A 72,089-nucleotide genomic window follows, 5' to 3' on the forward strand; every position below is an offset into this window, starting at 1 on the left:
ATGGGAAAGAGGGTATTATAACCTCTTAGTGTTGTAGCTGAGGATCAAGGATGTAAAGAGGGTATTATAATCACCTAGTGTTGTAGCTGAGGATCAAGGATGTGAAGGAGGGTATTATAATTACCTACGGTAGCAGCTGGGGATCAAGGATGTGAAGGATTGGATCATGGATATGACGGTGGATAATTATAGTCACTTAATATTGTGGCTGAGTATCATGGATATGAAGGATGGTATTATAACCTCTTAGTGTTGTAGCTGAGGATCAAGGATGTGAAAGAGGGTATTATAATCACCTAGTGTTGTAGCTGAGGATCAAGGATGTAAAAGAGGGTATTATAATCACCTAGTGTTGTAGCTGAGGATCAAGGATGTGAAGGAGGGTATTGTAATTACCTACGGTAGCAGCTGAGGATCAAGGATGTGAAAGAGGGTATTATAATTACCTACGGTAGCAGCTGAGGATCAAGGATGTGAAGGATTGGATCATGGATATGACGGAGGATAATTGTGACGTGTCATGTCAAAAGGAGACACTTTTGGGCAGGATCGTAAATGGAGAAATAGCCAAAAATCTGCACCGGGGTGATTTTTTCACAATTTGGGTTTGTTGGGAATTTGTGAAGTTATTAATGTTAAAAATATTGTCTGATAGTTTCAGACCGGAATATAACTGGCATCTTGTATTTTTCGAGACATTTTGAAGGTAATTCCTACTCTCAACATTGTCAATAATATTTTTAAAGGTCGATATCTCAATTTCCAATTTTATAATACCGTAATTTACGAACTCAATATCTTCGCTTAGGAATGTCCGATTTCATTGGGGAAAACGGGGTTGTGGAGCAAAATATCTCTATATTTAAGATATGTAAAAACCTCAAAATTGATAACCTGCCCAAAAGTGTCTCCTTTTGACATGATACGTCACAATTATAGTAACTTAATATTGTGGCTGAGTATCATGGATATGAAGGATGGTATTATAACCTCTTAGTGTTGTAGCTGAGGATCAAGGATGTGAAAGAGGGTATATTATAACCTGTTAGTGTTGTAGCTGAGGATCAAGGATGTAAAAGAGGGTAGTGTTGTAGCTGAGGATCAAGGATGTAAAAGAGGGTATTATAATCACCTAGTGTTGTACATGAGGATCAAGGATGTAAAGAGGGTATTATAATCACCTAGTGTTGTAGCTGGGGATCAAGGATGTGAAAGAGTGTATTATAACCTCTTGAATAGTGTTGTAGCTGAGGATCAAGGATGTAAAAGAGGGTATAACATCTTAGTGTTGTAGCTGAGGATCAAGGATGTGAAAGAGGGTATTATAACCTCTTAGTGTTGTAGCTGAGGATCAAGGATGTAAAAGAGGGTATTATATATAATCACCTAGTATTGTAGCTGAGGATCAAGGATGTGAAGCAGGGTATTATAATTACCTACGGTAGCAGCTGGGGATCAAGGATGTGAAGGATTGGATCATGGATATGACGGAGGATAATTATAGTCACTTAATATTGTGGCTGAATATCATGGATATGAAGGATGGTATTATAACCTCTTAGTGTTGTAGCTGGGGATCAAGGATGTGAAAGAGGGTATTATAACCTCTTAGTGTTGTAGCTGAGGATCAAGGATGTAAAAGAGGGTATTATAATCACCTAGTGTTGTAGCTGAGGATCAAGGATGTGAAGGAGGGTATTATAATTACCTACGGTAGCAGCTGGGGATCAAGGATGTGAAGGATTGGATCATGGATATGACGGAGGATAATTATAGTCACTTAATATTGTGGCTGAGTATCATGGATATGAAGGATGGTATTATAACCTCTTAGTGTTGTAGCTGAGGATCAAGGATGTGAAAGAGGGTATTATAATCACCTAGTGTTGTAGCTAAGGATCAAGGATGTAAAAGAGGGTATTATAATCACCTAGTGTTGTAGCTGAGGATCAAGGATGTGAAGGAGGGTATTGTAATTACCTACGGTAGCAGCTGAGGATCAAGGATGTGAAAGAGGGTATTATAATTACCTACGGTAGCAGCTGAGGATCAAGGATGTGAAGGATTGGATCATGGATATGACGGAGGATAATTGTGACGTGTCATGTCAAAAGGAGACACTTTTGGGCAGGATCGTAAATGGAGAAATAGCCAAAAATCTGCACCGGGGTGATTTTTTCACAATTTGGGTTCGTTGGGAATTTGTGAAGTTATTAATGTTAAAAATATTGTCTGATAGTTTCAGACCGGAATATAACTGGCATCTTGTATTTTTCGAGACATTTTTGAAGGTAATTCCTACTCTCAACATTGTCAATAATATTTTTAAAGGTCGATATCTCAATTTCCAATTTTATAATACCGTAATTTACGAACTCAATATCTTCGCTTAGGAATGTCCGATTTCATTGGGGAAAACGGGGTTGTGGAGCAAAATATCTCTATATTTAAGATATGTAAAAACCTCAAAATTGATAACCTGCCCAAAAGTGTCTCCTTTTGACATGATACGTCACAATTATAGTCACTTAATATTGTGGCTGAGTATCATGGATATGAAGGATGGTATTATAACCTCTTAGTGTTGTAGCTGAGGATCAAGGATGTGAAAGAGGGTATATTATAACCTCTTAGTGTTGTAGCTGAGGATCAAGGATGTAAAAGAGGGTAGTGTTGTAGCTGAGGATCAAGGATGTAAAAGAGGGTATTATAATCACCTAGTGTTGTACATGAGGATCAAGGATGTAAAAGAGGGTATTATAATCACCTAGTGTTGTAGCTGGGGATCAAGGATGTGAAAGAGTGTATTATAACCTCTTGAATAGTGTTGTAGCTGAGGATCAAGGATGTGAAAGAGGGTATAACCTCTTAGTGTTGTAGCTGAGGATCAAGGATGTGAAAGAGGGTATTATAACCTCTTAGTGTTGTAGCTGAGGATCAAGGGTGTAAAAGAGGGTATTATAATCACCTAGTATTGTAGCTGAGGATCAAGGATGTGAAACAGGGTATTATAATTACCTACGGTAGCAGCTGAGGATCAAGGATGTGAAGGATTGGATCGATCATGGATATGACGGAGGATAATTATAGTCACTTAAAGCAATAATGTGTGATTTGCATAATGAATGGATTCCTATTTAAATGTTTGTTTTCACTGATTACATTATCCCCTTTTAATTTCGAGTCAAACTAATGAGGTATAACGAAGAAAACTGCGATTTCATTCCAGCGCCTACAATGCGTGTACTACACTCGCCGATCGTATAACATGTAACTGCATGGAGCATCGCGCTCGATCTGTATACACATAAGCTGACATCCAAGGGAGATGTTAGCAAGCAGTCGATCGATGAACTCTGAATACAACCGGGTCGACCCAGTTTTAATGTAAAAAGTTAAATTTTACTGTTATTAAAGCACTCTATGCTTAGTCTTTTACGTGGCATTTTAGTGTACCACTGCATGGGCATTATAATTATGCAAAAAGTAGAAATCCGAGTAACATAGAGGGCGTCGCTGTGAAGCAAATCACACATTATGGCTGAGTATCATGGATATGAAGGATGGTATTATAACCGCTTAGTGTTGTAGCTGAGGATCAAGGATGTAAAAGAGGTATTATAATCACCTAGTGTTGTAGCTGAGGATCAAGGATGTGAAAGACGGTATTATAATCACATAGTGTTGTAGCTGAGGATCAAGGATGTGAAGCTTAGGAGGGTATTATAATCACCTAGTGTTGTAGCTGAGGATCAAGGATGTGAAGGAGGGTATTATAATTATCTAGTGTAGCAGCTGAGGATCAAGGATGTGAAGGAGGGTATTATAATCACCTAGTGTTTCAGCTTAGGATCAAGGATGTGGAGGAGGGTATTATAATCTTTTAGTGTTGTAGCTGAAGATCAAGGATGTGACAGAGGGTATTATAATCACCTAGTGTTGTAGCTGAGGATCAAGGATGTGAAGGAGTTTATTATAATCACCTAGTGTTGTAGCTGAGGATCAAGGAGGTGAAGGAGTGTATTATAATCACCTAGTGTTGTAGCTGAGGATCAAGGATGTGAAGGAGTTTATTATAATCACCTAGTGTTGTAGCTGAGGATCAAGGATGTGAAGGAGGTATAATAATCACCTAGTGTTGTAGCTGAGGATCAAGGATGTGATGGAGGGTATTATAATCACCATGTAATGTTGTGAAGAGCCTAATCATTGTGATTTAAAAAACAAATGATTTGATTTAAATCGTTATTTAAACCATGATTTAAATCAACTTTTTCAGTTTTTACCATTTTTGATAAATTTAAATTAATTTCTATCTTGAATTGACTGTTTTATTTAATTTGTAATGCTTCTACACCTTTTAGATACAATTAAATACCTCTATGATGTCATTTGATCTATCTTTTTTCCCATGATTTTACCACATTTTTTCATTGAAATTTTTACATCTGAAAATGCTTTTTGATATTTTGTAAATACCTGATAGAATTGTGCATAATGTCTAGCATTCCACTGGTCTCTTTTGACTTTATCATGGGGTATAGTAGTTCTTGGAATTAAAAAAAATCGATTTAAATAAAAAACAAATCCGATTTTAAAATCAAATAAATCGATTTTTTTGATTTAAAAAAATCAAAAAAATCGCCAACCCTGGCTGAGGATCAAGGATGTGAAGGAGGTAAAGCGGGTATTATAATCACCTAGTGTTGTAGCTGAGGATCAAGGATGTGAAGGAGGATATTATCACCTAGTGTTGTTAGTCCATACAGGCCCAACGCAATATTTAGTACTAGAATCAACGCCGTCAGGCGTTGGTCCTTATAGATCCGACATATCCTCCCTTGGAAAGTCAAGGGAAATGTCAAACTGACTAACCACGCCTACTGACAGCTACTGACGATATTTAGCCAATCAGATTAGACTTGCCTTCCACCTGCCAACTACTAGCTTCCAGCTTTGGATCTAACTCCACTATTGCGTAACAATATCGATAATCATGTCCATTCATTAATTTATTCATTCAATTTATCTATGTCCTCTTCAATCGCGATCAATGTTCATCATCCACGTGAATGAGCATTGATCTGATTTTACTTCACAGGGTTACTAAACCCGCGAGGTCGTAGGCAATTGGGCAACTATTGAAGATTTTCCCCGGCACTTTTGATAATAGAGGTTATCCACTTCACTCATGTGTGACTTCTAACAAAAGGCACTGGTGCCCGTAGTATTCATCATTCAAACTAATTTAATGCACGACCTCGGAGTTACCTGCATGACTTTGGCGGGCTATTTTGTTGAAACAGTCATGGTTGCACATGCAGGTACTTCTTTAGAATGTCCTAAACAAGGTATAGCAGTCGTTGATAGGACATGCAGCTTATAGAACATGGATAACCTCTATTCTTGTCCCATATAAATCAATGGTTAAAAAGATACTTGGCGATTATTTGACCCGTGATTCACTTTGTAGGTTGCGCACATTATACAGGGTTTTTTTTTGGGGGGGGGTGGCCATCGTTTCATTTTATCATTAGGCCTCTGTTATTATTATTTGTTTTACAATAATATAAAAATGGATGACGCCGCTATTTTGCATGCTTCGAATAAACCAGGAATTCAAGAAGTTACCCGCCAACAGACGAAGGGAGTTACAAGTTTTTTACATGGACATGGTTTTCCGACAGGATATGGCAAGAGCTTTATTTTCCAGTCAGCGCCAATTTGTGTTAATTTTCTTTAAAATGTCGACATCGCCATAAAATGTAGTCCTTTACTTGATTTTTAGTTTAGTCCAATTCCTATTAAAGTGAAGTAGGCCTATTCACTTTCTTTACTAACACAATATTTCAAGAGATGTTTCCAAAAGGCATTAGTTCAATAGCTGCCTTGTGTATGTAACATTTTGCTGGAATATTTTTACATTCTAAAGTTTAAATGACATTTAACGATTGGAATGGATATGTTTGCACATCTGGCTTATTCTCTTTCGATAATAGATTTGTCCCTAAAATTGTCAAATCCAAGGTTTTAAAATGGCTGCCATTGCACTTGATGCCTTTTTCTTCTTCGCACGTGGGAAGTTAAAGGGATTTGCAATTATTTGCCAAAATTGTTATAACTACATATTCTACTACGCCAATGTTATTAGAGTGGCAATGTTACTGCTACTCAATATTTTCAAATAAAAAATCCCACAAAACAGTCTTTGGACTTAATGCCTTTTGGAGCCAAGCTCTTCATTTAATGATGTTCAAATTTTCTCCATTATTTTAGGACCCTGGAATAAGGCAAAAAAGGACCATCGCTTAATTTAATACATTTAATTTATGGGTAAAAATTGCATTTTTGGGTGATTTTGTTCAGTTTTGACCAAGACAAACAAATTTTCATATGGGAATTTTTTGAAAATTGACATATTCATCTTGCAAAGTGTATCAGTTTACTAAGATGGATGTTTGGATCAAAAACGTCAATCATAACATTTTTCTGCTACCTATGGTTTTTGACCTATGACCCCTTGGAATTCATAAGTAGGCCTAAGCCGGTATTATAATATCTTAGTGTTGTAGCTGAAGATCAAGGATGTGACGGAGGTATTATAATCACCTAGTGTTGTAGCTGAGGATCAAGGATGTGAAGGATTGTATTATAATCAACTGGAATTATTGCTGAGTTTCAAGGATGTGAAGGGGAGTTTTAATCTCTTAGTGTTGCAGCTGAGGATCAAGTATGTGAAGGAGGTATTATAATCTCTTAGTGTGCGCAGCTGAGGATCAAGGATGTGAAGGATTGTATTATAATCAACTGGTATTGTAGCCGAGTTTCAAGGATGCGAAGGAGGGTTTTAATCCCTTAGTGTTGCAGCTGAGGATGTGAAGGAGGGTATTATAATCTCTCTGTGTTGTAGCTGAAGATGTGAAGGAAAGTATTATAATCTCTTTGTGTTGTAGCTGAGGATCAAGGATGTGACGGAGTGTATTATAATATCTGAGTGCAGCAACTAAGAATCAAGAATGTGACAGAGGGTACTATTCCTTTTAGTGTTGTAGCTAAGGATTAGTTACAGCAACTATTAAGAATCAAAGATGTGACGGAGGATATTGTAATCACCTAGTTTTGTAGCTGAGGATCAAGGGGGTGACGGAGGGTATTACAATCGTTAAGAGTTGCAGCTGAGGATCAAGGATGTGAAGGAGGGTATTATAATATCTTAGTGTTGTAGCTGAGGATCAAGGATGTGAAGGATTGTATTATAATCAACTGGAATTATTGCTGAGTTTCAAGGATGTAAAGGGGAGTTTTAATCTCTTAGTGTTGCAGCTGAGGATCAAGTATGTGAAGGAGGGTATTATAATCTCTTAGTGTTGTAGCTGAAGATGTGAAGGAGGGTATTATAATCTCTTAGTGTTGTAGCTGAAGATTTGAAGGAAAGTATTATAATCTCTTTGTGTTGTAGCTGAGGATCAAGGATGTGACGGAGTGTATTATAATATCTGAGTGCAGCAACTAAGAATCAAAAATGTGACAGAGGGTACTATTCCTTTTAGTGTTGTAGCTAAGGATTAAGGATGTGAAGGTGGATATTATAATCACCTAGTTTTATAGATCAAAGTTTTGACGGAGGGTATTACAGTCACTAAGTGTTGTAGCTGAGGATCAAGGATGTGAAGGAAGGTATTATTAACTCTCAGTGTTGTAGCTGAGGATCAAGAACGTGATGGAGGGTATTTTAATCACTTGGTGGTGTAGCTGAGGATCAAGGATTTGAAAGAGTGTATTATAATCTCTTGTTTTGTAGCTGAGGATTAAGGATGTGAAAGAGGGTATTTTAATCTCTTATCTCTTGGTATCTGAGGATCAAATGTGTGACGGAGGGTATTGTAATCACTTATTGTTGTAGCTGAGCATCAAGGGTTTAACGGAGGGAATAATCACTTAACTTAGTGCTGTAGCTGAGGATCAGGGATGCGAAAGAGTAAATTATAATCCCTTACTGTTGGAGCTGAAGGTCAAGGATGTGAAGGACGATATTATAATCACCTAGTATTGCAGCTGAGGATCAAGGATGTGAAGGATTGTATTATATTTACCTGGTATTGTAGCTGAGCTCTTAGTGTTGTAGCTGAAGTGCGCATTTATGTCGATATTATAACAATTGAAGTTAGAACTTGTATACTTGTATAATATAGATAAGAGGGTGTTTTTGCGTATATATTTTTGATGGCTAATATATTTTCAATTTTAAAGTTTTTAGTTTTCATAATTGCAATTTGTTAACTTGATATAAAGTCTATAATTGTAAGAGACTTTTATGTTAGTTAGTAATTGCGAAACGCCGGCGGTAGAGAAAATTAATAAATTTAAACGATTGACGCAATTCCTGCATTACCATTGATGACCCGGGGGGTTCTTCGAAAAAATTTGTACGGGGGTGTGCCACGCAGACTTTCGGATGCTGACTTTCTCTATACCTACTTTTTGCTGTTTTTGCTACCCATCAGTATACCAATTTTCAAGAAAAAACACCCAAAAAGCACCCAAATTTGCCATAATTGGGCGCTTTAATGGCATTTTTGCCCAAATGCGCCCAATTGGGCGCATTGGTATCCACTGAAAACCCACCCATCGATATACCAAAATCGCTGAAAAGGTACCCCAAAACCGTGGCACATCCCCGTATACCTTCAACCAGGAAGAACCCCCGGATTGATGAATAGAAATGAAAAGAACAACAACGGTGGATTTCAATAGAGCATTGAAGTGGAAGTTGACTTCGCTCTAATAAACCTGGTCGCGTTGCTAAATTTCACTTACTTCTTTTTCATAAACTAACCGTTATTACTGTTATTATTATTATTATTTGGCAACACTCGACCGAGTTTTTTTTAATTCATTGATCACTTTAGATATGTGTACCGAGTACGACTGGTGCATTGACATATATCCGGATGTGAATTCAGACCATCACAATGTTGAGGCGCGAGCTCATATCTCGGTTAACAACACAATTCACAAGTCATCGCAAAAAGAGTCTTGCCATTTCTATATTAACCGTTGAACAAACATTGTAGAAAAATAGCTCTCGGCATCAGGTCTGGTGCTGGAATATCATCATCAGTACTTGTAACACACAAATGGGACAAGCACCAATCTTGTCTGTGATCTTAATATCATTCTGCTGTTGATTCTGCTTTTGAAAATACGTGACGGCGGAGTGAGGAGGTAAGCCTTGTTCTTCCTATTCTAACTCTAGTTAATCATTGATTTCTAAAATGTCAGTAAAACGTGTTGGTACAAAACTTAAATGATATTAATGATATTAAAGTGAGGTACAAAGTGCATTGATCACTTAATTTGCGATATGCGGTATGACTGAGCTGAGTAATTATTATGTCGTTCATGAGATGGTCATTTATTTATCCGCTCTGAAGTGATATGACTATGGCAATACACATAAACATGGTCATTGAAACAAAAACTGAGCTTGTAAGTGCAATTATTTTTAAACATTTCCTTCTATTTCATTCATTCATTCATTCATTCATTCATTCATTCATTCATTCATTCATTCATTCGTTCGTTCGTTCGTTCGTTCGTTCGTTCATTCATTCATTCACTCACTCACTCACTCATTCATTCATTCATTCATTCATTCATTCATTCATTCATTCATTCATTCATTCATTTTATTTTCATCATCATCAATACATATATAATCAGCATGACAGAGATAAGCAACGTGGAAAATAATGATGTGATGTGGTAGATGCATTACAAAGCCAAAGGCCTGAAAGACAATGCATCACCTTTACATTGAATATTATATATATAATTATACTAAAGTTTAGATATTTACACAAGAAAGAAAAATAAGTTGTTTATTTTATGCTGCACAGCCACTTTACTATACTGTGCATAAAAAGTAATTCCTTTAAATGTATGTTTGTCCGTAGCAAATATTATTGAAGGTCTGTAAAATAAAAATAACACAGTTTGAGGTTCAACAGATCGTCGTGATTATAACTTCAGGGGGACTGTTACCCGATAACCAATAGCTGTTAAACTCTGGGTACAAAGACTTTCTTGCGTTCAATCTCCAAACGCTCCTCGTAGTGTTTATAAAAAGGGTATTGAAGGAGGAGGAATCCGGATTTAAGTCGAACAGTGTATGTGACTATATGGCAGTATTATATTGAGTTTGTCTAATTGTTGCTGTGATTCAAAATGATGTCTGGTAAAAAATGTTTAATAAAGATGACAAGATGTGTTCGAAGGGAGCCGTTCTGTTTAGCAAGTACCTGCGATCATACAAAGACGATGTCTTCTCTGCTATGACAGAACATAACTTGAAATATTGCATAAATGGTGACGTACGTCAAGAGAATTTTATACCTTGTCCTTGTAGCCGATATATCATGTTAAATGTGGGCAACTTCGAAGACATTATAGTATGAAGTCGTCAGCTGAGTACAAGAATGTCGTAAGTGCGTAGAAATAACACAGCACGTACGACCTTCTTACACTCAGCTGACGAATTGTTGTGTTTATGTAGAAATTTATATTAAAGATGTATCTTTGAACTTGCTCCTTACACATGCATGGGCCGTTATTAACATTAATGGAACATCTGACATTCCGCAATGCTTGCTATAGGCAATATACGGCTGGCTATAGGAAATTAAATCATAGTTAGTCCTTTCCTTTAACTGATAAGTGCTATTCAACACTATACCTAGCCCTACTATATAGGACCTTTTAAACACAATATAGCCTATGAACCGCTAAATCGTTTAGCAGTTCTTTGGATATAGCTGGGGGAAGACTTAGGGTGTACGTGCACATAATTTTCATCACTTAATTACTTGTTCTAGTGTACTTTTTATTCCCATTTATCCCTGTTGTTTTTTCAGGTTTACACTTTATGCCTACATTTGTTGTTTTTGTCCCCCTCTGCATATACCATCTATTCTGTATTTTACTTATTTCCCCACGTCAAGTTGGTGCAGGTGTACCTTACTCCTTTCCTTTTCAGCTGTGCAATCACTTATTTTATCAGGGATATGACTTATATATTGGCTGTAGCTTTAAGCTTAACTGTGATACACTGAAGCAAAAGGGCGGCATATATTCAATTCAATTGAAACTAGGACACAGGTGCAATTAATATTCCGCCTGATATCCACTCTTACGATGCTCAGAACTCGCCGAATCTTGCTTTCAACGCTTACTTATTATGTTATTCTTGATTACATTTAATCTAGATATACGTTTCAAGTATCATATTAGAATTTCTTTGGCATATAACAAACGGTATTTCAAACAGTCACAAAATGATTACATAGCTAAGTCACTCCAGCAAGACCCAGTCGCCACCATGAGGAGAATATATGAGTTGAATGTTGTACGTGAGGCAGTTTGTCAACATCACAATTTACTTCCCAAGTTTTTTCATTACTATGACAGGCTTGACAGCATATAGTGTTCTACATCATCAGCGCACTAACTTACCGAGCAGTTGCAACATGATAAAGTGATGATCTTAAAATGCATCACTATTCTGTCAGTGCTTCTCATGTATGGTATGTTTATGTCCCAACAGTGCGCACGCAATAACAATTTTTATTAACAACATACACATATGTTTCAACATAATAGTCCTGATGTTGCCATATCCTTGTTAGAACACAATGCAAGTGTAATGTATTTGTTATTATTCCACGTTTTTTTAACATACAACAATTATTATACCACTACAAAAGGTTTGTCAATTAGTTACTTAAATAGAACGTTTTACCACACGTTAGATCCATCAAATTGTGTCAACAGATGCGTGTAAATGAAATATTTCACAGATAATTAGTATGGGCTTTTGACGGGACAGACATCCTTTGCGATACATTACTGAATGTAATCATAACAGTCTCCTCCTCTTCAACCCATCAGATACCTCAAACATGTAATAAATTTCATCTGTTAATGTTGGAACGTGTTGAACGTGATAATATCAAGGTCCCAGATTATGAATTAGGTAACAGAGATTATTCACAATAAATTTACTTCAATGAACAATGCATATAAAAAATTCTATTCAAACTTACAATTGTGAAGATTGTCATTCATCCAGGTATCAATAACCATGAATTTGAGATTATAATCAGAAATAATGCCACTCATTAAGTCCAATAATCTCAAATTCACAGATACTCAAATTGTTTTAATTTAATGAATATTAATAATGATATTGTTCACAATTCTTCGTTTGAACCTATTATGATATTAAGTTTGCACAGTATTTTTGTGGGACATAAGAGTACATTATACACATCAAATTGCATTTTGAATACGAGAAATGTCCTTCTGATATCAATTAAAATTTGAAGTCTATTGGTGGAGAAAAAAATGTAAATCTTCAAAACAAAAGGTCAAAATTTAATCATTTGATTTATAAAGAAAGTTTACTTCGAGGACTCTTAAATATTAAATATATAAAAAACATCAATTTTGAATAATTTGCCATAAAGTTTGTATTATATCGCGAATTTCAAAACAAGTTAAATTATTTGATGTCAGAAGGAAATCCCGCGTTTTCAGAATGCAATTTCATGTGTCTGATGTGCTCCCAGGTCCCACACAAAATGTGCAAACGTTGCTATCCGCTCCCATTTTTCGCATGCTCAATAGACACATGGGATGAATTTGAGTTTTTCTTTCATACATATGACAGGCCTATGTATAGCAACAATTTCCCATGCTTAATTCAATTTGGCCAAAGTATGGACTTGGGTGGGTTTTGCATTCATATATTCAGTTGCTTGCGCTCATTTGAGCACATAGATTGTTGACCTTACCACATCATCTGTGGTAGGGTAGGCCACCCAACTTTGAGGGCAGGGGAGATGTTCGGTACAAATTTGCGTCCATTTTTGGATGATGTTTTAATAATAATACCGTATGGGTATGGAACGCCCTATACTTGTTATAATAGTGGTATTCTATCATTTCCAGGGATAAATTTGACTGAAAATGCCTGAGTTAGATGAGGGGTAACCCTCGTTCTACTGAACTACTTTTTGTAACAAAATCTACGAAGAGGGGGTTATTGCACCCTAATGTTCTATTATAAAAATCATATACCTTTATTTGGTACCAATGTATAGCTATGGTCTCCTTTATCCAGTGTTATCAAAATAAGGACAAACATTTCCCACATGATGTCGCGAGACGCGATGATGTCATAATGTGTGCGCACCCTCGCAAAATTCTGGCTAGATGTACTTAAGTACATGCAAACTTGACTTCTTTTGGCTAAAAATCTACGAACATGCGATTTTTACCTGATTTTCTCCAAAATGTGCACGAAAATGACCTATTTCAACCTAAATACCAAGTAAAAAGTTGGCATCTTTTGGAATAATTTTACAAGAGGAAATGAAAATCATGAATTTGATTGTAGAAACCAATAGTGGGCATCACTACCCCCCTGGTCATATTTGATGGTCGATCGTCCTACCCCCGGGTAAGGTGCTGGGTAGAAATATTATCAATAAAATGAGCGCCAAGGATGGATCTACTAATTAGCTTAAGTACAAAGGATGGATCTACGATTAGCTTAAGTCGTTTATACGTAAACACGCGGTTTTTTTTATGTGTGATGAAAAACCTTGAGGGTTTGTAAAACGTCTCTTCGTGTTAGTGTTAGTGTTTAGAGATAATTTTGCAACCTGTTGAACGTGGTAGTATCACATTCTTGGATCATGAATTACAAAGCTACATTGATTCATATATGTGTATCATTCATGACGTTGCATCGTTAATGGTGTCTATTACATCCCTCAATTGAATTTGAAACACGTTTGCCGAAAAGCTATGTTCCTAGTTCGATTTTTATCATATTCATATTTACATATATATCGTGATCACATCGATCATTGGTTTCTACCCTTAAGAAATAATCTTTCTCAGAATTTGGAACATCTACTTATACTTTAGGCTTATCAGCCTGTCATCAAGGACATGATATTATCAGTAGGGCAAGAACGATCATATATTGTATATTGATTGCTGTGCTGCTATCTGAAATCTGAATTCGCACAGGGGTAATCCAAATGGATATGAAAAGGTCTGTAGAATTTGTGAAATAATAGATGCAAGTGGGTCATTTAATATCAGATTTATGTGGGTAATATATGAGACTTAATATACAGGAAAATTCAGCAAGAAGAATAAAATATATACACCCGGCGAGTTTAATAAGACGTGCTATTGAAAATTTGTCAATTATTCTGATTCATAAGAGCCATTGGTTTTATAATATAAATAAAATGTTTTGATAAGGCAGTAAGAAATTCTTGTCCAATATAAAACAATTTTGTGGATAATAAAAATAAAGTTCACCGACGTGTAAAAAAGTGCTCTTTGAGGGGTATTGAAAAACTTGCTCCTTCAGAGATATTTAAACAATAATTGTTCACTGAGGGGTAGTAAAAAGCAAATTCTCTTGACCCCAATACATCGCCACTACATGTATAGTTAATATACCCGTAGTGACAGTTACATGTTGTAACGCACCACTTTCTCAACGAGCACGAGGCTACTGCGACGATGCAAGAATATGTCAACGAGACTACTATTTTGCCTAATTTGTAACAATACAACGTTCTGCTTTAATTATAAAGTTGTAAGAAAATTATGACAATCCGGATGAATGTTACGCTAACATTTGATTAATACTGGGATCAACATCCTATATAAAGCGGAATAACAAACTCTTAATTTAAACATTCCGATCTTTATTTTATTTTGACCAATAGTCGTGGACTGCTTGGTCTATAATTTTAACGTGCACCTTTGTTTTCTATTTGACTTTATATGATGATGCTATTAAATGGCTTAAAGGCACTTCAAGAAGAGCTAAGACGAACAGTGTACCTCTTTACACACTTTATCGTGGATCTATGCCCTAAGCACGAGTTTAGTTTGGCAAGGTATATGTTGTCAAAATATAGTGTATGTAACTAATAGCTACTGGTCACTTAGGAGCAGCGAGTATAATTGGTATATATTGACTTAACCGGATGTGAATTCCAACCATGAGATGTTGAAGCGCGCGCATATCTCGGTTAACAACATAATTCACAAGTCATCGCAAAAAAACCTCACTAGTTGTATATTGACCGTTGAACAAACATTATTTTTGCATTTTAGAAAAATAGCTCTTGGCATCTCGTCTGGTGCTGGCATATCATCATCAGTAGCTGTGACACGCAAACCAGACAAGTACCCATCTAGTCTGTGATCTTAATATCATTCTGCTGTTGATTCTGCTTTTGAAAATACGTGACAACCGAATGAGCAGGTAAGTCTTGTTCTTCCTAGTTTTTACTCTAGTTAATCATTAATTATTAAAATGTCAGTAAAAACGTGTTGATACAAAATTTAAATGATATTAATGACATTAAAGTGTGGTACAAAGTATCTTGATCAATTAATTGCGATGTGTGGTAGGACTGAGAGTAATTATTATGTCGTTCATGAGATGGTCATGTGATATTGCTATGGCAATACACATAGACATGGTCCTTGAAACAAAATTTGAGCTTGTAAGTGCAATTTTTTTTAACATTTCCTTCTATTTATTGTCTTGGAGACACAGCCACTTTACTATATTGTGCTTAAAAAGTAATTCCTTTAAAGGTATGTTTGTCCGTTACAAACATTATTGAAGGTCTAGCTCTCAAATAAAAATAACACAGTTTGAGTTTCAAAAGATCGTCGTGATCATAATTTCAGGAGGACTGTCCCGGGAACTGTCACCCGATTACCGGTGAAAGCGGTAAACTCTGGCAAACTTAACCAACAATAAAATACTCTTGCATTAAATCTCCAACCGCTCCTCATAGTGTTCATTAAAAAGGGTGTTGAAAGAGGAGGAATCAGATTAAAACGATCAGTGTATGTGGCAGTATACACCAGGCACAAAAAGCCCGGACAAAAAGAAACTCGTCAGTTATATTCATCCTTGCTGTTCAATAACTTGATAATTGTGGATTATTTTGAAATATACATTTTGTTAATTGGACTTTGCTGTCTCATTTGACACCCTGTTCGTGAAAAACGAACAAGATTTGACCAAGATATGCGCCTCCAAAGCCTCAAACCCCAAAAAGTTGCATTTTCAACGATTTTCAATGGGAACGCATCGTTGTATTGCACGCAAGCACCACGGGCCAATCAATAAAGCAAACAGTGTAACAGGCACAATTGAATCGTTAAAATTGCAACTTTTCATTTTGGGGTTTGAGAGTTTGGAGGCGCATATCTTGGTCAATACTTGCTCAATGTTCACGAACAGGGAGTCAAATGAGAAAGAAAAGGTCAATTAACAAAATGTATATTTCAGAATAATCCAAAATTATCAAGTTATTGAACAGCAAGGATGAATATAACTGACGAGTTTCTTTTTGTGCCTGGTGTATATTGACTTTATCTAATTGTTACTATGATTCAAAATGATATCTAAGTAAATATTGTTCATTGATGGTGTGTTCGGAGGGAGCAGATCTGTTTAGCAAAGTGATAGTAGAATTATATCGACAATGCCTACTCCTGCGATCAAAGATGATGTCGAGTCTTCTCTGCTATGAAAGAACATAGGTTTAGGGACCGGGAGCTTGCGGGGGCTCAGCCCCCAATAATTCCTGATGAATTAAAACAAATATGACCAGATACCGGGAAAATGGGTGTTTTTCCTGACACCCCCCCCTCTGGCACCCCCAGGATAGATCACCAAAATTGTTGGTGACAATCTTCCTAAGCCAATGAAGAACATGAAATAACTTGAAAGACTGCATTAATGGTGAAGTGAATGGAATAACTCGTCTTTTTAGCTAATATTAAATGCGGGATACCTCGAAGATATAATATAGTATTAATCGTTAGCTGAGTTCAAGAGGGTCAAAAGTGCGTAGTAATAACATAACACGTAGGACGTTACACTCAGCTGACGAATTGTTGTGTTTATATAGAAATCAATATTGAAGATGTATCTTTGAACTTGCTCCTTACACATGCATGTGTCGTTATTAATGGAACATCTGACATTCCGCAATGCTTGCTGTAGGCACTACACAGGCTGAATGTTCAGTGTAAGAAATTAAACCCTAGTTAGTCCTTCCCCTAACCCAAACTGATGGGTGCTAATACCAGTTAAATCAACACTATACCCGACACCACAGTGCCGTCACATATCCTTAAACACTGGCCCCAAGTCCCGCCCCAAGTTGAATTTGGTACACTTGGGCACACTGGGTAATTGTAGTGTCACCCTTTTAACATTTGCCCGGCCATCATGATCATACACAAGAATAAAGCCAACAATCACACCTCGGGATGAGTTGGAGAAGACATATGAATGATAATTGCCTGACCAACACCTTTCCAACACTTCTCTCTTTGCAGCTCTTTGCTGTCCTCGCTTTATTACTGAGATATTCTTCTGTATGTTGAAGAAAAACAACAATTAAAGCTCGAATAATACAATGTGCTCATGAGAGTTATTTTCGATGATCAAAAGTCATTTTCTTTTCTTGAAAACCACATGAAGTGAGATGTTAAGTGTTTTTGAGTGAAAAAATCTAAGAATGAATGAAGATGTAAGGGCGGACTCCACATACGCCAAAATCCGGCACGCTCCCTAAAACATAAGAAATTAAGCTAAAATTGAGAAAAATGATGTCCAATTCTAGCCTCTGCGCTCCTCTAATATTGACAATCCTGGAAAACCAACCATGCCAACGCTGCGCAATTACTTATTTTTATCGGTTTATCATTATTAGCTGTAGCTTTAACTGTGATACAATGGAGCAAATGGGCGACATATATTGAGGCAATTCAACATAAACTAGGACACAGGTGCAATTAATATTCCGCCTGATATCCACTTTTATAATGCTCAGAACTCGCCGAATCTTGCTTTCAACGCTTACTTATTATGTTATTCTTGATTACACTTAATCCCTGGGCACTTAATCTAGATACGTTTAAGTATCATATTAGAATTTCATTGGCATACAACAAACGGTATTTCAAACAGTCGCAAAATGATTACATAGCTGAGGCACTCCAGCAAGACCCAGTCGCCACCATGAGGAGAATATATGAGTTGAATGTTGTACGTGAGGCAGTTTGTCAACATCACAATTTACTTCCCAAGTTTTTTTCATTACTATGACAGGCTTGACAGCATATAGTGTTCTACATCATCAGTGCGCTAACTTACCGAGCAGTTGCAACATGATAAAGTGATGATCTTAAAATGCATCACTATTCTGTCAATGCTTCTCATGTGTGGTATGTTTAGGTCCTAACAGTACGCACGCAATAACAATTTTTATTATCAACATACACATATGTTTCAACATAATAGTCCTGATGTCGCCATATCCTTGTTATTGCTATTATTGCATGTTTTACTTAAAAAATACAACAATTATTGTACGACTACAAAAGCTTTGTCAATTAGTTACTTAAATAGAACGTTAGATCCATCAAATTGTGTCAACAGTCTCACAGATGTGTGTAAATGAAATATTTCACAGATAATTAGTATGGGCTTTTGACGGGACAGACATCTTCTGCGATACATTAATGAATGTTAATCATACCAGTCTCCTCTTCTTCAACCCATCAGATATCTCAGTAATAGATTTCATCTGTTAATGTTGAAACGTGTTGAACGTGATAATATCAAGGTCCCAGATTATGAATTAGGTAACAGAGATTATTCACAATACAGCCTGTCTCAAAACAAATTGTGCAAGTGAAAAGCGCCCTCTTTGGCAATTAAAAAATACCGTTGTGACATGATGCTTACATCAACGTCAAGGGCGTAGTCTTAGCTCTCAAATGCCGTTTGTTCTGTTCAATATGCTTGTTTTAATCTCGAGATATGTTTTATTTTAGACAGGCTGTATATTTTCTTCAATGAACAATGCATAATTGTGACCCGGCAGCACAAATGAGCCGTAAATTCCCTAAATTGTATTCTGAGTTACGGTATAAAATGTGTACGAAGGTCGTATTCATCGGTAACTTAAGCTGGCCCGACATCTGTCTCACTTTGATCGTCAAAACTAATCAATAATCCTATTGTTGAAGTGGATAATAAGCTTCTACCTTAGATGGCTATAGAACTTTTAATAGCTCTGGTCTTTGTTTGCTTTTGCTAAATCCTGTTCAAGTGGTGGGTTACCAGGCATTGTATTTTGTACAGGTATGCATAACCAACAATTAACAATGAGAGAACTTTCTTAAACCTCGTTGACTTGGGGATGATTTGAAATGACCGCCAATTATGACTGTTTGATATTTATTGCCAGTAATGTGGAAAAAGAGACACATGTAAAAACGTAAAAGCTATAATTTTGTTGAAGGAGCAAAGTTTAACAAACCATAACCTCGCTTCTGGATATCGTTTGAAGTCAAATGATATACCATTTTTAAGTTTATGATGTTTATTTTTTAAACACGAAATAAAACAAAGTTGACCGTGGAGGAATTTACGGCTCATTCGCCGTGAACGGTCACAATAATTATAAACGTTCTATTCAAACTTACAATTGTGAAGAATATCATTCATCCAGGTATTAATAACTATGAACTTGAGATTATAATCTGAAATATTGTCACCCATAAAACGTAATTCACAGCTATTCCAATTTGTTTTAATTTAATGAATATTAATAATATCCAAACAATATTGTTCACAATTCTTCGTTTGAACCAATTTTGATATTAAATTGACAACATTTATTTTATTTACGTGTAAATTTCATATTTAAGGGATCGGAGAGCAACGTTTGCACAGTATTTTTGTGGGCCTTAAGAGCACATCAGACACATCAAATTGCATTCTGAATACGAGCAATATCCTCCTGATATCTTTTGGTGGAGAAATGTATATCTTTAAAACAAAAGGTCGAACTTTTCAAATCATTAGATTTATAAAATTTACTTCGAGGGCTGTTTTAAAAATATAAAAAATATAAAAAATACCAATTTTGAATAATTTGCCATAAACTTTGTATTATATCGCGAATTTCACGAAAATCTGAATCATTGATGTCAGAATGACATTCCGCGTATGTGCTCCCAGGTAACACAAAACATACTGTGCAAACGTTGCTACCGGTCCCTTATCCCTAATCTGACGAGAGGGAAGTAGATACAACCCGCCCTCTGGATTCTTTCTTGTCGCCGTAAAACGCTCAAATCGCCACACGGCTCCACGTATTGTACAACCATTTCGGGACGCGTAATTTCTTTCTGCAAGCATAATGGGCCGCAATACACACAATATACTAATATTAGTATATTAGTACTAATAATTACGTATATAATCCTAATCCTAACCCTAACCTTAACCCTAACCCTTAACCCTAAACCCGAACCCTAACACATAACCCCTAACCCTAACCCTAACCCCTAACCCCTAACCCCTAACCCTAACCCTAACCCTAAGACCCTAACCCTAAGACCCTAACCCTGACAATAATGAACCTTGCCTCGGACTATGCGGTTAGTGATATATTACGGCCCATTATGGTTGCAGAAAGAAATCAAGCTTCCGGGACGGAACAACCATCCTTTGAAGCTGTTTGCGCTCATTTGATCACACAGATTGTTGACCTTACCACCTCATCTGTGGTACGTAGGGTAGGCCGTACAACTTTGAGGGCAGGGGAGTTGTTCAGGCCCAGGTACACATTTGCGTCTATTTTTGGAATAATATTATGGATATGAAACTTCATATATTTGTTATAATAGTGGTTTCTTATCATTTTCAGGGATAAATTTGACTAAAAATGCCTGAGTTAGATAAATTATTTTTTGTAATAAAATCTACGAAGAGGGGGTTATTGCACCCCTAATTTTCTACTATATATACCTTTATTTGGTACCAATGTATAGCTATGGTCTCCTCTATCCAGTGAATAAGGACAAACATGATGTTGCTAGGATGTCATAATGCGCACCCTGGTTAGATGTGAAAAAGTACAGGCAAAATTGACTTTTGGCTAGAAATTCTACGAACATGAGAAAAACAAATGTGAACGGAAATAACTTCCAAGTAAAAACACGATATTGTTTGGAATATTATTACAAGAGGAAAGGAAAATCATGGATTTGATTGCAGAAAAATATCGTTATGAACACGGCAGAGTGTCGAATACGCAAAATTGCTGTTCTGAGTAAACGGCGTTTGAAAATCTTGGTACCATTCCATTGGTCCTTCTAAAAATTTAGAACATTCGTGAGCACTCATTTGAAATGTATATTATAGAAGTGAATGTATACCAATTATTGTCAATATTGGCATGTTCTGAAATTATCGATATATCCCTCAAAACGCGTTTTAACAGGTATTCGGCTTTATGCTGTATCCAAAATGTCTCTACCACTGCGCAGACAGAGGTCGAATACGCATTCAACTACGTGTAAACCATAGCACGCATTCTTGATTTGGGGAATTAGTAGTTATCCCTGTAATATTTAGCAAAAACTCGAGGATTTTAAAGCAAAAATAACATGATTTGTACAGCTAAGTATACGATTCGTCTCTCTGCCGAATTCATTTATCGCACTTAGGCGCGATTCGTCCAAATCAAAATTTCAATAACTACGTCGGTGAGTAAGATTTACCATTAATTTTTGGTGGAAATAAAAGATAACCTAAAACATAATCATAAGCATACAAAAACTCAATTTGCTCAAAATTCTCGATTCGTCACTCTGCCGAATTCATAACGATATGATGGGCCTTACCAATCCCCTGGTAATATTTGATGATGGGTCCTACCCCCAGGTGAGGTGCTGGGGTAGCAATTGGATCACTAAAATTAGCGCAAAGGGTTGATCTACGATAAGCTTAAGCGCAAAGGATTGATATGCGATTAGCTTAAGTCGTTTGGGCGTAAACACACGCGGTTTTTTCCGCCGAATGAAAAACATTGAGGGGTGGTAAAACCACCCTTCGTAGTGTTAGAGATTTAATAATTTTGGAGCGTGTTGAACGTGATATAAAATTCTCGGAACACGAATTATAGATATACGATATTCTCAAATCAATCAATGCCACATTCAAAGTCACATTCAAATGGGATTTACTCCGGGATATGCTCTAATGAATAATGCTTTAAAACGTTAAATAGGAATTTGATTTAATTTAATAAATACTATTATTCATATATTCATTAACCGCATGTTCATTTATTAATTTATTTATTATTCATCATCGTGCATCATTTATGGTGTCCAATACACCCCTCGAATGAGTTTGAATCAAGTTTGCCGAAGGCTCATTTTTTCTGGAATTTTATAATATTCATATTCACGTGTAAAACGTGATCACATCGATCATCGGTTTTTTCCCCTAAAGGAATAATATTTCTGAGAATTTGGAATATCTACTTACATTTCAAGCGTATCACTATCAGTCTTTCATCAAGGACAGTATTGATATGATCACTGGGGCAAGTACAGTACAGTCATTTTGTATATTGATTGCTGTGATGCTATCTGACATCTGAACTCGTAGAAGGAATAAGTCTTTTCTTAAAACCATTCTTATATTATTATGAATTTCGAATTATAATCTGATCTATTGGACTTACGGATGCATCATCAAGCCAACTGGTGTTAAAGCGGCATAAGTTCGTTATTAATACCTGGATGAACAGTGTACTTCGATTATATTTATAAATGCGCTTTTATAAATACGCACGTGACCACCTCCGCTCTGCCACAACAGCTTGTAGATAGTAAGTCTCGAAGTGACCTTCTACATAGCGGGGTGGTCTTCCTATACATTTGAATGTAAAGGTGGAACAACACGAGACTATTGTGCAGCAAAATTGTCTATTTTGTTCAACTTTGTGATTATATTTTTTCCGTTGTCAAATACTTTTAAAATGTTGTCTTTGATAACATTACAAATTCGGAATTGCAACGTGTGTAATAGTTTTGCAATTCAATTAATATTTGATGATATTTATCTACAGAGTTCCTATGCTTTTCTTTTTCTGGTCAATGCATGAGAATTTGGTCACGCTTGCTGGTCTTTGTATGTCGTTTCCATGTGTCACGTGCGTATTTATAAAAGCGCATTTATAAATATAACCGAAGTACACTGATGAATGATAATCTTCACAATCGCATTCTTGCGATTGTGCATGTGAGCTTCAAATGTCAAAGAAAATTCATCACCTCATAAAACCGAAAACAAGAATACCGCTTCTTTTTATTATACAGAATACCTGGATGGAGATCTACAAGGAAAATGATTCGTCTCTTCAATTACAACAGGCAACCTGACCAGTGAAACATAATGATACCCACGCTCAAAAGAAACCGTCATATAAAATTGTTTTATGTTTTATATATTTCCATCTGTCCTTTTCCAATCATCTATAAATTATACATTAAAAGGACGTACTATTGAAATGTTTTCAGTCATATAGAGCCATTGCAATACTATTGTTTGCTGGATCTCTTTTGATAATATTATGACTAGCCTAAGGTTTTAAAATATAACGACAATGTTTTGATCGGGTAGTAACAAATTCTGGTCCAATACAAAGCAATTTTGTGGATAATAATAAATTCAAAGGCTTGTAACATAATGTGTTAGAACCCAAATTAAATAAATTCTTATTTCCAAATAGTGAATACTATAGTTTCTTCGGACCATAATATAAATGTAAAAATGTAGGCATTTATATAGCGCCTTAGATCCGTAATTATACTGATATCAAAGCGCTTTACATTTATTTCGCTGTCACTAGGATATCACACCATTTGGCTGCCAACAATAACGGCGCCGGTATTAATACTACCTAACAGCTCCCAATTTACACCTGGGTGGAGTGGGACAAGCACGATAAAGTATCTTGTCCAAGGACGCAACATATTGGCCCTGACGGGGTTCGAACCCACAACATGGCAGTAATGAGTCCAGCGCCTTTACCAGTTGGCCACCATGATATGTCTTTCTTGTGTGATTTTCTTTACGTGTATTTTCAGTTTTAATTTAAGGTAGTGTCTGGCCTTATAGCCTGCTGATTAAACCCTTGATATCATTTAGGCTATTCCACTGTTAGAATCCATACACCCCTGTGGAAGACATTACCTTAATCTTTCATCACATGACCTTTATCCTTCATGAATGATATTACACAGGGAGCATGAATTTCAAATGTGGTTAAGTGAATGGGTGAATCCATTTGAAATCTACACACCCTGTGTGGCAGATTTTAATCTGCCACACAGGGTGTGTAGATTTCAAATGGATTCAAAAGGCCATGTCTTCTATAGACGGTGTATGGATTTCATCTGAAATAGCCAAATTGTTATGTTTTGTGTAATATTTTTTGATGTGGTGATAATGATATTGAAATATACATTAGGAAACGAATTGGGAGAAAACCTTCTGTTAATAAAATACTATGCTGAACCACCAGCCTGGGTGGCTCACGCTCCAGTAATTTCAGATGATTGAGCTCAGTAATACATCAAAGAATGTCTTCCAATTCATGAAAACAAATAGATAATCAGCTTATCGGATTAAAAGCTTAGAGGGAAGGTCTTGCTGCTCAGCGAGTGTTTGTAATTATCAGAAGGTTTTCTGCAAATTCATTCTCTAATGAAATGCAAATAAAAAACCCATACTAATAATCTTATTCCAACCCTGCATTAAACACATCTAAATTTAGCTTTTAATTAATCTTACTCAAACACAACCTTCATTTGTTCCTGATCAATAAAAAATACTGAGGGGAATAACATTAACGTGGTTTATATAAATCTTTAATTAGCTCTCTGCATTATCATGACCAAGATTTGTTTGTAGATAGAAATGAGCAAAGTACAAAAACCTGTTATGTCGATGCCTAAAGACATAGCGAATGGGTCTCCTAGCTGATGCAGTTGGTATCTTTTGCCCCTACACAGATCACGATTGTATTAATTTATAGTTTCAATTCCATCCGCAATTTCCTTCCTGTCTTGCCTCGGAGAAGACATCAATATTCTTTTTGTATGTATCGCTATAATAATCCTAATAAGGGTAATACAAAAGCACAGATTGCCTGTGTTGATTAAGAGCTGCTAGATGATTAATACGGCTATTGTATGGTAATTATGTGAAAACTGAACAATACGGAATTATATTATTTGCCTATTAACTAATGCATGTATCCTAATAATCGTAATACAATACCGCTGATTGCCGGTGCTGATTAAGAGCTGATTAATACGGCTATTGTACGGTAATTATGTGAAAACTGAATGATATGGAAATATATTATTTGGCTATTAACCAATGAAATGTCGTTATTATGTCAAAACTGAACAATGCGGAGTTATATTATTTCGCTATTAACCAATGAAATGTCGTTATTCATGTCTACTGAATGATAATATCGTATATTGGATTATTATTCTCAGGTATTACGTATTTCTATTGTACTCTCAAAATGCATTTTCATGCCAATGTATCACTTTTAAATTTGCGTAGATTATTCCGAAGTTATTGACTTTTTCTTTTTATATTTTACAGATTATATTAACTTGGACATTCCTAGACGATTCACAACAATCGTTGAGGAAAATTAATCGTGACACCGAGGTTGACGTTTATGTAAACAGACTACAATCAGCAAGACTAAACAGTAACACCGACTTCCCGATATCTGGCAGCCCTCGCAAAAATACCGCTATGAATTGATTAGATCACGCTGCATCCAAACACATACAGCAGTGAGAGCGAGATGCACAGACGGTGGACCTGGTATAACGTGAACTTTAGAGAAGTCACCTATTTTGCTTTCGCTGATGATGTCTTTATGGCTTTATAGAGCTAGTTTTCAATTTCCTTGTGTATTGAATATTGATGAGTGTGTTGGACTACTACACATACATGAATGGTCATCGCCAGAAAGGAAAAGTATTCATTGTTAATGAAGGTGGGAGGACAAACTGGTACCTTTTTTCTAAAACTGACCTGTGCACTGTGCAATTAGATGATGTTACAATAATTTTTGTTCAACAGCCACAGTACTGACAATTTAAATCGTGTTTTGATCACCATGAATATTTCACGGAATTTGAGTTTCGAGAACTTTGTGGATCTGCACATTTCATATATTGAAGAATTGATTTGCGGAATACTGATGACTGTTGCGATTATCGTGACTTTAATTGGGAATGTTCTTGTGATTCTTGCCGTGTGTAAACATAACACACAAAAATCACTTCATCAAGTGCAAAACTACTTCTTGGTATCGTTAGCATTTGCCGATTTAACCGTGGCTGTGATAGTTATGCCATTAAGTGCCTCTTATTATATCAGAGGCTATTGGGCTCATGGAAACTTTTTATGTAATATGTGGAGAACGTTAGATATATGTCTATGTACGGCGTCGATTTTAAACCTTTGTGCTATTGCCTTAGACCGCTATTGGGCGATAACAGATCCAGTTAAATATACACCTAAAAGGACAAAGAAACGAATTTGTTTCATAATCGCGTTCGTATGGCTTCTGAGTGGATTGATATCTGTACCTCCTCTGTTAGGCTGGGATGAAATGACAAATTCTCAACAGCAAAGGTGCGTTTTATCCCAACAACGAGCTTTCATTATTTTATCATCTTCTACCTCTTTTTATATCCCTTTTATTGTGATGAGTGTTGTGTATTTTAGAATCTATAGGGCTGTACGTGTACGTGGCAGACGCGCTAAAATGCACACTCCTCTTTATCAACTTGATATTGATAAAAATTCAGCAGAAAACGGGATTCTGGAAAGAAGGTTCGGCTCCCAATTCCGATACAAAAAACAGAGAATGGAGAACCTAACGGGTTGGCTTTAAATGTGATAATGCCAGATCATCCAAGTGATATTCCTAGTGAAATGGAGACTGCTGTACGTAAGAAACGAAAAGAACATTATAAGATCAATCTTAAAAAGGAGCGTCGAGCTGCTCGAACACTTGGAATCATATTGGGAGCATTCACAATTTGCTGGCTTCCATTTTTCCTCATGTATGTTATAATGCCGTTTTGTAAGTCATGTCAGCACCCTGGTAGGCGTGTGGAGGCTGTTATTACATGGATTGGGTATGTAAACAGCGCATGTAACCCTATAGTGTACACTATATTTAACGGTGATTTCAGGAGTGCTTTCTTCAACCTATTGTTTGGCAAGTGCGTCAAATATCGACGAAAAAGATGTCTGGAAAAAAAGTTGGGAATGAAGGCTCTACCAAACTAGTTCTAATGCATTGAACACATTCAGCTGCAATTTGGATTATTACAATATTTCAAGGTATAAGAAGAAACAGCGCTCCAAGTGACACTTAAGTGCATTATAATTGAGTTATTAGGGCTTGGTTAGTATAGATTTCCCACCGAACGTACATGATAACAAGGTCATAATCTGTTGGGTTCACCTTCTTAAATAAAACAGGACGACTACCAATTAGAGTATATTGTCAGAATTACTGTAATTTGATTAGCTATTGAAACGGATTACTGAATATACTTCAGAATAACAGATAAACAACAATTATGACAATGGAATTAATTTGTAATATCGTGGGAATCTGAAAACGTGTGTGCCCTTGTTGTGTTAATACAAAATAAAATTGTCTATGAAATAAACAGCTGTATTGCTAGCGCACGGTTGTTTGATGTGATCATTTATCAATTTTTCTGACAAAAAACATTATATACTAAATGTTCAATTCTAGACTTGGCCAATACCAACAGCTATCACACTAAAACACATATAATTAATTATAAAGCTTTGTAAGATTTACGTAATTTTTATTCTATAAACTGTACATTTGTGTGCAAATTGAGGGCGCTATTTACATATATTTTGAGTTTGAAGTAGCCAAATATATAATATAACCAATTCATTTTATAATGAAATGTTTTTTGAAACTTTCCTTGCCACTAGTATTTTTCTGATGTTCTAATAAATTTACCTATATACAAGTGTCTACCCCTTGTAAAGATGCAAACAATATTTATAATAAATAGCGCCATCATTGTTCAACTTTGCTTTAAAAAGACAAGTTTTACATTACATCAAACAACTGTGAGCGATACTCTGCGTATTTGGTGTATGTGCTGATATTCAGTACACTGGATAAAAATAGACAAGAAAGTGGTCAGATGGGGTTTGGTCTTAAGTTAAGTTAAGCATTAAAATGAGAATTTTTTCATCAAACCTTGAAAGCACCAATTGCTTTTTGATATATGCCAAATATGGTGGCCGGATTCAAATACAATCAGTTGTATAACCTTTTACATAATAATAGGGGCCATTCCACTTAAAATCCACGCTATCCCTGTGGAAGATTTTGGAAATATCTTTCACAGGGGGAGTATGACTTTCAAATGAAATAAACACATCAAGCAGCTCCATTTGAATTTCATACACTCTCTGAGAAAGATTCAACCTGAATCTTTTACTGACGGAGGGTGTGTTTCAAATGGAGCTGCTAATATGTTCATTCCATTTGACATTCATATTCCCTCTGCGGAAGATATTTCCAAAATCTTCCACAGGGAGGGTGTGGATTTTAAATGGAATGGCTTAATCAAATTCCTACTGAATTAATCCCCTTCAGACCAGCTATTTTTTCACATGATCAAGGAAATCGTTTTATTTTTGTCAGCTAGTATAATATATTCTCTTTATTACACAGCCAAAGGAAAAACATAAGTATTGATGAGAAAACATTTAAGCTTTTGTCTCATCTCAAACATTTCTCTTGTTTTTTTGTTTAATGTTGTTGTAATTTAAATAAAGTTGATTGAATGTATGACGTAGTGTAATAACGTGCGTTTGATAATTCCTGGGTGTATCAAAAATGCACATAAGCACAGAACAACCCGACTGCTCAGTGCCAGAAGTGGGTAAGTACAATAGCTACCATGTGTAGATAAATAGTATACTTTGTGTACATCGCCAAATGTTCACAGGGCAACTGTTGCACTTACTCGAACTGTTCACGTTTGGACGGAAAGGTTGTAAGCGTGAGAGCGCACTTTCGTCCTCCGCACTATATAATACCTACCCACAAAACCAGTACGCATTACGAGGCGTCAACCTTTATAATACAATGCATGTTTTCCCGATCCCGGATGTACCCGAAAAAAAATTGGATGCGTTCTCTTTCATCTCTTCATCTAATCCTGGGTGTAACAGTGAAAACGCGAATAAACATTGTGCCTGAATATTGAGTATAATTACACCTCATAAATATTCATGAGTAAATCATGGCACTTAATTGGTCAATCACAAATGACATGACCTATATTGAAAGACAGAGATAAAAAGAATAAATCGTGTCTGACGTCACTGTCAATCAAAATCCCTGCGATCCTTGATTGGTTAATAGCGCGTAAAAGGAAGGCCGATTTATCTGGTGCCGATTGGAGAAAAGGAATAGCAGAAAATGGCGAAAAAACTTTTACAAGGCAAAAAGCAACTTTTCTAGGCATTGTTGACAAGGTGCCTTCGGGAAAGAAAGTTCCCTACTATTCCCCTGGTTTGTATGTTTGAAGCAAAATTGACTGTCTTTTTATCTCTGTCACCGTGCGATAGTTTGATTATCCCCGTCGTCAAGGGTCGGTGTAAAAAATACTATACATGGTGTATATCGTAGAAATAGGGCTCACTATTTTCCCTTGGTACTGCCTACGGGCCTATCACCGCTCACCCTTCAGGTTCGGGTGATATGCCCGTAGCCAGTACCTCGGGAAAATAGTTTGCCCTATTTCTCCTCTAACAATGTAGTATTAGTAATGCCTCTAAAATGCCATATACAAACAAAACTTGACCTACCTCTATTGTTAGTGTAAATTTTTCATGGTATTATCATTTTTATGTGTTAATTTATTTAGAAGAAGTATTATGAAAAAAATTCTGCTGAGACCTAGAAACCACTAAATCTACCTTGGGTTTGGAACAAAATCCTGACTTTTTTGTTCAGATATGTCACTATGGATCACGATGGCCTCATCCCAATGGAATAGTCCAAGAACCTCAATTAAGCAATCATAGTGCAAAATTTGACCTCAAGTTGCAGAATATGAGTTTTTGTACCCAAAATTTCAAAGGTCTTTCCTTAAATGTACAAATGTATTGGAGTTAAAGAGAACTTTGCACTATTAGATGAGGATGTTTTGGATCCTAGTGTGTATACGTGTGAGTGTCCAATAATTGGATGCATCGAGTCGGAAATTCCCATTATATTTAGTCTCATTTTATACTCAGGCGACATAGCGTAAATGGCCTTCTCTAGATATAACTTTGTAAACACGATAATGTTTCACCTGCTCTGAGGAGTGATTTGATTTCAGAAGAATATCAGCGGACGTTAAGGGATCACGGGTTAATGCAAAATGCTTGACTTTGTATATCTTTGTTATTACAGAGCAAGATAATATATTTATAGAATCTGGTACAACATATTAATGGTTTATTTACCTCGCGCTGAAATAGTTCATGGGAAATACGAAGTAAGCTCCGATTTGTGCGTGTGGGAGTGAACATCGGCATAGATCCTGCATAGATCACGGGGAGATGGCGGTGGGGGTGAATTTCCCCAAACGAGGAGATGGTCCATGCAATAATCCCCAAATGTTACGCAAATGCGCGTGTTTTTTGACAATATTTGACCATTTTTGCTTTAAAAGTTCCAATTTCTCAAAAAAAGTTTAGCGCAAATTTACCTTAAAGGTGAACCTCATTGAAAATAAAGTTATATATCAATGGAAAGCTTATGATGTCAGGAAGCAGAAAAGAATATTTTTTATTTGCCTAACGTACCAGGCTAGACAAAATCTCCATGCAAAGATTGGATATTGGCACCCCCCTAAATTACAAAACGAAATCGTTCAAATTAGGCGCTTTCGTTGATGACGTCAGCTCGGGGACACACAGTTACTTCCGGGTTTGATTGTAAACACAATGTCCATGCATTACTGTGGCATGCATCGGGCCAATGTACGAATTCAGTCATTGCCAACTTACTTTACATGAAAAATATCTTCAATAAAATAAGAATAACATGAAGGAAACATCATGATCAAATCAAGAATGAAGTTCCTGAATAAAGTGTGTGGATAAAAATGGAAAAAGTGCTGGCCGGGGTGATTTGGGATAGGCCAAGCCATCCACGATATGCATAGGGAATATTACAGTAAAGCACGAAGAGATAAGATTCGCCGAAGAACCGGAATGAAAACAGATTGCAAAAAATTGAACTTTTTTAATTATTTCTTAGCTTTACAACCGGTCATGTATGATAGGTGAACTCGTAGATACATACGGGATGAACTCAGTGACTGACTGAGTCTCAGTCGCCGAGTGTTCGGTATCCGCGACTGTACTGTACTTGCAGACAAAATGACCGATTTGAAATTCACATTCCGATATTTCCAACTTATTGCTACTTCATCAGCAAAATTTATTCCTGTAAATGTTCCAAATATCAAGGAACGATTGATCAAATCAGCTAATACACAGCAGAAGTGCTCCCGAAGACGAAGCGAAGCGCTAGCGCTGTTTGGGCATATCCGCCTCGCAGACATCAGCTCCCTGCAATTTCTTCAGTATTTCGCTACTACCATCATCCATACAACAATTACATGGATGTTTTTTCTTTTTTCAGTAGGGCTACACCGATTATGCTATCATCAAGAACTGTGACAGAAATGACAATATTATAATTTAGATTTCGAAATTCCATCAAATATTCGGTCTACTAAGCCTAAACTGTATTTATAAAGTATTTGTTTCTTTCAATTGTGAATTCATGGAAAGAATATTTTCCGCAATGAATGATATCCGACCGGGGAATGATCACGGCGCTAGATATGAAAACCTTTTTATGAGCTGGATTTAATGAAATCTTTTTTGATTACTGCAAGACAATATTTTTAGAAATCAGATATTTTAAAATGAATCAAGAACAGGGAATGTCACTTGATAAGCAAGTATTTAATTTGATGTTTATATTATTATGCCATGACCGGTCACGCGCGCAGCAAGCATTTGCGCATGGAATTGATCACAGCGCGAAATTCGAACTCAATAACCCAATTATATCCAGCCAGTTTCGACTGATTTTGTCCAAAATTTACGGACAATTTATGTCTTGATAATAATTCTATTATTTGCACTTGAATATTCCTCTAATTTCAAGCTTTATTGCGAAAATGCATACAAAAGCAGACTTGATCAAATCTGCTGCAACACACACCGCAAGTGCTACCGGACGAAGAAGCGACTCGTTGTGTTTGCGCATATCCACCTTGGTCGGGTCCATGCCATTTCTTCAGCAGCAATTTACGCATCGTGTTCGGTAATCCATAAAACAGGAATGTTTCACTTTTTGAGTACCGTACACTGATTGTACTATCATTAAAGAATCGTGACACAAGTGACAATATTTTAATTTTATTCAGATTTCCATCTACTAAGCCTAAATTGTACTTATTTTATAATAAAGTATGTTTCTTTCAATCGTGATTTCGTGGAAAGAATGTATTTACCGCAATGCGCTAAATATGAAAACTTTTATGGGCTGGATTTGATGAAATCGGCGTTTTTCATGAATTTGTTGATTACTGCAAGACGATATTTTTAAATATCAGATATTTTCAAATGAATCAAGAATAGGGAATGTCACAAACAAGTATTTAATTTGTTTTTCGATCATGTTTATTCAGTCCATGACATGAGCGGTAGCAGCAAGCATTTGCGCATGGAATTGATCCCAGCGCGAAATTCAAACTCAATTACCCAATTATACCCAGCGAGTTATGACTGATTTTGTCAAAAATTTACGGAAAATTTATGTGCTGACAATAATTATATTATTTCTAATATATATATAGGCCTATAGAAGGAACCAGCAACTTGCCGGACAGCTTGCAAAGTACAGGAAGCAACGGTCTTGTTTACATGTTTCCGAGTAGGTTCACGTGACTGCGAACCCTGAGCTTACGTCACGAGCATTCCCAAGGTCATAGCCGATTGATTTGGGTGCTTTTTGGGCGCCTTAAAAAAGACCATATATATTTTTTTATATTTTTCAGCTTTAAAAATCGGAAAATTTTTTTTTAGTATCCTGACATCATAAGCTTTCCATTGATATATAACTTTATTTTCAATGAGGTTCACCTTTAAGAAAGTTGTTCTGGAAGCGTGAGACGTTCTATTGACCCTCTTCATAATCTTATACCAATTCACATTCCCCCAATGTCGAAAAGAAATCTACGCCACTGGGAGTGCGGCTTGAATGGGTGGGGTGTCGGGGTGTGGGGGGGGGGGGCGAAGAGAATGTCATGTATGTGGCAGTTGTTCAGTTGTATGGTCGTGTTATTGTAACAATTCGTGATAAAATAAACATACCAAAATGCAGTTAAAACCGGTTTAAAACCTGAACTAAATGCTCGTTAACTGGAATCCACCAATTAATAAACATTTTTAAATATGATTTATTATGCACATCACCATAAAGTATGACGTCTTAAAAGGGTATTCCCATCGTTTTGAAATACCTGTCACGTCAATGAAAGCAACTGATACTTAACTACATTATGTGACAGCTTGTATATAACCATGATAACAACTCATAAATTTGGCAAAGAACTTTTCAGAAATAACTTGGTGTACGTGTTTGATTATTAAATCTATTTGAAATTTTGAGAAGAAAAATAATATATTGTTTTTGTATACTTTTCACGATATGTAACTTACCTTAAATGATTCTTCACTGAATTTGTAACTCCTGAAACTTAGACCAACAGTTTGATGGTTGCGTTTGTTGTTTATAGCCCATAAATTTTATCAAATACGTCGTATATCAAGACCCCGGGGGGGGTTCTTCGAAAAAAAATTTACGGGGATGTGCCACGCAGACTTTCGGATGCTGACTTTCTCTATACCTTCTTTTTGCTGATTTTGCCACCCATCAGTATACCAATTTTCCACAAAAAACACCCAAAAAGCACCCAAATTTGCCCTAATTGGGCGCTTTTAGGGGTACTTTTGCCCAAATGCGCCCAATTGGGCGCATTGGTCTCCACTGAAAACCAACCCATTGATATACCAAAATTGCTGAAAAGGTACCCCAAAACCGTGGCACATCCCCGTATACCTTCAACTAGGGAGAACCCCCTCCGGGATCAAGACAATTAAATATACGGCTGCAGTTGTGGCTCATGATGTTTAAAATAAACTTGGACGGTACTGTATTGGATTGGGTTGATTATGTGCTTGTAGAAAATATTCCCAAAAAGTTCATTCTACAAATCATATACTTTGAAAACTTGTTTGATTTATTATTGTTAGTGAGTTATGAACATTTTACAAGAGTGTTGTTGTTTCAGACCTCATTACAACATAACTCAAGAACCATGGGACCTACAAAAGTATATCTGTGATATAGAATTCTTCTACACACTCGCTATGAAATGATCAATGCAATTTTTGCAAAAGCTCGCTACCATTTGCAAGATGCTGTGAAGTACCAACTCGCAACAGTTTAAAGTAATTGCTAACCTTAAGGGGGTACTACACCCATTGATTTTTTTTTTTATTTTTTTGTATTTTGTGAAGAAATTACAAAAAAATTGGACAAAGTGGTATGCAAAATGAAGGGGCAAATCTTCTCGTTTTATTGGTGGCATCGGTATCAACGTAGCTTACATGCTTTTAAACGTAGAAGCCAAAAGGTGGTACATCACTGATGATTTAAATTCACTTCATTTTGGAAAGCTTACTATCAACGGATTTCGTTAAAATTTTGGATATGTGTTGCTAACACGTTAGGGAAATAAAGTTGATATGTAAAATGGGAATAAGTGGTTCCTGATTTCTTTTATGACTTCATGAACTTGGTGCTCCACAACTATCAAAAAGGAACTGGTTAAAATGCTTCTATTTTCAATGTTGAGCTATATTTTGTATTTTTAACTTGCGACATTATTTCACTGAAACTTAATTAAGCCACAGGTAACAGGTTACCACAACCATACTACAGCAATGTTGAAAAAATTGTATTTCTTGTCACCTATACCACCATATTGGGTAGTTTTCCGTAAGCTTAACGTTTGTGATTTTGGTAACTATTTTATATTTATTTGTGAAATCCATCTCAACTAGGCTTTCTAAATTGTACTCACCATTTACATCCCAAGGTATATTAGTATATCCACCTTGCACTTCTCGATATATATCCAGTTAAAGACAGAATATCAAAATTATTCCTCATTATGATATCACAAACTCTCACATGTGTATTCAAAATTGATGCTTAAATTTGACCTGAACCAATTGACCTATAACCTGACATACGGTGACCTAATAGCCTTTTCTTCTCCTAACAACACATTATAATATTATTGACTAATGACTATACATCCATTGTGTAAGTGTTTATATATTTTGCATGCACCACTAGATTTTCTATAGAGAGTATAACAAAGGATTTAATGTATTCTATTCATGTACCCTACTTGAACATGCTGAATAGAATAAATCATGGTTTGTTATGAAACACGCATCTGAGTAACTAGGATACAGTAAACAAAATATATATAGGGCTAAAATGTCTTATACTACAATTGTTTAAAAGCACTTTTTTTCTTCTTTTTTCATATTTTTTAAATTTCACATGATCCGTGCATATATCGCCTAGCTATAAATGAAAAAATATTTATTTAGACCAATCAAACCAATATATGGGTGTAGTACGCCCTTAAACTAACTAACTTAGGCAATGGATCGTTCGATCTTTTGATCAACCGTCGATGGCCTGTCGATCCTTATAATTAAATGAAATATCAACTAATTGTTGTTGATTGTGATCACATTTAATCTTTGAATGTAATGATATTGACAAATGGTATTTTACCTATAATTTCAATTAATTAATCAAAAGGTCATTAATAACAAGTATCGAAGCAGCACCGATGAACGATTCCAAGATTAAACAAGTTTGGCTGTCGCGCCTTAGTAAATATGCCCTTTTTTCTTATTTATAATCTTCCCGGCCGGAACTTTTCAATAAAGAATGTAATTTTTTTTGTCCCGGGATTTGATTTGATTCTTTTTCCTGGTATAGTTCAGTTCATGAGTTGGCGTCCTCAAGAGAGTGACCTCAGTGCGATCAAAGGCGATACATCTATACATATGAAAAGTAACCATGGCAACTCCGACAATGTATTGGAGTCACTCTCTGGAGAAAGCCAAAATGAACTATTACAATGATCCCTTTGAAACACTTGCCCTGCATTTTGTATGCGAACATAACCATGATAACAAACATATTTCAAGGATACAAACAGCCACCAAACTCCAAGTACTATTTGCAAGTACTCCTCCTGGGAGTTCGCTGGAAGTGGTTAAGACTATTAGGCTAAATAAATAGGACAATTGTCTCAAAGCTCTGAGAAATTGGAACTTTAATACGGCATGCGATTTTTAACAACTGTTTAAACATTTCTAATACATTTTGGAAGCCCTGCGGGTGTTTAATCACAATATGTGAAGAATTAGTTTGGTCCCAAAGTGGACATCTCTACAAGCATTATCTATGAGTATGTAGAATGGTCTTTCAATGTCTTCATGTTAAACTCCATTGGAAGAAAAGTGACATTTTGTGGAATGTAAGGATCATAAGATTCGCATTAAAGTTCTATAAGAAAACAAACCTGAGACGTTTTACCAATGCGCACGGGAGTTAAGACCTATAATTTGTTCTACTTACTCTCCTATTTAGATGTAGAGCAAGACATTCGAATTAAATTTACACTTTTTGTATTCGCAATAGAAGCACTTGTCAGCCATGTGAGTAATTCGTCAGTCAATCCATTAAAGTAGCGATGTAAAGGGGATATAAAAAGGAATTTTTCATTAGAAGTATGATCTAGATACTGATTTGATGGATTTACCACCGGGGCAAATTATTATGCCCTCTTATGCTTCCTTTGCAGTTAGGCCTAATGAGATAAATTGGTTGAGATAATTTTGTGTTTCAGAACAGCAGTATAAATCATTTAACATTCAATATTGTGTACTGTATACTGTTTTTCTGATGCACACAAATATATCAAAAGCAACAGGGAAGGTATGTTAAAAATGTTGTGTTTTTTGAAAGGAGTCCTTGAATTATATTAATCAGTGTCACATTATTTTATCACACATTTTAGTGACTCGTCGTATAAACTTGATTTTGAAATACAGTTAAGTTAAAAAAATGAAGTATTTAGGTTTATTTTCTTGAATTGATTATGGTGGTGGGGTTGTGTGGGTGATGGTGGTGGGATGGTATGAGGTGTGTTTCCTGCCAAACGCGGACGTTTTTTTAAAATGAAATTTGACATAAGAAGAAGTAAAATGTGTGTTGGTGGGGGGGTGTAAGTGTGTTAGGGAGTATGATGGTATATTCACAGGAAAACCCCGCCGAGTCTGCGATCCAGGAAAATTGAACTGATCCGATGCGTTATTCATAACAGATGTGGCGGGCAGTAGCCAATTACATCTCGTTACAGTTTTATTTGAATAAAGTGAAAGGCATATAATGTAACCTACTTTCAGTTATAACTTGGAATATAACTCGCATTATTAGATTAAGAATTCTTCTCGCTGAAACTCATTTATGAATACTAACATCCTTATCATATCTTGTCTTGCCTGTTGAAAACTTGCTTTAACCTACATAACTCAAGAATAAACACGAGGAAGCTGAAGCGACAGCGACGAGTGTAGAAACTTCCATAGTAGAGACTTATTAGTGATGTGGATCCAATTTTAGAATAGCCCCGCAGTGCTAGTAAGATCAAACTGACTCGGATGTCAAATTAAAAAGAAACCAAATATTTTCTCGAGGTTTTCTCAAATCTTCGAACCAAATTCAGGCTATCCTGGCCAAATTGGTTGAGAATACGTTTGTGAAGATTATCATTCATCCAGGTAGTAAACAATATTATAATATTGAACTATAATCTTGTCAACTGGACTTAGTATTTTGGAGTGGGAAATTTTCACATCCAATCCTGAACGCATCATCAGCCCTACTGATCATCTGGCAGTAAAAGTTCATTGACCTGTGAAACGGATGTCGCAGTATCACAGGTCACCACCTTTGAGTTCAACCTGATGGGTATCTTCCTGATCGCTGAACTGTAGGCGCCGGCCAAGTTGTGACGTAGGCCGGTACCCTTGCCATTATTTTCATGCCTAATGGGCTCAATATTCGACCCATTTCTGATATCTATCTTGAGAGTCATGTGATGACTCATATTTTCATTAGAAAAAGAAGTGATGAGCTTGTTAAGCACTGCATTGATTCCAAATTGGATAGAGAGTGAAAATGGACTCGGAAGAAATCAGTGACTGTCAAGAGTTCAGTAAGGTTTCCATCCAGAAAACGTTGACCTATTCAATTTCTGAATTTTGGCATGATCATGTTCGTTCTCTTGCCGTGCAAAGACATTTTTTATGATCTCCTTTCCAAGGAGTCTTCCTGCACTCTCTGCCGTAGCATCATTTTCAATCTTCTTTCGAGAGTTAGCAAATTTCTAGTTAACGTCCTAGGCGACTCTCTGAACACAAGGGTCAACCTTGCTAGGTGGGGTAAATCTGTTTCCAAGAAATGTTTAGATTACTGCAACAACGAGACTCTCAATCATGTTCACTGATCAAGTAGCCTCTACAAATCACTCCACCAATTGGGAGGACTCTAAAGTTATTGATCGAGAAGGCGACAAGACAACCAGGTGGCTGAAAGAAGCCATTTGGATCCGTAGAAAAGGACATGACACTATAAACAAGGACGAGGGGGCATACGCACTCAACAACATCCAGGTGGTGAGCTCCACGAATTCTCTAAATTCAGTACATTTCCGTTGCAATCGTCTAAATAAATGGGATTATTTTGAAATTTTAAAACGCTTAAAATATCACTTAGTAGTCCTATGTTAATAAATAATATTAATACAAGCTAAAACCGTTAGAGTTCGATAATGAACCCTACAAAACTAACCGAGTGAATAAAAATGCCATACGGTTGAGCGGTTTTGCCGGCTCTCTCCGACCATCATGCCACTCGCCGCCTGACAACATCTTTGACCATCTCATCACGTCCTCTACGGTGCATCCTGTCACATATAAAAGGAAACAGTCAGATGTAATGAGTTGCCAATTTGATTAAACCATTAGTGTAGTGGTGAAACATCACTAAAACGTGAGTAAATCACTATCGTTTTTAGTTGGAATTGTTCATAATGAACACAATTCACATCTGTTATTAAAGTCTTCCTGGACCAATTTCGGTATACCTACCGTCATAATTGTGTTCTGAAATATTTTAAATCTGTCGCACGAGCTGGCCTCAAAGATTCGGATGCAACCATTTTTCATGACATTCCAGGTGAAGCTGGCTTTGCCGGTGTCACTACCATTCCTGCTGAATGTTCTCCAACCAACGTCAAACCTGACCTGGTCATTCTCTGGAAGAATCACAGGAAAGGTTTGATCGTTGATTAACTGACCGTTCCCTTTGGGCATGGTATTGACAGGGCCCATCAGTTGAAGCTCAATAAGTATGCGCCTCTTATTTCTGATATTCAGGAAAACGATTTCGATGTTACTTACATTCCTATCGAAGTTGGCTCGAGAGGTTTCATTTCACAAAATCATTCATTTCTTTAGCTCACTCCCCAATTTGTTTCAAGGATTTCTGCGACCAGGTTTCCAAATTGTCCATCATTGCCTCTTTTGTCATTTACCATGCCAAGGACGAAAGGCCTTGGGACTAGTACAATTTGCTTAATGCATAATAAGATAAAATATGCCGGGAAAATATGAAATTTTATATTTTTTAATGTCTTCTTATATTGTTGTTTCCAGTGCTTATAAACATCCAAAAAAGTAACCCCCTTAAATAATGACCATTATTCAAAAACGGGCGATTGTATTACATATCTGTAAAATGCGTTGGAAGCAGAATTTATTTCTGCGCATTTTGACACCTCATTTGATACGATAGCCCAGAAAACAATAAAACACCGGTCAATTTAATGTAGTGAGGTCCAGATTTGAAAGTTGCACTAACATACAATACAAAAACACTCAGATATCATTACATAGGTTTCCTTCCATTATACTGAATACAAAATCAATGCAATTTACTGCAAGTTTGAAATATTGGGTTACATTGATTTAAATGTACGCTGTGACGTCAATATTTAGTCAATTGCTACAAAATGTTCGTTTTGATAAATCAATTCAAATAAGGATAGGAATGCACCATCTTGGATGTTGCGTTACCTAGGTAACACAGCAAAGTAGGTCAAGGTCAATATAGGCCTCAATGGTACTTGACCTATTATCAAAACGAAGAATTTAACACCTCTTTTGGCAAAATCGGAGCACTTTGATGTTTTTGACCTCCATAGTGCCAAAAACGTGACCTTTTCGGCTATAACTCAAAAACGGTACGTCCTGGATAGGTCAAACTATACATTTTCTGAATTCTTGTTACTAAAGGAATACATTGGAATGGTTTGTATAACAATTTGAACAACTTTGAAATTTGACCCTGTGTAAAGTTTGATGACCCCTATATTCCTGCAACCCACCCTAAGATGCGCGTTTACCTAAACTTTTCTGTTCATACACATGAGGCTAAAAAAAAAAATTGTTTGTTTGTCCTCGACCGCCCGCACCTATTTTTACGCCCGCGCCTACAACTTTTTTTTTCTATTTTTTTTTTTTTTTTTAAACATTTTCCCCAAAACTGTAAGTTAAAAACATCGATTTTGTTGGATTTTCTACCTTTCTACGACTTTTACGTCTTGATTTAGGCATTTTACGCAGACCATATCATACGTGTGGCCGCATGTCCAAACTCACTATACAAATCTATATTTCGTTGTGAACTTTGTACTCATCGATCGTACTATTAAAAGAACTGAATTTATATCGTATAGCTAGCGTTGTTTGTGGACAAAAACGCAGGGTGAAAATGTAAAAATATACCGATTTTTCTCACAAGTTACAAAAAATGTACTAAATACATTGTATTAAAATATTTTTCATACATTTGAAATACATATTTGAATGATATATGTAATAGTTTTTTTTTTTTTTTTATTTTCACGTGGTGATTTATATTGTCTGCATAACAACGTTCAAGTGATGCAGTCCAAACATGGCGACCTACGCAGTTTGCGTATGTGTTTTGCGCGAAAGGAAAGTGATTGTAGATCGCCTTGTAAGTGCCCCTATATCCCTAAATTTACGGGAATTATTTAATAATGTAATGTCAGATGTTCCGGCTACTGCTGATGATCAATTTACCGGCATGGAGATAGCGGTGGGGGAGAAAAGAAATGGACCGTGGAGTACTGTTTCTCCTACTGAAACAGTGGCTACCATTGTATGCTCTTAAAAAATAAAAAAATAAAAAAATAAAAAAAAATCCGCCCGCCCGCACCAATTTTCAAATGGTTGTGGAGGACAAACAAACAATTTTTTTTTTTTTTTTTTGATAAAGACTCAAGAAAAAATTGTGTCATTAATGTCCTTTCCGGGTGGCACTAAGCTCAATCTGAACAGACCAAAAATGCCGTATTGCGCAGGTCAGCAATCGCTCACGTCGCGCCTTTGCCCTGACGTCAGTTGCAAACTAGTCTTTTTTCAGTACAAAATTAGTGAACTTGCTAACCTTGGATTATTATAACATTAATACAAATACAATATTACTATATATTTGGCCTTTGAATATGTCAAAGAGTCAGAATACAGTATTAATCAAGGAAGCCAAAACTCAAGAGTATATAATTCCATAAATATTAATAAAGCATATAAAACGATAAATTACAGGCTATTCATCCAAAGACTATCCAAGGTTATAAAATAATTAGCCATATGGTTCTTTTTGAAATCATCGAATTTTGTTATTAGTTTTTAAATTTGAAAGCAAGAAGAAGTCATATTAAGAGTGTTTTATTGAAAGAGATTTCGTACATTTGAAAAGCAAGTCTTTTAAGTCTTTTAAGACTAAAAAGGGGTTAAAATGGGCCAAATAAAATAAAATAAATGCTCTAGAAAACATCACATCACAGATTTCGGTATCCTCATCTATAGATTTTAATATAGAAGTTTTGGATCTTCCTGGCACTTCTGTGACAAGCTCCAATTTGATATCTTTCCGGTAGACCCCTTTAAACGCTTGTCCCACATTTTTTGTACGAGCATAGCTAGACCACAAATGTCAAAAACCAAAACAGTCATTAAACTCAGATTATTCAAATAACAGATCCGCGGGTTCATGTTAGACCAAATAACACAATTGGCTCCAAGCTCTGAAAGCTTGAAAATGTAATTTTCAAATTCGGGTTTTTAAAAAAAAATTCCATTTATACGAGCCAATCTTTAATCACAAAAATCACGACGGGAATTTGATGGACCCCAAAGTGCAAAATAGAGGGATTATATTCTCAACCATTGAATCTGGGTATTTGAAATGATATCAAATCCTACATTTTACAAAGAATTACCTAGGGCTTAAAATTATCCAGTCCCGTTTTTGCTATGCGCCTTTGAGTGGGTCACATATCGCGTTGATGCACACCTGCTGAACTGTTTTGTGTCGTGTCATATCAGACGGGTAACAACCAATAAGATTGCAGGAACGTTCTCAAGAATATAATGCGGTATTAAAAACTTAGGAGCATTTTGAGGGGAAACATAAAATATCTTGCCATACTCTACTTTCGCTACTACACAGACATGTTCTCGCGCCCTCTCTCGCTCTCTCTCTCTCTTGCTCGATTTTTTTTGTTTACTTAATGCTCTTCAAAACCATCTTACAACCTTTCTTGTTGCTATCGTATTATTCACCAATTCAACACAACAACGATGGTCTAAATGGTTCTGAAACTTTGCTGTAATTTCTGAACAATTTCCAACACCGTCCATAATATTCTCAACACATTTTAACCATTGCTTAAATTTTAACATATTGTGTTTAAATGATAAGCATACATTCTTCGAAATTCATGATAAGACCATGCATAGTTCAGTTATACACCTTGGTCTGAGGCGGACATTTTAAAAATGAATTTAGAAGAGCAGCAACGACATCACTTGCATTACATTCCAGATGTTAAATCTACATCATGTGCAAAATTTGAGGAAATTTGCACGAGTCCGTTTTATTTTAGGGTCATTTGTCTATAACTGGTCTTTACATGTAGCCCTATGGAGAGAGTGCCCGTTGAGGGCGCTATTACCCCCATTTTAGGAACAAAAATGTGATTTAAAAAAACCGGACTCGTGCGAATTTTCTAAAATTTTCAGAGTATGTAGTACGAATATGTAGAAATATAATCAAGTAGTTGCCCTACCTGCTCTTCTCCGAAAAAATAAAAAGTCCTATACCTCAATGATAATGAAACCTAGGTGTTATGTCCACGGCAAATTCACCGTGACCTTTCCAGCCATAAACCCGTTTAGTGAAGATTAAACCGAGATATGCAGTACTAAACCATTATAGTAATCGATTGTCCAATGCAAATGTATTACCACGTGATAATATTAATCCAATGAGCGATCGAATTGTCCGCTATGGTCGACTAATCCAATCGATAATGACGCTATTGACATGTACGGGCGGAGCTCCACTGACTGAGTTTGGGGGTATTTTTCACCGGTTTGCTGTCATTTACTCATCAAGGCGGTCCCCCGTTATTATAAGGACTATGCTAATGATTTAAAGATTGACATGTAGAGAATAAACCATACTTGATTGACAGAAAGTACTAAATTTATACCTATTACGGTTTCGTGACACCTCTCTTCCAAATGCGACCAAGCCAGGGCGGCCCGGTGAAGCAAAATGTGCATTGGAATAACACGGAGTTTGGATATAGATGGTAGATTTCTTTCTCATACAAATGTATGGTCCCCCATTATTAAAGCTTGTACCGGGTTGAAAATTCAGATATTTTGAAAAGAATAATTAATTGAAACATAGAGCAAGTACTAAAATCATAAATTAGCTTTTATACTTTTTGATATATGACGCTAACTAGTTCATCTCCTATATCTACAATACAGCGCTACCAGTAGGTAGCCTATTGTGAGTGCCCCTGTGTTGTGTACATACATGTAGGCAGCAATAACTGCGTGATGCATAAGTTTACCTTCAGCATTGCACTCGGAACGCTAGTGAATCGATGGTTATTGTTATACGAGGCTCACTCAGTCATTTAATGAGGCAATACAAATGATCAGATTTGGTGTTGAAATTAGCAAAATATTTAGTTACACCTTTTCACTGTAAAATTAATTTTCTCGGCCAAATGAAAAGCAATAATTTTCATTTTTCAGTAAATGTCATGAAAACACTATAACGTTTGGTATACTGTATATTTTTTTCAAACCTTGTTGTTAAACTTAGGTATGAAATTTAGGCTTCTAGTGAAAGATTCGATTTTCACAGGCCAAGTGCCATGTTTTACCCGACATTACTGAAAAAAATAAAATCATCGTTTTTACTTGACCGAGAAAATTAATTAATTTCAAAGCAAAAACGTGTATTTCTGAATTATGCTGATTTCAACATGCATTGATCGACTTTTAGCACGACTATACATAACAATAGCACGATAGAGGATGGTCACTGGCGTACTGAGTGATTGAACTATCATAATATAATTCAAGTCCCTATATAAAAGCACAGATTTTTTTGTCAATTTATTTTTCGCCATTCAATAATTCATCGTATTGCAGTGATAATCTAGGCTGGGGTCACAAATGTAATTATAAAAGTATTACTGTTCCTAATAATAGAAGTATTGTCTTTCAGATTGTTGTAACGAAAGAAGTCGCATTTAAACACCTGTCATGTTTACATGACATGTGCTTAAATAATTAATCAGTATTTCAACCCATTAAAAGGACGCAGTATTAAAGTGGATTTCTTCCGTTTTAATGCTTGACATAATTTGCTGTGATGGATGTGCGGGGTAAAGTACAAATATACAGGGTGTAAATATTTTTTTTTTACAATTTTATATAATTTTTATTTCGAGAAAAGGGATATAAAAATAGCAACAGTTAAATATATATTTCTGTGGATAATACAACTGGGATGATACTTGAACATATGTGGGGGAGGCGGGGTGTATACCCGCGCGCGTTGGGATGTGCTTGGGCCTTGGGTAAGCAGTACACCCAGGATTCTAGTTAATGCATGATGCGTCTGTTGTCATTGATATATATTGACTCCGTGGAACGGATTGAAAATTAGGTTGTTTCGTAAAATTCCTTTAAAAAAAATAACGGAGCCGTCAGCTCAAAAAAGTATGTGATAGCTGATATGTTCTTCAACATCATCATTTATTTAGTTACGTTTGGTTTATTCGTTAAAGTAGGGGAGAGCGGGGAGTGTTCGCCCTAGGGGCAGGTTCGCCCACCCCTTGTTTCTCTGCACTACGGCTATCGGGGATTTGGTGATGGCCAAATTAGGTGACATAGGTCATTATAAACTTCTCATATTAGCTACGCGCAATATAGGGACGTGTTCATCGAACTGCAGCCAAAAGAAAAAAATTACACCAAAACGTAATTTTTTCTTGCATTAATAATGCTGTATTATCATTGTACATAAATACAGATGGTTTTAATGGAAATCTGTATTTGGAAAATATGGGATTTGTTAAAGATTGAATGCAGTTATAAACTCCTTATTCGATTTGTATTTTGTATACCCTGAAGAAAATCCAAAAATGTGCACAAGGGGCACGTTCGCCCTTTTGAGGATGGGGCATGTTCGCCCTATATCTTCCCTGGGCGGACTTACCCCAAACTGCAGGGCGGACCTGCCCCATCAGCGCATTATGCAAAATATTGATAATTATACCATTAAACAAGGTAAAACTACTGAAAAGCATGTTTTTTAAAGTTATGTGGTATCAGTATTACTCATACCACCGTTTATGCCCTAATCCATAATCCCCCTGAAGTTGTAAACACGATACGTTTAAGCTCACTTTGGACCCCTACATTTTACCCTGACTCGACCCCTGCAACAAATTTAGTGATTCCCCAGAAGAGAATGAATGCCCTGTATACTCTTGCTAAATATTTGCATTGAATATGTTATTGTTACGCAATGTTTAAACCTTTTTTTTGTGATTAGGGTGAACTTACCCCACCATATGGGCGAACCTGCCCCAATATGGGGCAAGTTCGCCACTTTGCAAAACTTTTTTGTTTGCTCTATCCTGTTGCTATTGTAAGGCCTATAGTTCTAGGATTGTGGTCGTATATAGCTAAGACATAGGGCTTTCACGTGGGCTAATCAGGTCATCCCTAACCTTAAAATTGACATCGCTAGGCTGGTCAGAAAAAAATAGGGCGAACACTCCCCGCTCTCCCCTACCCAAACAAATCGGTTCCCGACGATACCGTTCTTTCAGGGACACCCTGTATCTGTTTGTTTCAGCAATATGAAACTGATCATATATCTACAACAAGGATCCGCAAAAGCAAATTTCATGGGATTTTCAGTGTATTTCAGTCTATACAATGGACAGCATTTTAAATATAAATAAACTAATATTGCTTTTGCTTGACTAACCAATGCTAACGATTTGTTGTCTATATTGCATTTAATATATTCATCCATTAAAGTAGGTCCGTGACCTGATCAACAGCCTCATTCCCCATTTTTTATTCATCAAAACTGAAATTTTGGCATCAGAAGAAAGCTCATATTTTTCGCATTACCCCAGTGAAATTTAATGCCCGAGATATGTTTCGTTTAAATGGTGTGAACAAAAACCCAGTGATTTGTGGTTACCACACCGGAAGTGTATGTACTATCCTATGGGACATTGTTATACACGTTTCTGCTTATCATGTCAAAACCGCTGCAGCAATGTAACTCAAAATTTGGAAATGGCAGGTTTTAATGGTAGACCTGAATCTAAGATAGAAAATAGAACATGAAAAATTGGACCACGCCTCTTTAAGTATTATACTAGAAACAATTCACAAAGCCTTTAGGCAAACCATAAAGACAGTCCGGCATTACGCACTTCATGTGTGACATGCAATATTCATTTTGTTTTTAAATAGAAACATTTACTAAACTTTTAATATACAGTACAAATATTTAACACTATGGTTCTTGTACGCGTTGAAGAGTCTCAACATAATATTGATGAAGGAAGTTAGTTCTCGAATTACATTTCCTCTGGTTGATATTGTTAAATATTGTAAATACTATAGCATTGGTAAAATGACGGAAACGGAAAAATATATAACTTGTTTTCTTCCGTCGTGAAGTGTCATACGGAGATATGACTTCCTTCCAAGGTCTTTCAAGTTGGATACATTCAGATGCCTGATAAGCTGCTTCAATTTCGATGATGTTTTTTTTTAAATCATCAAACTGGAGCGTGGCAATTATTTTAGTTTATTAGTTTTTAAATAGAACAGCAATTTATCTTCAAACAGATAAAAATATCTAAATAAAATATCGAGCGGTACAACAAATTAAGCTTCAGGAAATGTGCTATTCCATTTAAAATCCACACTACGCCAGAAGGGCCTGTGGAAGATTTTGGAAATAAATTATGTTCCACAGGGGGAGTACGTTTTTTAAATGTAATATGTCAGGGTTAATCATTTTGAAACCCATACTCCCCCTGTATTATGGTTTTACCTTTATCTTCCACAACTGGAGCGAGTGTTTCAAATGAAAGCTACCCAATCGTCTATTCTATTCGAAACTCATACTCCTCTGTGGAAAACATTCGCCAAATCTTCCACAGGGGTAGTGTGGATTTTATATGGAATAGCCCAATGCTGGTTTCGTTAATAAAACAATGATTTAGATGAAACTCTCAATCACAAACATGACAAATACAATAAGATTAATGCGCTACGTGCTAAAAGTCAAAATATCAAGAGCTATCATAAGAACCACTGAACTAATACTAGGCTTGTTTGTACTCATTTTAATGCACTTTTTAATGCTGATTCCAAATATGGTCATGAAAATGTACAATTCTGAAATTTGTGAATTAAAAAAAGAAACTTGTCGTCTGCAGTCGACAGCCGCATATGGAGAGAGTTAAGAGCCAAAGCCGAGTTTAAAATATATCTAGAGATTTATGCAAAGGACCCGTTTTCTGTAAACAGCTTTTAAAGTAAAATATTAACTTCGAATTAATCCGGTTAAACCCCCGGGGTTAAGACCATAGTCTATTATGTGCGTTTAACAAAGTAGGTGGACACGATAAAATCACTCAAAAGAATCAAAACAGATCCTTTTAAAAACAAAGCTTGTTTTTCCTATTTGAATGCAAATGACCGTCTGACAGGTATAGGTTTGCTTGTTCATTCTAAAATCATGCCCGGGAATCTTGCCGGAAAGCGGTTGATCAGAAGTTCTATTAGAAGTCAAAGGAGACTTTTTCGGCGACAAAGTGAAAATAAAAATACCACCAATCGATTGAAAATCGATGAAAATTCAATATAATTATGTTTCCATAATTATACGGCTATAGTCTTGATACTTGATATGATACACTCCAATAAAGCAATAAAGCGAATATACTTTCGAGATATGGGCGTTTAAACAGCAGCATATGAGTTGTTGAAATGTGCTTATTCTAGTTGAGTATCTGTTTTTTCAGCAATATGAAACCGATCATATTAAGTCAAATGTCACGGTTGTTTGATTTATATAGAATTGGCTTCATTATTAACTAAATGCAAACTATAGATGGCCTTATTTATCCTAAATCATATTTCTTTATTTGCAAGGGGTAGGTGATTAATACTGCCATTAAAACAGCTGGAATAGGTGAAACAAGCAACAAGGAAATTTTTATAAACATATTTTATTGAAAAGTAAAATGAATTATTTGTATTAAAAGCTTGAAAGAGTAATTTCCAGTAACTAAATAGCGCCACCAATTTTGTCATACATAAATACATTTGATATCCGAAAAAGCTATAAAAAGTGCTATTGTAAAAGAGGGAAAATTAAAGTCGAGAATGACTCAAAAGCATCTGTATACATTAGGATGATATCACATTTAGCTGTTTCAAGCCTAAAATTTGGTTGTACATGATGTTTTGTTTCAAAACTAATAAATGATCCCATCAAACAACAAAGATCCACAAAAGCAATTTACAGCCTATACAGTGGACAGCGTTCTTAGATTTCAAAATAAATATTTGCTCGACTTACGAATATATATTACATTAACATTCATATCTTTAATAGTGCATTAGAAACAAAGCACTTAAGCCTTTGGACAAACCTGGTTACTCACTGTACATTAAAGGCAATTTCCATTTTATATTTAAAAAAATAGAGAAATTCACTAACACTGATACAATGACAAATATCTTGTATTACAGTGCATGAACACTTTGAAGAGTCTTAAGATAATATTGATCAAGGAAGTTAGTTCTCGAATTACACTTCTATAAATATGAATATAAATCTTCCGACTATTGTTTTAAAATCTTTCAAATACTACACGATATTAGTATCGGTAAAAATGATGGAAACAGAAATATCTGTTATATTTTCCATGTATCTTATTTCACTTATTTTTTCCCCTTCCCCTTGTACCGTGTCGTGGGCAGATGTGTAACTTCTTTTCAAGGACTGAATGGAAGGCCTTTAAATGTCATAACCTGGGGTGTAGATTTAGATACGGCACGATTTAGGGCAAGAAAAAAAACCGGGACACTTTTGGAGACATCATCATCATCATCACTTTATACATTTTTTCTAAACAACATACTGTTTTAATGAATTTTTTTTCTTAAAATGCATGTAACAACTATAATTATTGTTCCATTTATCATACACACTCTACATCTCACCCAAGAAGTATACCAAACTTTAAGACTTAAGCTCCAATATCACAATGCCATGAATTTTTGGCATTGTGACTACAAACTACTCTTGTCTACTCACAGTCTATTATACGTTCACAGGTCTATAGCATGATGAAATAAAACATCACAATTTTCATCACGAAACAAAGTAATACATAAGAAATAAATTTTTCGAGAGTGATGAAATAAAACATAACGATTTTCATCACGAAACAAATTAATACATAAGAAATTATTTTATTTAGAGTGTGATGAAATAAAACATCACGATTTTCATCACATAACAAAGTAATACATAAGAAATCATTTCTTTCAAAGCGTGATGAAATAAAACATCACAATTTTCATCACAAAACAAAGTAATACAAAAGAAATAAATTTATCAAGAGTGATGAAATAAAACATCACGATTTTCATCACGAAACAAAGTAATACATAAGAAATTATTTTATTTAGAGCGTGATGAAATAAAACATCACGATTTTCATCACAAAACAAAGTAATACATAAGAAATCCATTTTTCGATAGTGATGAAATAAAACATCACAATTTTCATCACAAAACAAAGTAATACATAAGAAATCAATTTTTCGAGAGTGATGAAATAAAACATCACGATTTTCATCACGAAACAAAGTAATACATAAGAAATCATTTTATTTAGAGCGTGATGAAATAAAACATCACAATTTTCATCACAAAACAAAGCAATACATAAGAAATCCATTTTTTGATAGTGATGAAATAAAACATCACGATTTTCATCACAAAACAAAGTAATACATAAGAAATCATTTTATTTAGAGCGTGATGAAATAAAACATCACGATTTTCATCACAAAACAAAGTAATACATAAGAAATCCATTTTTCGATAGTGATGAAATAAAACATCACGATTTTCATCACAAAACAAAGTAATACATAAGAAATCATTTTATTTAGAGCGTGATGAAATAAAACATCACGATTTTCATCACAAAACAAAGTAATACATAAGAAATCAATTTTTCGATAGTGATGAAATAAAACATCACGATTTTCATCACAAAACAAAGTAATACATAAGAAATCATTTCTTTTAAAGCGTGATGAAATAAAACATCACAATTTTCATCACAAAACAAAGTAATACATAAGAAATCAATTTTTCGAGAGTGATGAAATAAAACATCACGATTTTCATCACGAAACAAAGTAATACATAAGAAATCATTTTATTTAGAGCGTGATGAAATAAAACATCACAATTTTCATCACAAAACAAAGCAATACATAAGAAATCCATTTTTCGATAGTGATGAAATAAAACATCACGATTTTCATCACAAAACAAAGTAATACATAAGAAATCATTTTATTTATCACGCTCTAAATAAAATGATTTCTTATGTATTACTTTGTTTCGTGATGAAATAAAACATCACGATTTTCATCACAAAACAAAGTAATACATAAGAAATCATTTCTTTTAAAGCGTAATGAAATAAAACATCACAATTTTCATCATAAAACAAAGCATGGATTTCTTATGTACTGCTTTGTTTTATGATGAAAATTGTGATGTTTTATTTCATCACGCTCTAAATAAAATGATTTCTTATGTATTACTTTGTTTCGTGATGAAATAAAACATCACGATTTTCATCACAAAACAAAGTAATACATAAGAAATCATTTCTTTTAAAGCGTGATGAAATAAAACATCACAATTTTCATCACAAAACAAAGTAATACATAAGAAATCGATTTTTCGAGAGTGATGAAATAAAACATCACGATTTTCATCACAAAACAAAGTAATACATAATACATCGTTTATTTTGGAACGTGATGAAATAAAACATCACGATTTTCATCACGGAACAAAGTAATACATAAGAAATCAATTTTTCGTGGGTGGTGAAATAAAACAGAGGGCGTACCCGGTGATGTTTTTTGTGATGTTCAATTTCCTCACTTTTTCAACCTTGCCCTAAATCGTGCCATAGCTGTGTAGATTTGTTGCAGAAAGTGACGGATGATTAATTAGCTGGAAAATTGAACGTAATTACAAGTATCGACAGCTCAGTGCCAGAAGTGGGTAAGTGCGATAGCTGCCCTGTGAACATTTGGCAATTTACACAAAGTATATTGTACTCACCTACACATGGCAGCTACACATGGTAGCTATTGCACTTACCCACTTCTGGCACTGAGCACTTGATATGTACATTATTTTGTTGCATTGTTGACAATTTTGATGCTGCCTTTCTAAGATCAACTTGAAATGGTTCACAAACTGGAAAAGTTATAACAGTGATGCGTCATTTTTAATTGAACTTTAATCACGCAATGTGATAAAATCAGATAACCGTGGTAAAAAAAGAACATTTTAAATACATTCCCTTTGAGATACCGTATATCATGAGACGTGTAGATTTGTTTCAAAACGCAAGCCTGGTGGCGTGGGATTCAGGGACAAATTTGGAATTATAATTCCGCAATGGTCTAAAATTAAGACAATTTATTCTTAATTAGTTGACAGCATGCCCTACTTCAATAATTTTGATCATTTGTGTGTCGATTTGACACTATTGAACAGGAGCGTGGCAAGGATTTGAGTTAATACTTATTAATAGAATATAAACCTTGAGTATATTAATTAAGATCATGCTCTATATCACAAGAAGAAATAGTGTTTACAACAAAGCTTGTTTTTTATATTCTAAATGCAAATAAAAGATATACTCCCTGAGTTTATCTAAAAACGGCTTGTGCCCCCACCCATCAGACCCGGTGCCCCCCCCCCCCCCATATGATGACCCACGCTACGCCACTGACGCACCCTATTGCACTTTGTAATACAATCGCCCGTTTTTGAACGATGGCTATTATTTAAGGGGGGAGGGGGTTAGTTACTTTTTTGAGATGTTTATAAATGATCTTTTCTTACCTACTTCAGTTATTTCAGCAAAAATATTACAGCAAGCGAACATACGGTAACTTTGAAGTTCTAAGGCAAACTCTCTTGAAAAGTAAAATCGGTTCCAGAATTGAAGTAAAATCAGTTCCAGTTGTAATAATTGAACTGCGTTTGGAAAAACTGTTGCTATAACTTGCGGGCTGGTGCGAGTCAAAACGACTTCAGCTGAAAATATCTGCATCAAGATATTATATCACACAAATGGGGAAGCTAACCAAAGGGGATATGGTGCTGAGATACCACATTATGATGTACACATGCATGACTTTGTGCCAATATACATTTCAATTCACCAGTCAAATCAAAAGTTGATTTTCATTCCAATTATGTGGCCATATTTGGTCAATAGTTGAGACAGCAGAACCTAAGCTGATCATCACATGATAGAGGGAAACATCCCATTCCCAGGGTAATCAGTTAATTTGATATATATAGCTTGATTTTAATAAAAAGATGCTATTCTATTCAAAATATTTAGAATAAAAACAAATTTCATGGTTTCATAATTGTTTTTTCTCCATTGTTTGTAGTTGCAATAATAGAATATCAATATTTAGTTTCGTTTAGAATAAGTTTTATTTTTAATCCAATAAAAAGTTTCTATTGTATCCTATTTGGAAGCGAAATTTGATAAACCTGGAGGAAATAATGATAATTTAGTTTCGATTAGAATACGAGTTATCAAGAAATACGAGATTTTTGCCAGTAAAATATGAACACTGTACAAATCTGAACAAAATAATACAGAATATAGTGCTAGGGGCCGTGGAAAAAAATCGCGAGAAGCTTGACGAGCCACAGGCCTTTTACAACAAACGTCTAGCAGTGAAGGCTCATATGTTCCGGTACTTAAAAAAAGGAGTTTTGAAACTTTCAATGGAAACTAATGAAGGACATTTTCATTTACCTTGCAAAACGATCTGTGTCCATCCTCAGGCAGTTGTGACTGGCTGATTGTCTTCTTCACACCTGGATGGTTTAGGTGTTTCTAGAAGACTTTCGTAAATTTTCGGAAGATCTCGGCCCCGCGTCTCTGTTTGATTTAACACATATCACATACAATGTGTCCATGCGCCCAGTAACTTTTGATATAGTAAGAGACACTTGATGGCAAATGCTAATGTTTAATTTAGAAAAAAAAATAATAAAAAATTTAAAGGGTCGAATCCCGGGGGTATCAAGTAACTTCTTTGTTCATCTTCTATCCTTTTTCATTTCTCCTTTCCTTTCCGATAGCAAAAAACCCCTCTGGGTGTTTGGGATAAATGTTATACAAGGTAAACGTCACGGCAGTCTGCAGTATGCGCTTGGATGAATCGTAATTTATAGCAGTATTTTCGCGAGGGCCGCCAGACATCGGGTGTCGACATTACTGTTTACTTAGTCTTGATCCTTATAGTCTGTATACAACCTGCCTCGATTGTAGTTGATCCTCTGAATACTCTGTAAAGCATAAAGAGACGAAAATTCGATTAACACGCAATGTTGATGTATCAAGTGATAGTGTTTATGCATTGTATTGTATGTATACTGTAACCCCTTCTTTCTATTATAGTTTATCAAATCGTCCCATGGGATGATATAACAAGTGATGACGTAATTACTCAATTATGGTTATAGCGGTACGTGGTTAATTTAAAAAGAAAATATTATAGGAAAATACTGATTTTCCGTTTTTTCCGTTGTGAAATAATTTAAAAAAATTTAAAAACATAAAATTTAGTAAAACATGTGATTTCTTTTGAAACTGAAACTTGTCAAAATAACTTTCGGAGATATTCCAGTTTTAAAATTCTTATTTTATACCTTTGAAAATCATACCAAACATGTTAGGATGGAGTTTTGTTTTGGCCTTCAAAATCAAATTTCCACCAATTTTTCTATTGTTTTTATTGAATTTTGTCATGTATAATGGACTGTATCTTCTATAGTGCTCTGGCGATTTTTTGCTCATTTTTGTGGGAGCAGGTGGTTGTGAGTTAAAGCTTTCTGGCTCTCAACCCTCGATATTATGTGAACATTAAACGGCAGATGATACAATTATATGACTTTGCGAAATCCCCTTTTCTTTAGACATACAACATGTTCTCCTATTTGCTTATGAATAAAACATTTCTTCCCACAAATCTCTTTTGTGAATATCCAGAGCTAATTGAAGTTATGAAAGATAAAATGTTATTCCTCTTAGCTCTTTTATTGATCAGGAACAAATAAAGGTTGTATTTGAGATAAGGTTATCTAAAAGCTAGAATGGTTAGACGTAACTCAAATTTGTACGATTCAGGATTAGATAATTGGTAATGGGGTATTTATGATTTGGAGTTACATAATTAAACACACTACTTTTATATCATCGTTGGTATTGTTTTTATTTCATTGCAATTATATTGAGGAAAGAGCAAATAAGAGCAGAAATTAGTATAGACGAATCCAATTTCACGCATTCCTACTCCTCAATGGCAGCCATTAGCCGCGACGGGGACCCAACTATCTCACCTAAAATGTGAGATGATGCGGCCTTGAAGGGTATTATAAACTGCATTATATCACCCGTGTTACACGTAGACAAAAGAATGATGACAGTTTACAACACAAAAGAATCTAACATCGAATTTTAAGCGGGTTTAATCCACCCAATTGGGCACTCACAACACCTGTTTGGTGCATGCGGGGAACCAAATATGGCCGACCAAATCCTGACCATGACTTAGCTCGTTGGATTCGTCTATACCTTGAACTGAAATGTTATGCAACGATGACATCAAACACATTCCTACACAAGACATGCCCGAAGAAAGTATTCACTCATATTTACTATAGGAATTGATTTGAATTGGTTTCTGATACATTGTGTTAAAGACATTTGTATTATTCCCCAATGAATTCCATAAACAGCTACCTTCGACTATATTTATAAATACGGATTTATAAATACGCGCGTGACCCATGTGCACGCACATACCAAGACCAGCAAGCGTGACCAAATCCTTATGCCATTGAAAAGGATAGGAACTCCTTATATACATATCATCAAATTTAAGTATTAATTGAATAGCAAAACGATTACACATGGGGGATTTCGAATTTATAATATGTTATCAAAAACATTTTGAAAATATTTGCCGATGGAAAAAAACATTTATCGACAAAATAGACAATTTTGCTGCACAGTAGTATCGTGTTGTTTACCGCCTTTGCATGCAAATGTACAGGAAGACTCGCTATGTAGAAGGTCACGTGCGTATTTATGAATACGTATTTATAAATACAGTTGAAGCATACTGATAAAATTGGACCAGAATTTCTTTCTGCGCGATTAGAAACATTCTTATTATATACGTCGGCGTATTATATGAAGAGAGGCTGAAAAAAGTATTTGCAATGGGTCGATCAATACGAATGTTCAATTCGTATGATCAAACTTGATGGATGGATGTCTGTATATAGTTGATTGAAAAAGGACAGATTAAATTTTGTATGAGGTTTCTCTATGTAAGCACTGGTAGGGTTTCCTGTGTTATAGAAGACAAATAATGTTTCCTTATCGATTTCCGTCCAGGGATTTCCGTATAATAACAAGAAGCGGTACTATTGTTTTGGTTTTAGGCGACTGATGAAATGGCATTGACATTGACAACTCTCAAATGCCACTCACTTGAAATCGTAGAACATTATGAGAATGATTCAAAACTATGTTTTGTACAAGTTTTTTTTTTCTCGCTCAGGATTCTTCCTTTCCAAATCTCAATTACCCACATGAGATTAAATATCTGCTATTGGTTATCCAAAGACAATGTAGTGACCATGTGTGTGCCGGGTGTGTGTGTGATTAAAAATATTTATAATAAATCCTATTAAACATTTAAAAACCGGTGTATCAAATCGTACCTCGATTACGTGGTGTGAAGACATAGTGTCAGCTATTTAGTTTGAGTTTTTGTCTTGCTTACAAGCAGTTTAATTTGAACTGTCATTTTTCGTTAATGCTGATATAAATATTGTATAAGAATTATTGCATAAAGAATTCCAGCTGGCTTAAAAAATTTCTCACACACATTTATAATTAAAAACCTCGCGTCGAGGTTTTGCCAAGTTTTAAAAAATAACGGTTACTTAATGAAATAACGGTTAGTTCATGAAAAAGAAGAAGTGAAATTTAGCAAAACGCGACGAGGTTTATTTACCCGTAAGAGAGCTCTATTGTTCCGCTATTGTATCCGCTATTGTATCCACTATTGTATTCTATTCATAAAAGCTACTGCAAGAATCGCGGCAATCCCTGATCTTGCAGGTGTCTACCGCCGGCGTTTCGCATTTATTAACATTCAAAATGATCCCATACTCTTACATTTATAGACTTATTCCCGCTTTTTATATAATATTCAGAAATTGCAATTATGAAAACTACAAACTTTGAAAGTGAAAATATATTGGCATCGAAAATATATCATACTTAAATTCTATAGAATCTATAGAGGCATTGCATGTGACGTATCATCCCGTAAATATGGCAGACTACTCAAATGCATTCAACAAAAGCAGCATGATTGCAATCTACCGTGACAGTTCGTCTCACACACATAACCCTGCACTACGATCAAATAGGTTGATGACAACATTTGATTGAATGGACTGTACTCCGCCATAACTACGGTGAAGGACACCGGTTCAAATTCTTTGTTTGGAGCCAATCAATAATTTCATGCAGGGCCTCTATACGCTGGCGAAGTTACGTAATTAATCGGATTAGTTACCATAGCAATAGGTGAACATATCGCGCTGCACTACAAGCAGGTTACACTCATCACCTGTGTATGTCTGCAATCATAGATTGAATACAATACAGGTCTTTTCAAAGATACTAATCTTCCAGGTGCAAGTGATCAGCATGATATGGTTCAATGCAGAGGTACCGCGTGAACGTATCAGTGCAGCGCGGTATATTCAAAAATAGTTTTCACCTATTGCTATGGTAGTTAATCCGATTATTACGTAACTTCGCCAGCGTATAGATACCCAACCCAGAAGTGCCCATTTATTTTCTAATTTTTGTAATCGCGCCCAAATATCCCCGCAAATATCTTATACACGGTTTTATTGATTCATTTTGGGCATTTCAAAAGTTAGAAATCGTCAAAAATGGCAACATCCATTGATAGCAATGGTTGAGTAAACATTGTCTAAACACTAGATAAAAAGACAGCTTTGTACTACAGAGAAGATGTGAGGAAAAAAATATGTGTGCTGCCGCTCATTCAAAAGTAATCACGCTATTCAGGTTTAACAATAAAATACAATAAAGGGGTTCGAACCCATGGTGGGTGTGATACACAACTTGCTGCTTAATAGTTTTAGGGAAAGGTCAGTGTCTGTATATCATCATACTATGCATACCATGCATGCAGACCCTAACATCCAGTTATATTTCAAATGAAAATATGACCGAAGTTCCATGGCAAATTATAATTTCTGACGCTTGTTGACTCTTTCAACCTCTACGATTTATGATACAGACTATTTTCAATTATCAAAATATCTTTATTAGGTTTGCAGGAAATGACAGGAAAATACATACAACAATAAAATAAACATGATCAACAATCATCCCTTTTCTAACAAAATCCTAAAACACTCTCCCTAAATAATTATAATTCGAAATAATAACACCTATTCATTTATTTATTATAAACCTCTAGCAAACTGGAATGTGTATGTGGTGAATTGTAATTTTAATAACCGATATGGAAACAAACAGGTACTATAATATTATTCAAAATCAAGAATAATATCAAACAAATCCTCCTACTCGAACAGTACACTTAATTTAGGCCCGGATTTAGGCCTGCATTATGATTATAGACCTAAGGTAAAAATACTTGAAGAGATAACAAGAAACCTTTCGTGCTTGGCCACTGTAGTGCTTGGCTGATCCTTGCTGGATGAAGGTCAATATTGATCTATTATGTGAGTGAAATCAAACACCGTGTCCTCGTTGCTACTCCCATGTAATCGAAGGTCGTAAAAATTAATCCGATAACAATAGAGGGTATTCATTACTACATCATTGATGTGGTTGCTCAATGCTCATGCATAAAATTCTTCCATGGGCTGTTTAGCTTAATCATGTTAATCGGGAAGTGACCTCTTGAAATGATATCATCACAAAGTGAACGATGTTATAACTTGGAGGGCTAACAAACCAACACCGCCAAATTCGACTGACGTGTGTACAACGTGAGAAGCTATGAGGAAATGGAACACTCGTTGTCTGATAATGCATGTGTTTATGGTTAGGATAGCGGTTACTTAGCAGCTCTCGTTCCGCTTGGGTTTATTGAATACACTCTATATATAGTCATCAATATGTCGTTTCCAGTCCCTGGCTGAACTATAGGGTTCAGCTATTATTTTTAAATAATTCTTTTACCCCATGCAGCTGATTGGGGTGGTTACAGGTCGTTTAAAACCACTAACCGCGCAATGAGGATATCGAACATAGGCCCCCGCAGGGCTACAAAGAACCACAAACCGCGAAATATGGATATCCAACAAGTTTGCCCTGCATGGCTACAAAGAACTGCTAACCGCGAAATATGGATATCCAACTAGTTTGCCCCTCGAAGCTTCAAAAAACCACTCATCGCGAAATATGGATATCCAACTAGTTTGCCCCGCAGGGCTACAAAGAACCATTAACCGCGAAATATGGATATCCAACTACTTCGCCTCGCATGGCTACAAAGAACCACTTACCGCGCAATATCTTTTTACCTCAAAAAAAGAATTAATATCTACCAAAACACGTTTCAAAACGTAAAAAGGGGCCAAGTTTAAAATATCTTTCCTGTGTGGCTTTTCACCCTTTTTTAAACTTGGTCCCATTTATGAAAGTTTCTAAAGACCCATACGAAGTCATCTTTAGGCTACTTGTTTGTTTTCTTAGTTGTCAGTGTTCATTTTGTAGAGTAAATTAATTAATGTTCGTGCTTGATTGAAGTTTTTCCGTAAAGACGTTATAATGTATTTTGATTTAAGCAAAAGTAGCAAATACTCACTTTGTTAAATTCTTCATCGTCTTGTGCGATCCTGCGCCTTATGTACAGATGTAGGGCCTATAATATGTAACAGGTTGACAGACAGTCAATTTGCTAAGTATATATAATATGAACACGCAATATAATGAAACATAAACCTTCAAATGTTTTTGATAATACATAGCCTACGTCATATTGCACCGCTTTCGAACAGTCTTAAACCTAATTGTTGCATGTAGAAATTAGGACTCATTCTTCATGTTATTACGGTACCACTTTACTGAATGGGACCAAGTTTAAAAAAAGGGTGAAAAGCCACACAGGAAAGATTTTTTAAACTTGGCCCCTTTTACGTTTTGAAACGTGTTTTGGTAGATAATGTTTTTGGAATATTTCCAATCAATTGCAATGCAAAGTTTAAATCTTTTAAAACTCCAACATTAATGTTGCATGGTATCAAAAATCACACGTTAAGCTGTAAGCACTTGATCATTGTCATTCTTGGCTCAAATATTCTTGGGAAAGTTAGAATATAACATATTTGCACAACCTAAGAATTAAAGTTGGAAACCTTCCAATTGCAGAAATCAAAGTTTTCTCGGACAAATTGTTATTTATCTTCAGTGAAAGCATGAATAACAATTAACATAACATCGTCGGATTATAAAATAGATAGGATGGACTAAATTTAATGAGATACACAAGCTTTAGGAAACGCTGAGTGAATATGAAAAGAGTGCCTGTTGATCAAACTTGGAATGAACTGTATTGATGAGCGTATTATGTATTAAATCGTTAATATCTTCGCAACCAGTCGACTGAATCAAATAACATTTTTATATGTGATGCACAATGAAATAGGCTATGCGCTACATTTTCATTTTTTTTTATTCTGATGTCTATTACTAGACTTACGTTCATTTTTATTCACTCGGTACTTTTTTCTGGGACACCCTGTATGCACTTGATAAGCGCTGAGCCTGAAGTGCTAGATTTCAAAGGCCCGTGACACATGATCGAAAGCCTCATCCCCCTATTTAGCTAATTGTTGCATGAGATTTCGGTACCATATAATTGATCATATTTTGCTCATTATCATCCTGAAATTTGACGTTCCAACTCGAATTATTTCCAAAGAACTCGTGAAAAAACATTCGATTTGTGGTTACCATGCTAGCGAAATCGCATGTTTCGCTGTTTACATGATGTGGGACCACAATGCAAGTCACACGTACCAACGTATTAGCTTGCTTATTGTGCTAATTGTTCACATTTACGCTGACATTCTTCTCATTTTTGTTTTTTGTTTACATGGATACATAAAAGGGGCGGTGTTTGACATTGCATGTAAGTTCATTGTAAGACATGTAAGACATTCCATATCCTAAACAAATATGCTAACATAGTAATGAAGAAAATGTTTTCCTGTACATGGCGACTAGATCTTAATTAAAGTTACGTCTATGCAATCAAGTTGTAGCCGTTTGAACCGCTGTTGAGCTCTTGCCGTTTGTTGCATGCCAAAGAAATTCTAATACAGCAATTGAAACATCTAGATTAAGTGCATGATATAAGAAATTAATTAAATCAGAGTACTTTACATTAATATATCGTTGGTGTACACCTCCAGGCATAAGTAAGCGGTGACAGCAAGACGTTTTTTTCAAACATCATAAAGTGGAGATCTGACGGAATATTAATTGGACGTGTGTCCTAGGTTAAGGGAGGTGTAATGAGCGTGAACCTGGTTTGGATGCAGAGGGAGTGTGCCTGTAACAGACACAGCCACCAGAAAAGGACCAGCTCAGATCGCGCGCCAAATAAGTTTGCAGTCCAGAAATTTCATTTTTTCTCAGCCTTGCAAAAAATAGGCAGAGGTGGGAATCGAACCCGGGACCTCGGTGTTGTAAAACCTACTGCGTTACCACTGAGCCAACTGACAATCAGCTATGAGAAGTTTGATAGTAATCCTTGATATTGCTGAATAGAATAAATCAATACTGATAGGTATATTTATCTAATGTACGATGTTATTCAAATTGGCCTATAAACTAGGAATATAATGTGAAATGACTATCAATCGATCAATCAATCAAGTTGTCAAGTTATCAACAATCAATAATAAACCGACGTAGGCCTATCATGGAATATTACTAACTAGGCCTACTAACTAATAGGCCTATACCAAATAAATAAAATAAATAAATAAGTCAGTAAATAAATAAATAGGCATAGGCCTAAATAAATAAATAAATACATAATGCAGAATGCAGTTAGTATTTTAGTTGCAAAATTCCAAACATTCTATTCACACATTCTATTATAATTTTCTGCTATACACGCAAAGGACCTGTGCCTTTAATATGTCCGCGCCTAATCAATAATGAGTCTTTCACCATGCTCACACACCATGTTAAACTATTGTATCCCTGCAAGTATTATTTACTGACCAAGTCCTAACACCTCAATGAAATGGATGCTATAACGTACCCAATCAAGCGAACATATCAAGGTCATATCAGGGCGTTATACAAACAATGGTCAAAGGTCAACGTTTCCAAAGAAGTATAGTAATAGATGTAGACACAAGCTTTCGTGCGGGAAACATAAACACATAGTCGTCAGTCGTGTGGTTTTTATGAGATTTGATACGGCGCTGAAGTCTATTGGCTGTCCCAAAATCAGTACCAGACCCGGTTTCCAGACGGCAATGTGTGTGTTGTTACAAGGAACGCAAACTCATTTTATCAATGAGTGAACCACATAGAGGAATACGACATCTATCGTGAGCCAATCTGCATTCTGTTGCCTGCAAAAGCCGACGATCAGGTAAAAATTCTAAAAGCAGCGTGACTAGATATTTGCGTTAATTTCATGATACGTGTAAAACGCATTGAAAACGCCAAATTGCAGTCATAAAATATATAATATTAGTAAATCACCCAATCGAATGTTAACGTAGGTATGTGGAAAAGAACTGCAATAACAATAACAAACTATGTGCCCAAAGAGTTGTCTTTGGCATGTCGCTTTTTTGAAATATGACCAAAAATATCAAATTTTGGAAAAACGCCCCAAAATTTAAAACAAACACGAACCTTCCAAAATAAATATATATTAGCACTCGGCGGCCCAGTCACTACCTGCCGCTGTGATTTGGGGTAACTCATTGCTTCCCCTCTCCAGATACCGGAACTTCAAGGTCGCTCATACCCCAGCCCTTAAATTGAATTGCTTGAATTCATAATGCCCATTAAATCCATTGTGTCACAGTTAAGCCATAACGTAGGTCGGGTAAAAATGATTAAAAACTTAATAAAAAATATTTCAGTAAATGTTACAGTGTTGATGTCAGGGTGTTGTTGCTTTACTTGATTCTATATTCATGGTTGTATCAAATAGATTGTTCGTATTTATTTCGTTCAAAATCACCCAACATGCAATTATGCGATTTCATTGTACTTTTTCAACCATGAGTATGAAAGGACTTTTTAAAATGATATGTCGAGGGTTGAGAGCCAGAAAGCCTCAACTCACAATAACCTGCTCCCACAAAATTAGCATAAAGTCGCCAGGGCACTATAGAAGATACAGTCCATTGATAAAATCCAACAGAAAACAAAAGACATTGTGGAGGAAAATTTAGTTTTGAAGACCAAAGCAAGGCGCCGACTTTAAGCTCAATTTGTGAGAGCTGGTCATAGTGAGTTACGGCTTCCTGGTTCTGAACCCTCGATATTTTGCATTTGAATCTCGGGTTTTTATACCAGGCTAGTGTCAGTAAGCTTAGTGTCAGTAGCCTTAGTCATGTCTCTCGGCTCATTATGCGTCTCAAAGGTCGGAACAAAATGACCACGCGTGGCTGTGGATTCAACCTACCATGGCGATTTCTGCCATGAAGATATCGGGGCGATGACACTGTGCTGGGTATGATCATGTCAAATCCACTTTAGTAAATGCGGCCAATCGCATAATCAAATTCACTTGAGTAAAGGTTGTGCAGGTCCTCACAATTTCCTCAAATGTTGCCAATATATAATAAAATTCACTTGACTAAAGGCAGTGCATGGCCTTACAATTACCATGATAACCTCGAATATGTATCCAATCTTATAAGCAAATTCACTTGAGTGACGGTATAGTAGAGCAGGGCTCCACAATTACCTTGAATGTGTCACATCGTATTCTGTAAAAACGGCAATTATTTTTTGGAGAAAGAATTTGAATATACACGATCGGTCACTTTCGAGGTAATTGTGAGCCTTGCAAATCTTTATTCAAGTGCATTTTAATACTGTACAAGTGGTTTGCCGATTTTAACTACTGCACTTGTTTTCTTACAGAGACTTAAACAAAAGAAAATTTGTTCTTTTTGCACTACTTTTACTCAAAAGAACGTTCTTTTGTGTGAGTCTAGGTAAGAAAGCTTACGCACTTATAAATATGCAGAGCTAATTAAAGTTTAAAATAAGCCATGTAAATGTTATTCCTCTCAGCTTCTTATTGCTCAGGAACAGTTCAAGGTTTTATTTGAGATAAAAGCTAAGATAGGTGGACTTACAATGTATACAATCCAGCCGGGTTAGATAATTAGCAATTGGCAGTTCCATAATTAAACACAATAATACATTGTTGTTGGTATTTTTTTAAATTTCATTGGAATTAGATATTTCGTATCATAATAAATGCAACACTTTTTTTCATTTGTTCTGGTTTTGACAACCCTGGATCACCAAGAAAGCCTCTATTGAAGCTTATTTCCATTGTGGTCCATTTGAACACCGGGACGGGTTTGCAACAGTTAGGGGTTAACACCCTACTCTTTTGGAAACTGGCTGCGAGATACATGTACAGGTATGGCTCTCTGTACACGGGACCGACGGTTTAACGTTCCCCTCCGAAGGACGGGATACCTTTACCATTTTATGATTCATTTACCCAATACTATAAAATGAACCATGGGGAAAGCAGAAGTCTGAATTTAATATACAGTGATTGCCAATTAATTTCAGACATTTATTCCTAAATCCATATCCCAGTAAATCTCCCCGTCGGGAATTGAACTCAGGTTCTCCTTTTACACACTGTCATATACTTCTGAATGTATTAAGGTAATAAGGTAATACTTGTTTTCAAAATTCATTACAACCTTTTATTTCAATGTCATATTGGCACATCAATATATTACACAGTGATTTTGGAGAGAAATGGAAATGTCAGATCAGGTGAGATTATATCCTGAACTAAAATATTACAAACAATCAGGGAACAAAATCAAGACAAGTAGAACAGAAATATCCTGAACAGTTAGGACGCGGGACTACAGATTGTTATTGTTCTGCAAGGCTCACTCAGTCATTTAATAAGGCAATACAAACGATCGAATTTCTCGGCCAAATGAAAAGCAATAATTTTCATTTTTTCAGTAAATGTCAGGAAAAACTGTAATGCTTGATACTGTATTTTTTTCAAATCTTAGTGTTAAACTTAGTCGTGAAATTCAGTCATTTAGTGTAAGATTTTCGATTTTGATAGGCTTCAACTCTGCCCGCGAGCCTTTTTTTGGATCAATCTTTTAGCTTTTCAAAGTAATATAGTTCCCTAACATCACCGTGAGCGATATATCATAGTTTTGTCAGAATTTCCGTTTTGATTCCATAATTTTTGACTACTAGCTAAAATTTTTTCAAATCTATGCGTGAAATCTTAGGCTAATACTAGCATTGTGGATCGATATCTCTGGGTGCCCGGCCTGGATACAGTGTTGCCAGAACTTCAATATAGCAAAGAAATTACCTAGTGTTTCAATTGTCATGAAGGTGACTGGGTATAGTGCCTTTTGTTTGTGTTTGTTTGAAATTGCTTAAACCCACCGAAAGTCATAATGAAGCAGCCAAAACAATACAAGGTTAAACATGGAAGTTTATAATGACCTAAAGGAAAAATCATTTATGGCAACAATGAGCCTTGCATTGTAAGTCATGGTTAAAATGTGTTGAGTACCCACCCCACCCCCCATAGGCCTACATAATATTACATACCGGTACCTTATAATATTTATATAGCACGGCTATAGCTATAGCCTACATTTAGAAAGTAGGTCCTATAGCGCTAAATTATGACAAATAGGCCTACACAAACCCGAACGCAAGTCTGAAGGGTGTAATGAAAATGCCAACCCGCGATGGGGGGGTCATTCAAAATTCACCTGGAGATAGGAGGGACAGAAAATTAAAATCCCCTCTAATAACACGCGAATTTTTCTAGGTTTGGACAGTGGATTTTCCCAAGGACCTCATCCTAGGTAAATAAACAAACAAACAAACAGACAAAATGGTTTTCATAATCATGGAATCCATAGCCCCTATAAATTGAAATTGCAGGCTATCACGGGAGCAAATTTCCAAAATTCACCTCATTTTTACCAGAATTGGGGATTTGGGCTACCAAATCGCTGGTCAGGCAATCCTGGTTTTCAATGGAAAAGGGACCTGGTTGACAACAATTGAAATATCGATTATTTCTGCTGGTTGTTCTCGAGATAAAGTACTAAGTTTGACATTTTCGGAGCATGAAGGGAAAAAGGGTAAAATAAAAACGGAAATTCTGACAAAACTATAATATATAGACCCACACGATGTGCTTTACAGAGGTGGGAAATATCTTTCTTTAGCAATATTAGTTTGAGACGCTAAAAAATGAATTCCGTAAAGAGCTCACGGGCGAACTAAAGGCCTATAAAAATCAAAAATATCACACTAAAAGACAAAATATGATGCTTGAATTTTAACACCAGGATTTTAAAAAAAAATGTATATCCAAGCACTATGTCTTTAACTGACATTACTGAAGAAAAAAAAATATTGCTTTATATTTGACCGAGAAAATAAATTTCATAGCAAAAAGGTGTATCTCTGAATTGTGCTGATTTTAACATGTATCGATCGACTTTTAGCGCGACTATGCATTTCTAAAGAATTGGTAGTCCCGCGTCCTAACTGTGAAGAGAGTAATCACTCATAATATTTTGCAATAAGAATCGATTTGAATTGGTTTCCGACCCATTGTGTTACAGACCTTTGTATTATTGAATGAAAACCTTACAATTGAACATTTCTTTCGGTGCGATCAGGAACATTTTATCTTATTAATATATATCAATATTATATATTTAAAAAAAGCTTGTGGAAAAAAGTATTTTCAATTGCTCGTATTCGATATTATTAATAAAAATATTAAACTTGGCATGGATTATACCCATAGTTGATTGGAAAAGGATATTTGAAAATATGTAATGCATAAAAAGTGTATAAGATGATTAGTTTTGAGTCGAGTAAGTACCTTTATTGCTTTAGGGTAAGCACTGGATAAGCACTGGATAAGGATATCTTTTCCTGTAATGTATGAGACGAATCATTTTCCTTATCGATTTCCATACCGACATTTCCATATATTAATAAGAAGCGATATTATTGTTCTCTGTTTTATGAGGGTGGTGATGATTTACATTGCCATTTACGCTCATATGCGCAATCACTAGAAGTCGTAGAAGAAAATAAAAATGATTTAAGGTAAGAATTATGAATGCTTTGTTTTGTTATTGACGTCTTTTTTTGTTATTGATTGGGTTTTTCCTCATTTCAAATTTTACATATAAACCCATATACAACTAGAGCGGTTCTAGGGCTTCGCGGTTCTCTGCTTGGGTGGTTTGTTTTGGTACATGTGTTTTGGTGGTGATCATTGATGGTGTTTGACTGTTTGTGATTGATTGGTTTAGGTTGGGTGATGTATGTTTTGTTTCTGTTCAGAACCTTGTGGGGATTTGGCGAGTCGATGGGTCGGGGTAATTAGTTAAATGTTTGTAAGAAGGGAAAATGAGAGGTTAGAGGGTTAAAATGAGGTAGACGGTAGAGGTTTGGTTGAAGGGAAAACATAGGAGCATGGACACTTGGCCTGGTTAAATTGTTGTTGAATAGAAGTTGAATGTGTTTGTGTGTGTAATGTTTAAACATTTGACATTTGACAATCTAATTATGATATTTTTTATAGTGGTGTAGCCAGTGTGGGCGGGGAGAACAGGTTATCGGCCGAGTTAAAAAATAGGCGAGTTAGAAAAAGGCGAGTTAAAATGGCGATTTACCCCCTGCAGGGTTTTCCGAGTTGTGAATGTCCGGAAAGTCCATGCGGCGAGTTGTGAATTTCTGGAAAGTCCAAGATTTTGAACCAAAATTCAAAAACTGATTATTAAAAAAAAAATGATACCATTAATGTATTCTTTGACGATTACACTTTACCATATAACTAGATATAAGCCTTGATTTTAAATATTGCAATCAATAGTTATTACAAATACCATTAATACTGTACAAATAGTTTTTGATGGTAAAAACAAAAGGATTTCAGTATCAGTAGAATGCACAGTGGCCGCCACTGATGTTGATGAAAATGTATTTGTATGAGTCTTTATTTCAAGAGTAGTGAGATATGATTAGGTTTCTTTTATATTAGTGGTTGCTTGTTTATCACATTTTGTTTATATTTTTCATGGTACATAAAATAGTTGAGTAATCAATCAATTGACTGGTTACGTGTTGTGCCCCTTTGTGTTGTGTTTAAAAATTTAAAAAGTATTTAAAAAAGAGTTTAAAAGTTTTATGACTTTTATTTGTATAACTTTTTCAGACTTTATTTATACTAGAAGAAGAGGGCAGCCTATGCACAGGCGACAGCTAGTAGCACTGCCTCTATATAATTCACAAGATCATTGTAAGCCCGAGAGAAATATATGATAACTGAGGACTCAAGCAAATTGGAAACTGATTTTGCTGATTTTGGACTAGTACTTAAAAACTTACACTGTGACATTTTTAACTCACTGTTGGGACTTCATCATAGTTTTACTGTAACTCGCCACCGGGACTTCATAGTGTTAATGTAACTCGCCACCGGGACTTCATAGTGTTGCGGTAACTCGCCACCGGGACTTCATAGTGTAACTGTAACTCGCCACCGGGACTTCATAGTGTAACTGTAACTCGCCACTGGGACTTCATAGTGTTACCCATGGGAATATCTAAAAATAGCCTGACTCTGTGGGGGTAACTCGCCTTTTTAACTCGCCTTTACCTAACTCGCCCATATTGTAACTCGCCTAAAACATGCTCTCGTGGGCGGGGTGGGTTGCGGTGTCTTCTTGGTCATTGGTGCATTATAGGCTGTTGGTAGATGATGGGTTAGTGTTGAAAAAAAGTGGGGGTTAACAATAGACGATTGTGTGTTTACATGTTGAAGGAGCAAAGATTAGTTGCTGACTCAATTTTGGATATGATGCTTCCTTTTGGCTGATGATGTTAGGACATTGAAGGTTATTGATATATAAATGTTAAAACGCTGTGAAAATTGTATTTAAATTTTAGCTTTAACTGTCGTCACCCCTTTATAGATTGAATGGACTGCACTGGCCTAAAAAAAGTTGGGGTCAACAATTCATAAGTTGTGTGGGCAAATGTTTTTTTAGGTACCGTACATTGTACAAGTTGTGCTCCACTTTCTATGTTTTGAAATCCTGGTTAGGCACTATGCTATAAAGTGCATCAGCGCTACATGTACACCATTGCTTTCGAAAACCGTGTTGTTTAAAACCAAAAAAAATTATGGATGAATGATACGTACGAGGATGTTTATAAAGAAAAACAAACTCCGCAAACCGCCCCAAGAATAATAACACTAAAGTGCATCAAAAAAATTTAGCAAATTAGCTTCGGCATGCTAGGTACTGATAATTAGCGTTAATAACGCTCAAACGCTAAAAAGCGCTAATTAGCGCTATAAATAGCGCTGGGACTTCACCTTCAATTTAGCACATTAGCGTCCACGTGCTAGGTAATGATATTAATAAGCGTTATTAGCGCTAAAACGCTATAAATCGCTACTTACCTACCGACCGACCCCATTGTTAAAATTCAATTGAGGGCAAGCAAACAATTTTTTTTTCTTGGCCTAATTGCGCCCCTCTCACTGGGACTTCACCTTCAATTTAGCAAATTAGCGTCAGCGTGCTAGGTAATGATAATTAGCGTTATTAGCGCTAAAACGCTATAAAGCGCTAATTCAATTCAATTCTATTCAATTGCGTCCTGATCAGGACTGTCAACTTTTTGGAATTGCTTGGCTTGAGACAGAGGCGTACCGGGAATTGCCGACTCCAATGTTCATTTTGTAGGCCTACCATTATTATTTGAGCCACGGCGCTCGAGAATGTGAAAAGCGGGAGATTATACTACCTTGGCGTGAGACCGTGAGAAAGTGACCCAATGCGTGAGACTCACGGCCAATGCGTGAGAGTTGACAGCCCTGGTCCCGATCACTTAGGAAGTTAGCCCGCAGGTCACACACATACAGTCGAGGTCACCGAATTTCTAACACTAACAGCGAGTTATGGAGTTCGCTATAATCAGTCGCTTTGCGACTGGACCCGAAGACTATGTCTGAACTTTTGAGGGCGATTTGTGACCCCTGTGCAAAACCAGAGTCAACATGGATGGTGAGTAGTTTTGTTTTGTTTTGCCGTAGAATGATACCAAATTCGACATGTTTTTGTTCTTGTTTGATGATGAAAAGTTGTTCCGATAAAAATTTGGGGTGTTGAAACTTGGAATCTTCAAACCGTGTTATTATCCGGGCGGAATTCGATGTGAAAAAACGAGTGAATTAGTCACGTACATGCGATTATGCGTAGCGAAGGATGTAAGCTTTCGTGTGATACCAAATTGTGATCGTGGTTTGGTTCAGTTTGCAAAAACATGGTTTGAAATTGGGGTCGATTTTGAAATGGACTCGAAATCAATCAATGATTGTAATATTGCGGAGCTAGCTTGCATTTTACATTAATATGGCTTGCAAATTTAAATTAAATCGTTATTGTTTGAAGTTTATAATTATTTTATCTTGTTAAATAATTAATTACTTACTTATTTATAAAAATTGAAAATATTAATTTATTTGTTCTATTTTTTATATTATTTACTTTTACAATTCCAGGATCTGTGACGGGAGGCACGAAAAACCGTACAACAAAGAGGAAAACGACAGAGACAAAGACGGAACTTCAGTGGTTGATGAGGAACTATTATTCATATTTAAATATAGACTAAATTATCACTGTACATGTAGAATGTCATTATTTTTAAGGGGACTGTTGAATTGTAAATTATGGAAGCAAATCTCTGACTGAGACCGAGACGGTATTTGATGAGAAATGGCGTCGTCTTGTGGTTGGAATTGTGAATTTTATTCCTGGACCTGCACCCTACTGCAGAAAGAAATCAAGAGACTTGGAACGTAGAATGGAACAAATCCGAACAATAAATATTTAGTTTACACGATGATCTTGATTTATTAATTATGGTTATGGACCAATACAATGGAAATACTTCACCATCAACGAATTAAAAATATCAGGTACTGAGCTTGAAATCACAAATCATTTTCTACTGCATCCCTAATTCATTATTAACTTTCTGATGTACATTTTGTACATGCACAGGCCTGGCCTTTTGCTGATTCTACACAATGCTAAATTATTGTGTAAAATCAGCCTTAGTAGTAGTAGTATTGTCGTAATTCCCTCCTTTCTACAGGAGCACCATCCGGGAAACGGATGTATAAAGTCTCTATAAAGTGTGTGTAAAGTCACAATTTAGTCTCATAGTCATAAATATGCAGTTTTTAGTCAAAATAAGCAGTTTTAGTGTCACAGTTACATGTAGCTACAGAAGGGTGAAAAAGCTGAATACACATAGGGAAGTCATGCACCCAAAGCACCTAATGCAGTGATGAATAAGTTTCATGCAGATGGTAGACGATGAAGTGTACATGCACACGTGCAAAAAGCAATTGATGCTTATTTATTTTGGCCTAAATTAATTGATTTTGACTGAACTTTTTTTGAAAAAATTCCGAACATTTTCAAAATATGTTTGCAAAAAGTCCTGACCGACCGACCCTAATTTAAGTCTATGCACTCGTAAAACAACCTTTTTTTGGTTGCCTCGCAGTTATATTT

General features: G+C 35.8%; 1 protein-coding gene across 1 annotated transcript; it reads left to right on the top strand.

Moving 5' to 3' along the window:
* The first annotated feature begins 15,142 nt into the window (after nucleotides 1–15,142).
* LOC140147958 (probable G-protein coupled receptor No18) lies at nucleotides 15,143–27,996 on the top strand. Its single transcript, XM_072169751.1, is given in 3 exon segments — nucleotides 15,143–15,358; nucleotides 25,616–26,924; nucleotides 26,927–27,996. Coding segments are annotated over 2 exon segments (1,182 nt in total). The 5' UTR covers nucleotides 15,143–15,358; nucleotides 25,616–26,144; the 3' UTR covers nucleotides 27,329–27,996.
* The last annotated feature ends 44,093 nt before the right edge of the window (nucleotides 27,997–72,089 follow it).

This window comes from Amphiura filiformis, chromosome 3 (assembly GCF_039555335.1).
Source record: "Amphiura filiformis chromosome 3, Afil_fr2py, whole genome shotgun sequence".
NCBI lineage: Eukaryota > Metazoa > Echinodermata > Ophiuroidea > Amphilepidida > Amphiuridae > Amphiura > Amphiura filiformis.